The 72089-nt window shown below is 41.8% G+C and overlaps 1 protein-coding gene and 1 long non-coding RNA gene across 2 annotated transcripts; both read right to left on the bottom strand.

Annotated features, from left to right (window-relative positions):
* Positions 1–34906: 34906 nt before the first annotated feature.
* Positions 34907–38515, bottom strand: LOC134288171 (uncharacterized). The gene is made up of 2 exons (XR_009997789.1): positions 37923–38515; positions 34907–36238 (listed from the first exon to the last, which is right to left on the bottom strand). It is a non-coding gene; the product is annotated as an uncharacterized LOC134288171 (long non-coding RNA).
* Positions 38516–39133: 618 nt separating this feature from the next.
* On the bottom strand, positions 39134–47516 carry LOC134288819 (probable cyclin-dependent serine/threonine-protein kinase DDB_G0292550). Its single transcript, XM_062854704.1, has 3 exons — positions 46278–47516; positions 43797–44063; positions 39134–42950 (listed from the first exon to the last, which is right to left on the bottom strand). The coding sequence occupies exons 1-3, from the start codon at positions 47514–47516 to the stop codon at positions 42207–42209; spliced, it is 2250 nt and encodes a 749-aa protein (XP_062710688.1). The 3' UTR covers positions 39134–42206.
* Positions 47517–72089: the final 24573 nt, after the last annotated feature.

Below are 72089 nucleotides of genomic sequence, written 5' to 3'. Positions count from 1 at the left end.
CAGATTCTAGGAAGCCAATACAATTTTTGGTATGCTGCCACCTACCATTTTTTGTATTTGCAAGGCCCTAATACAATATTTGTATACTAGCTGACCCGATGTGGCTAGCCACGTTAGCTAAAAAAAAATGTTTTTAAAATTGCAGTTACACTTCTTCAATGAAACTGTTTTCGAGAACATTTCAGAATCTCTCTCCAGAATGCTTCTCTCTTGAACGTTTAGTATTCTCCAGAAAGTTCTCAAAATTTAATGAATTCTGATTTTCCAGAAATTTTCAGAAGATCCATTTGACATTTTTTTCTTGAACGTTGACAAAATCCCCAAACTGTTAGATTAGATTAGATTAGATTAGAACGTTTACAAACTCCCCGAACATAATCGGCATTAAAAAAAATGTTCCAGAAAATTCCAGAAGGTTAGTTTTTTTATTCTTTCCGAAACATTCAGTAACTTTTGGAAAGTACCTGGAAAGTTTAATGTTCCAGAATATTCTAGAGATTTTTTTCTGTTTTCATTTAGAATGCTCAGTAGCTTCCAGAAATTTCTCAAACATTTAATGAACAACCGTTCTAGAACTTTCTTAAAGGGTATTTTTCATTCTTTCTGGAACGTTCACAAACTCTCAGACACTTTTCGTAATTTTAACCCTTATGTGGCCGGCAGGGTACCCGGGTACCCAGCACCCATTTAAAATACACGGTGTAGAAAAAAGCAAAAAGTTTGCCGGCCACATAACGGTTAAAAAAGTTTGCAGAAGGTCTTTGTCTTGTTTTTATCCAGTAACTTCTCAAAAGTTCTAAGAATTCTAATTATCTAGAACATTTTCGTAGATTATTATTCTTCTTTCTGAAACATTAAGTAATCTCTAGAAAGGTCTCGAAATTTAATGAATTTTGGTGTTCCAGAACATTTTAGAAGGCCCTTTACTTCTTTCTTGGACTTTCATTTACTTCCAGAAAGATCTTTAAATAAAGAATGAAAAGTGTACAGAACATTCCAGATAGTTCTTCTCCTTTCTCTGATTGAAACGTTCAGTAACGCACAGAAAGTTTTCGATATTTGAGGAAGTGTGATATCCAGAATATCTCAGATGATTGTTTTACTTTTGTAACGTTCAGTATCTTCCAGGAGGTTTCTGGAAATTTTATGGATTTTTTATGTTCCAGAACATTCTAGAAGGTTCTTTTTGGTTCCTTGCTCGTTCCCTAACGTCCATAACCTTTTCTCAATATAATAAAGTTTCATGCTCTGGAACATTCTAGAAGGTTCTTTTCTAAAACGTTTAACAACTTAGAAGTGGTTATTAGAAGCCGAAGTTCTCAGTTAATAACTGAGCTCATAGACTCTAAGCTGAGAAGCAGGGTTTGTCCCAGTTGGGACGTTACGCCAAAAAAGGTGTTCCATAATGCTGCAGAAGGTTATTTTTCTTCTTCTTTCTGAAGCGTCCAGAAACTTCAAGGGGATTCTCGAAAATTTAAGAAGTTCCATATTTTAGAGCATTCCAGAACGTTATTTATTTTCTGGAACTTCCAGAAAGTTCTTAGAAGTTTTAGAATATTGATGTTCCAGAACATTCCAGAAGGTTCTTCTTATTATTCCTAAAAGTCAAAAAACATCCAGAATGTTCTCGTAGAAATTTGATACAACTATGGTGAAACATTTCAACGAAACATTTCAAAGCGTTACGGACAGACAGACAGACAACGCTGGGATTTTATATATATGATGTTTCATACCCAATTGTATTAGAATCTGCCAATCTCAGGTTGCGTGTATAACCTGCCGAGCAAAGGAAACAAAAGTTTTACAGTGATATTATTAACTTATTTGAAATTTTGATACTCACCTTCTTACCCAAAGAAACGGGAAGAGCTAAATTTGCTTCTGGTTAGCACTTTACTTTATTGAAAAAAAGATCTGGATCGTGAAAAATATGGAGATCACGATTCCGGTGGGATGCACAGCATCAACTTTTTATTTTTCACTTTGACAGTTGACCGATGTGGCTGCTGGCAGACGAGATTGCTGAAAGCTCAGTATTCCCGGCCAGTTTGCTGATTCTCAGCTAATAAATCCAAACTGCTGATTTTTTCAGTAAAATGTATGTTTGCTGATAATTGTTCAGTAAACCATTTTGCTGAAATCCCAAACCGATTTTTGGTGTGTAGACTAATTCAGCTTAACAGACTAAAGTTGCTTAAAAAGATATAGTCTGTATTTTAATTTTATTTATTTGTCGTCAATCATGAGTAGACCAGTTTGTTACAATGAATGTTACATAATTTGTCTTAAATTCAGAAATACATAATATACATCATAGAGTATTCACTTGAATCAACTATTTAGAGCTACTTTTGCGTTTCGTGTTTATCGGATAGCATTGAAATATTTTCTTAATTTATTTTTTGTTAATGTAAAGTCAATAGCCTCAGAACTAGGGGCAGGACAGCTTCGATAAAAATTAGTAGTATTAGCGGTATTAGGAAATACTAATCCTGAAATATACCGCCTCGGAAAGAATTTTCAACAAGCAAGCCATGATAAAAAAAACTCATGTGTTGACATGTACTGTACAACGCGTACTATAAACCTCGACTGCAACAGAAAACTGGCGAGTTGCAAACTGATGCCATAAATTTTAACAATTTGATACCGATAATTGTAAATTTAAAGCAAACTAGTACGAGGATGACTGGATTGAACTGGGCATTTCTAGATCACCGCGTCAGGGTATCCCTCAAGGGATCGCTCGACCGGTGCGGCGGTTGCGGACTTCGGTTTCTTTCGTTCCTCCTGGGCGTGTTGTAAGAACAAGTTTTCGTGTGTGCATGGGAGTGCGCCTGGGAGAGACGGCAGGATCTGAGATTTGCAGTGTTTGCTCCGCAATTTTCCCATGTAACACCCTGGTAAGGCGCCCACTGTAGTGCACTTCTCCTAGCCCGTATTGATCGGTTTCTTTGATAGAAATGCTAAGCAGCAAAAAAAACCTAATTTAAATGAAGAGCAACTGGTACTGGTTTCGCTGGTGCCTTAAGTGCTAACATTCGTTACTGTCAATTGGGTTTTGTATTTGGAAAAAGTCATGACATACTACAAAAATTTCGATCCAATTTTGGTTGAAGATTAGGTATCTAATATTTATTAGCGAGTATTAGCAGAGGTATTAGGAGCTGTCCCGCCCCTAGCCTCAGAATGTTTATTGAAAGAAACCATCATTCGATTTAAAGGACCAAATTTGGCATAGTTTGTGGGATGATTGTTGGCAATGAAAATATTTCGGTTTCGCAATGGTCGAGATGGAATGTAAAAATTGAGTTTGGATAACAGTTCAGCTGAATCTATTCGATGAGAAACTAAATCACTAATGAACGAAATCATCGCAAATTCACGGCGCTCTTTCAATGTTTGTATGTTGATTAACATACAACGGGCTTTGTATGAAGGAAGAGGAAATCTTATCCAGCCTAATTTACGGAGTGCAAACAATAAGAATTGATTTTGTACAGATTGTATTCGTTCCTCATGTGTGATGGAATATGGTGACCAAGCTATGCTACAATATTCCAGTATTGATCTCACATATGCAATGTATAAAGTTTTTATCGTATATGGATCATGAAAATTGTTGCTGAAACGCTTGATAAATCCAAGCATGTTATTTGCTCTGCCAATGATTGTGTTATAATGGTCGATAAATGATAGCTTGGTATCTAATAGAACTCCTAAATCTCTTATGATTTCACAGTTTTCTACTTCTTCATTGTCTAGAGATATTATTATGTCTGGTGTGTTTCGTTTTCTAGTAAAGGCAATCGATTTGCATTTTTGTACGTTTAGTTTTTGTAGACACTTTTGACATCAAATGTAGAAAATGTTAATTTCTTCTTGGAACATCTGAACATCTTCGTTTCGTATTTCTAAATACAACTTCATGTCATCCGCATAAATAAGAAATTTCACATTTTTTAGTATTAAAGAAATGTCATAGCATAGCATAGCATAGCATAGCATGAATACTTGCACAAATCTTGGATGGAGTTGCAAAGCTGAATATATCCACTGACATTGCTGATGTCGCAACTATTTACAATGTCATAGACCCACTCAGCTTCACACACCTGGCCAAGTCCTTGCAAGCATTTATATTTCCAATCATCAACTAAGAAAGAGCCCAGAACTGAAGCAGCTTCCAATAGATGATCGGATATTGAAAATAGCGAATTTTCAATTGATATGTATTTGATATATATAGAGTGGTATAAAGAGTATAATCAGAAAGATCATATATGTATGACCATTTAACATTATAATGTACAAAAAATAAATCAGAAGGATCTCACCAAGTTCCATTTCTTTGGACGATCGTATTCACGCCTCTATTTTTTCATGATGCGTTCTTCCGGTATGCAATCTTCACAGTCTTGACGCGCACACCAATGTCACCGCAAAGTTTTGTTCAAATTCGCAAAACGTCACCTAGAGCTTCTGTACAGCATACCCACTTTATCTTATTTCAATTTTTATTTTATTCACCAATTTCAATCGTTTCGCCTTCTGGAGAAGTTTCATCGCAACTACACGCCGGTCAAACTGTCTCAAACAGTTTTTCAGGAAAATTCCTCGGCGATTAACCCTTCACGGCACAAATCAGACCCACACTTTCTTCGTTCCGCCTTGAAAGGTGCAGGCCGCATTAAATTCACCGAGATGAGACGACGAGAAAAAACGCGACAGAAGGTCATCGCTAGACCACGAATCATGCTCACATTATGTAAAACTTCCCGACTAGTTTTTTGACGCGAAGCTACTGCACCGTGCACTGCCCTATCTGGGTGGCGAAGTGCCGGGAGCCACGCCACCACCAGAATCGCGAAAAACAAAACAATTTTACAATTTTCTTTTCAGTGGATCACATTCATGCTTTAGTAGCGCACTTTTTTATTTTCCCTATGTAAATAAATCTTCTTCAATATTCACTTTTCACTATAAGAGTCACAATTTTCAAAACCTAGCATGCCTAATTAGCAGACATGTTCCAAAAGTCCATACCGCCTTGGAAAGTGCATGCCCGTCATTCGTCAATATGCAGGCCGCATTAAATTCACCGAGAAAAGATGACGAGAAAAAACGCGACAGGAGGTTATCACCAGACCACGAATCATGCTCACAATATGTGAAAATTCCCTACTAGTTTCTGGGGTGAAGCTACTGCACCGTGCACTGCACTATTTGGGTGGCGTAGTGCCGGGAGCCACGCTACTACCGGAATCGCGAAAAAAACTAAACAATTTAACAATTCTCTTTTCAGTGGACATTTATGCTTTAGTAGCGCACATTTTTATTTTCACTATAACAATCTTCTTCAATATTCACTTTTCACTATAAGAATCATAATTTTCAAACGATACGAAAAGAAAAGCGACGGAAGCAAATTTTTGACGTCCGCCCGCGAGCATGACTTGCTACGATCGAAATGATCATTTTTTAGTATTAAAGAAATGTCATTAACAAATAATATCAAAAGAAGTGGGCCTAGGTGAGAGCCTTGAGGTACTCTTGATGTTACATTAATTGGTTTAGATTTTTTTCCTTTAAATCTGACTATTTGTTGCCGGTTAGTTAAATAAGATTTGATCCAGTTGAGGAGGCTTAATTCGATTCCCTATTTGTGTAATTTAAAAAGCAGCATAAGTATATCCACTTGATCAAAAGCTTTACTGAAATCGGTATAGAAAGCTTCAACATGGTTTCCGTTGTCCATAGCCGTCAATGAGTAGTTAACGAATTCAATTAAATTAGTATTGGTTGAGCGTCCTTTGAAAAATCCGTGCTGCATATTCGTTATTCTGTTTTTGGTTTGCTCAAATAGTTTCTCATTGATAATTGCTTCAAACAGTTTGGGAATACAAGAGATAATGGCAATCCTTCGATAGTTGCTTACGTCTGATTTTCTGCCGCTTTTAAAAATAGGTACCAAGTACGAAATTTTCCATAGCTTAGGAAAGTTGCCAGACTTTAAGGACATATTGAATAGCCAGAATAGCGGCGCTGTTAATTCAACTGCTAAGTTTTTCAAAAAAAAAAAACAGGTTGAATTCCATCAGGTCCTGGACCTTTGGAAGTGTTCAGTCCGCAACGCTGCGAACTGAAGAAGGAGCACGTATCGTTCACGTGAAGAAAGAGCAAGCAAACCGAGGTAGAAGCACGCAATCTTCGCATGAAGGAAACCCTCCAAAAAGTAGCCAATTGCCACGCTGAGAAGGAGGAAAAAACCATCGTCGTCGTCGTCGACGGCCGTCGAGGACGAGAGCAGAAGAAGCGCTACTTGGTGAGCATCAGTTTCAATACGCATCTCGTAGTGAACAGAAGCAACAGCAGAGAAGTCAAGCCGGCGAGCCAAGCCCGGCAGAAGAAAAGTGTGGGCCGACGATGGCCGAAAGAAAAGTTATGTACATAGTGTAATTAGTAAATTAAAATGAATTAGTACAAAATCAGTGTGTGTGTGTCGTTTGTCTCTGAGCCGGAAATTCCCTTGGTCCGCCAGTCGCCTGCGTGTCCGGTTGAGTCCTTTTCAGGGCTAGAGTTATTTGGAGATAGTTTTCCCACCCTATGGAGTTCACCGCTGGTCCGTCGGTCGCTGCATGGCAGTTTCCATACACCGAATCCACTTGGGGAATCGGTGAGACCGGCGGGCGCGCTGCAATCAAGGCAGCCTGAAAAAAAGCAGTTTTACAGTCCACTGCAACACGCCGCAACATGTTTTGGTCCGATCGAACCGGATGGTTTGGTTCATCATTGCTGCTGGCTGGAACACATCGCGACTGGGCGTGATTGAGTGGAGTGGCTGGCTTGGAGACAAAAACACACAACACAAGAAAAGTTGGAAAAAGTGAAGCAAAGCGAAGACTGGACAATCGAACAAGAGTGAAGTGATTAACTGCTAATGAACATTGGACAAAAGTGCTAGTGCAAGTGATTAATTAAGAATCATGCCGCCGAAGCGTACACCTGTGAAGAATATGGAAGGTGGTGGTAGCAATTCCGCCGCCGCCAGCAACGACGACGCAGTGGAAGAGTTCGACGCACTGGTGCACATGCGTGGTTCAGCAAAGGCGAAGCTGACACGCGTCAAGCACATGATGGATCAAATCGTAGAGGAGGAGATCACGCTGCCGCAGGTCAAGGTGCACCAGAAGAAAGTGGAAGCTGCCTACAAGGAGTTTTCGGACTACCATGAACGCATCATGGCGGTCTGCCCACCGAGTAAGAGACAGGATCAAGACTGTAAGTACGTTGAATTTGAAACATTGTACGACGACATTTCCCTCGCTCTCGAAACATGGATCGAGATGCTGAGTCAAACGAATCGTAATCAACAACCGATTGTGGTTCAACCGTCGCTTCCTTGTGCCATTCCGCATTTCGATGGCAAATACGAGCAGTGGGAAAAATTTAAGGTCATGTTTAGGGACGTGGTCGATAGATCGAATGATCCGCCACGAATTAAGCTCTACCATTTGGAAAAGGCTCTAATTGGGGACGCAGCTGGCATAATTGATGCAAAAACCATCGCTGATGGCAATTATGACCATGCATGGGAAAATTTAGCAGAAAGGTTTGAAGACAAGCGACGAATGGTTGATCATCACATCTCTGGGCTACTCAATATGAGGAAAATGTCGCAAGAAAGCCACTCTGAGTTGAGAGAGTTGGTCGATTCATGTGTTGGTCATGTCGAAAATTTGAAACATTTGGGTCTAGATTTTACTGGGGTATCAGATACAATCGTAACGCACATCCTATCCAATGCGTTGGACGATGAGACAAAGAAGTTGTGGGAATCCTCGGTCGCCCATGGGGAGTTGCCTGAATATGAGGACACTGTCAAATTTCTGAAAGGTCGCATTTCCGTACTTGAACGTTGTCAAAAGTCCACTAGTGATAGTAAGGTCAAACAATCCGCGCGTGGTGCAGTCAAAGGACTCGTGTCCGGCAAGCAGTCGTCGAACGTGAAGGTGAACGTGGTGTCATCAAGCAGCTGTGAGTTCTGTGCAGGAGACCATCTGGCGTTCAAGTGCTCTACGTTCAACGGATTGTCGGCGGAGGATCGCTTGAAGATGGTGCGTGATAAACAGGTGTGCTTCAATTGCTTGCGACGTGGTCACCGAAGTGGAGAATGCAAATCGAGCAAGACGTGTTCGAAGTGTAAGCGGAAGCATCATACGCTGCTCCATACAGAAGGTGGTTCAGTGCAAAATTCAAGTTCCAGCAATTCCAGTGTGACAGATCAGCAGCAGGTTCCAAAGCAAGCGGCGCAGCCAGACAACGCAAATGTTCCGGGTAGCAGTACACCTAACACCGTGGCTTCGAATGTGGTCGAGAAGCCAATTTCACAAGTGCTGTTGCTGACTGCAATGGTCAACATTTTGGACAAACATGGAAAACCGCAATCATGTCGCGCTCTTTTGGACAGTGGTTCGCAGGTCAACTTCATCTCGGAGGCGATGTTGGAAAAGCTGCAAGTGGATCGAGAAGAAATCGACATTCCAATCACCGGAATCAACAGCGTCAGATCCAGCGTTCGACAACGGGCGAGGGTGGAGGTTCGTTCGAAGCAGAATGGTTTCAAGATGGAGTTGGATTGCTTGGTCTCGCCGAAGGTAACAGGAAACCTGCCGACCTTTGAGGTTGACGCTGCTACATGGAACATTCCCGCTGGAATCCAGTTGGCAGACCCTACGTTCTTCCGTTCAGGACAAGTGGATTTGCTGATTGGAATGGAATGGTACGACGATATACTCAAGGCCGGTCGTCTGAAGCTATCAGAAGATCTGCCTACGCTCCGAGATTCGCAATTTGGCTGGTTGGTTGGTGGAAGATATGGTAGTGCTTTTTGTGGAACAATTGTGAACTCTAATGTGGCAACACCATCAAGTGACTCTTTAAACGAACTGATGCAAAAGTTTTGGGAAGTGGAAAGTGTTTCCAGTGAGAAGTGCGTGAAGACTGAAGCTGAACAGTGTGAGCAGCATTTCCAGTCTACGGTTCGTCGAAATGAAGATGGTCGATACGTAGTACAGTTTCCACTTCGGGAATCAATCAGCCAGCTTGGAGATTCGAGACCAATGGCGCTGAGGAGATTCTACGCACTGGAGGCAAAATTGCAGAAGAACCCGGACATTAAGAAGCAGTACGACGAATTCGTGAATGAATACGAGCAGCTTGGACATTGCAAGGAAGTGCATGAAGCGGAAGATCCTGTTGGTTTGCAGAGATGGTATCTACCGCACCACGCGGTACTCAAGCCGTCAAATACGACTACCAAGTGTCGCGTCGTGTTTGACGCATCGGCAAAGGTTGGTGGAATGGCATTGAATGACGTGATGATGGTTGGCCATACAATTCAACCTGATTTGCTGACGATCATTTTGAAGTTTCGCATGTATCGGTATGTGCTAAGCGCTGACATCGCTAAGATGTATCGGCAAGTGTTGAAGGACAAGTGTCATACTCCGGTACAACGCATTTTCTACAGGAAGAAGCCCAACGAGCCACTGCGAGTCTTGGAGCTTCAAACTGTGACGTACGGTACAGCTGCAGCACCATTTCTGGCCATTCGTGCGCTGTATCAACTGGCATTCGACGAGGAAGCAGAATATCCTTTGGCAGCGGAGCTGGTGAAGAAGATGTTCTACGTGGACAACGTATTTTTTGGTGGAAACAATTTGGTAGAAGTGAGAGACCTCCAACGAGAGTTGATTTCGCTACTGCAACGCGGAGGTTTTCATCTACACAAGTGGGCTGCAAACGATGAACGACTCCTGGACTCTATTCCTGAGGAGGATCGAGATAAACTGGTGAAGATTGAAGAATCTAGTGCCAATGAGGTAATTAAGACCCGTGGGCTTATGTGGGATCCGGTCGGAGATGATTTTCTGTTCCGGGCACAATCTGACTGCAACAATCCAGCACCGACAAAACGGCAAGTTCTGTCAGTTATAGCAAGGCTTTTCGATCCCCTCGGCCTGTTGTCATCAGTAATCGTTCTCGCAAAGGTTTTGATGCAGAAGCTGTGGAAGAACAAGATGGATTGGGACGATCGACTGGATGAAGAACTACTCGACGACTGGAGATATTTTTTGAACGCGCTGCCACTTGCAGAGGACTTCCGAGTACCTCGGCGGGTAATTTCGGAGGAAGCGGCAAGGATTGAAATCCATGGATTTGCAGACGCGTCAAATACAGCCTACGGAGCATGCGTGTACCTTCGGTCAGTGCATTCCGATGGTACTGCGAGTTCGAGCTTAGTTACAAGCAAGTCAAAAGTCTGTTCCATAAAGCCTATGTCCATCCCGCGCAAGGAGCTGATGGCAGCTCTACTCCTGCATCGATTGGTTAAGAAAGTGGTTGACGCAATGGAATTGGAACACGTTCCGGTTACTCTCTGGTCCGACAGCCAGGTGGTCATTGCGTGGCTAAACAAGCCGTTGGACTGCCTGCAAGTATTCGTGAGGAATCGTGTAGCCGAGATTGCAAGCGAAAGTGACCATGTTTGGAAGTACGTTCGCTCTGCAGACAACCCAGCAGATATTCTATCGCGAGGCATGCCAGCGAAAGCGCTCGCGACGAGCAACCTATGGTGGAATGGACCGTTTTTCCTGTGCAGCGCAGCATATGACGAAGTGGTTCCTGCAGCTCTGGAAGATGGAGAGATTCCTGAACTGAAGCCGGCAGTATCTGTCAACGTGGCAACTGTATACGAGGAGCTTCCGATATTGACAAAGTTTGAGTCATTTCGGAAGACACAAAGGATCATCGCCTACGTTTTAAGGTTCATCAAAAACTGCCGTAAGATTGGTGAACGAAGCACTGCAACGACGCCCACGATTTCTGAACTGAAGGAGGCAAACAAGCGGATCATCCAAGCGATCCAGAGGAGCGAACTTCAGGATGAAATCGATCGCCTGCAAGCGGGGGAGCCATGCAAGAGAATCGGCAATCTGAATCCTTTCTTGGACGACGGATTACTACGAGTTGGAGGTAGAATTCGTCACAGCAAACTAGCATACGAGGTAAAGCATCAATGGATCGTTCCGGACAAGCACCCCGTAACGAGAAGACTCATTGCAGCGGTACATAGAGAAAACCTGCATGCTGGTCCGAGTAGCGTGATCACAGCCCTAAGAGAGCGCTACTGGATACTGAACGCCAGATCGACGGTACGAAAGGTGACGAGAAGTTGCATCACTTGCTTCAAATCAAGCCCGAAGCTTGCTGAGCAGTTCATGGGAGACTTGCCGTCATATCGCATCATCGCTGCACCTACGTTTTTGAAAGTTGGAGTAGACTTCGCTGGACCTATCTACATAAAGCAAACCGCCAGGAAAGCAGCTCCAGTGAAAGGCTACATATGCGTATTTGTCTGTATGGGTTCGAAGGCAATGCACTTGGAAGTGGTGGAGAACCTATCCACTGAAGCGTTTTTGGCAGCACTACAAAGATTCGTATCCAGAAGAGGAGTACCCGAGGAAGTGTATAGCGACAACGGAACGAATTTCATCGGCGCGCGATCAGAGCTTCGTGAGTTGTACGAGCTCTTCAAGTCCGACCTAACCAACGGTAAGCTATCACAGTTCTGTCAAGTCAAGGAGATTAAGTGGACCACGATTCCCCCAAATGCACCTCACTTTGGAGGGCTATGGGAGGCGGGCGTTAAAAGCGTGAAGTCTGTTCTGAAGAAAGTCTATCATTCCGCCTCTCTGACAATAATGGAATTTGCGACCTTGCTGTGTCAAATCGAGGCTATTCTAAACTCTAGACCTCTTTTTGCACATTCCTCTGACCCCAATGACCCAACCGTTTTAACCCCTGGCCATTTAATGATCAATAGACCTTTAACTGCTATCCCTGAGCCTAGTCTTGATGACATCCCCATCAACCGCCTGTCAAAATGGCAGCACATTCAGCTTCTTCGACAGCATTTTTGGCAACGCTGGTCGAAAGAATATTTGGTAGAGCTTCAATGTCGTTCAAAGTGGACGAAGAAGCACCTCAATGTAGTCCCTAACATGATCGTCCTGATGAAGGAAGACAACGTGCCACCTCAACAGTGGAAAATGGGTAGAATCGTCAAAACCTATCCAGGTCCCGATGATCTCACTCGTGTCGTCGACGTTCGTGTGGGCAACAGCGTTTTCAAGCGGCCAATCCACAAGTTGGCACCCTTGCCCATCCTCGAAGAAGAACCAGTCCGTTCCACACATCAGGACGAAGATTCCAAGGAGCCACCAGTGTCACTCTTTTCCCGGGTGGCAGCATGTTCAGTCCGCAACGCTGCGAACTGAAGAAGGAGCACGTATCGTTCACGTGAAGAAAGAGCAAGCAAACCGAGGTAGAAGCACGCAATCTTCGCATGAAGGAAACCCTCCAAAAAGTAGCCAATCGCCACGCTGAGAAGGAGGAAAAAACCATCGTCGTCGTCGTCGACGGCCGTCGAGGACGAGAGCAGAAGAAGCGCTACTTGGTGAGCATCAGTTTCAATACGCATCTCGTAGTGAACAGAAGCAACAGCAGAGAAGTCAAGCCGGCGAGCCAAGCCCGGCAGAAGAAAAGTGTGGGCCGACGATGGCCGAAAGAAAAGTTATGTACATAGTGTAATTAGTAAATTAAAATGAATTAGTACAAAATCAGTGTGTGTGTCGTTTGTCTCTGAGCCGGAAATTCCCTTGGTCCGCCAGTCGCCTGCGTGTCCGGTTGAGTCCTTTTCAGGGCTAGAGTTATTTGGAGATAGTTTTCCCACCCTATGGAGTTCACCGCTGGTCCGTCGGTCGCTGCATGGCAGTTTCCATACACCGAATCCACTTGGGGAATCGGTGAGACCGGCGGGCGCGCTGCAATCAAGGCAGCCTGGAAAAAAGCAGTTTTACAGTCCACTGCAACACGCCGCAACAGGAAGCATCCAAAATTTTTAAACCTTCTATGATTTCGTGTACTTTTATATGATTAACTCCAACGTTTCTCTCGAGTTCTGTGAGGAAGTCAAAATAATTTCGATCTCGATCTTCTTCAGAAAAAGTCGTATAATTCTGTTGAAAAAAATTAGAAAGCAAATTGTATATCTCGTCTGAGTTATTGCCAACATTTTCATGAAGATGCATTTTTGATGGATAGTTGTCTGTTTTAAGTTTGGATTTTACCACAGAGAACAGACATCCAGGCTAGAACAAATTTCATTCGGGAAGTTGCGTAAGGATTTGAATCTTTACTTGAGTAAGGTTACAAACCAATACACGATGACAACACTAACGCCACCAAACACCATATTCCCACAGTCAGTGGTGAATTGAAACATTTCAAGTATGGGAAATTAACCGATTGCAGCGCCACGCTATTGCCACTTGTGTTTCCGATTTCAAATGGCCGTTAAATTCCTTACACAATTTCGGAACTGGACTTCTGTTCTCTGTGATTTTACGTAGTTGAAAAAGTTTTTCGGATTGGATTTTATGCCAAGCTCAGTTTTTGAATTGTACTCCTCAAAAGCAAAATTAATAGCCAGATTTAATTCATCGCAAATTTGTAAATAGTTTGTCAAATTTTCATTATTACTATTTTTCCTGTACATTTTGTGTGCTTTTTGCTTACGATTTTTTAAGTTTTTTATTTGCGCGTTGAACCAGACAGGTGTTTTTGTGTTATCAAACCGCCTTATTTTTTTTCAATGGCACTTCCTCTGATACAATTCGGAACAGTAATTTATAAAAAACATCCACAGAGTTCTCTACATTCTCTTCATTCTTAAGAATAGATTGCCAATCTATAGCGTTAATTTTATGCTTTATGGTATTGTAATTCGCTGAATGATATTGAAATTCCTCTTCATACTCATATTCATCAGGCCTATTATTTCCTGTTAAAACAAAGAATATTCAATTGCTGGTGATATGCCTCATTTTTCCACAATGGACATAAAGATTCAGTCACACAGAAGTCTTCTTGAATGTTCGTAAATAGCAAATCTAAATAACAGTTTTGTTTATTTTTAACACCATTAATTTGATTGAGGCCTAAACTTGCAATTTTATCGAACATATATTGTAGTGTTTCATTTTCACCGATTACTGGAAGTAAGATGGCTGAACGGGCTCGTTTAGAAGTTAATCATCAATGTTAACTTCTTTTCCCGATCAGTCTAGATAGCTGCGTAGTGTCGGTATCGGTTGTCTCAATTGGCTAAGAATAACACTACGGACCACCTGTTCCGGGGGTAAAAACCCACTAAACAGGGAACCCCAATCCAAGGTGTCAGGCGACCAGTGCTGATGGATGAATGGTTGAGGGGGTTTAAAATATGCTCGATCTTTAACGGAGCCCGTAACGTAGGTAGATCGCCTTTATGTGTTGCGTTACGGTTCAAGATCTACCAAACCGAACCCAAGTGACACCCGGTTTGTCAAGTTGGGGTAATGTGTTTTGGTAATAAGGATTCATGGTATAAAGCCCTTGTTACTGGTGAGGTGACAGTTTCTAAAATTGCATTTATTCTGCCTTACTGATAGCTAAAGGATCGGACTTTGCCCACCCTAGACTACACTTAACGTTAGGAAAACAAACATGCTTTACGTATCTAACTGCGTACTAAACTAACCTATCAAGGACTGTTAAGTTATGGTAATTCAAGGACTCACGTGCGTTCTTATTGTAGAACACATTCTCTAATTTGTCAGAGTTTTGCAACTAGCCTAAAGTCCCGGGTTTTTTTTGTTGTCCTGGGACTAAACTAGAAGCAAGACATGGATGGGGCAAGAGTTCCGATGCATGGATAAATATCAGTACCACCGTTTTGTTTTTCTCAGAATTCAAATAGATTTTGTTTAATTAGGGACGCTCTTTCACTGGGATTTAATTCTCTATGATAACGGTACCTTTTCATCGTAATCGCTTTATTGCACTTCTGGGATAACAAAACAGGAACTGTACAGAAATCGATGCTTCATTGCCTCTCAATGGCAATGGAGTAGTACGACATAAACTAAATACTAAAGATACGGGTGATGCCACAAAAGATCTAAATACTGGTCGCAGTGGCTCACCCGAACAGAAAAAAAGGCTTCATTTTCATCATCGGGAATAAAGTCAACATCACGCTGGTTAAAGTCGCCATATATGTGAAATTTATATTCTGGTGGGAATTTAGACATAATGTCATCAGCAATTTGTAAAAACTTATCATATGACTCTTTACGAGCATTGTTTGGTGCAAAATATACAGAAGAGAATACATGAGTTTCTCATCCTATAAGAACTTTGGCCCACACATGTTCAAATTCTTTATGTTTCTTTGTTCTAATTCTTTATGTTTCTTTACGCCCACCAAGTATTATTCGATTTTGTTGAGAGAGTGCTGCCAGCCTCTAGTCGAGTTGGCGCGAAATCCGTCTAAAGAAATGGTAACCAGCAAGCACGAAAGACCATCACCTTGCCGTAACCCTCTGCGAGATTCGAAGGGACTCGAGAGTGTCCCTGATACTCGAACTACGCACATCACTCGATCCATCGTCGCCTTGATCAATCGTATCAGTTTATCCGGAAATCCGTATTCATGCATAATCTGCCATAGCTGTTCTTGATCGATTGTATCACACGCCGATTTGAAATAGATGAACAAGTGATGTGTGGGCACGTTGTATTCGCGGCATTTCTGCAACACCTGGTGGGTGGCGAACATCTGGACTTCCTCCTCCCAAATCTTGGTAATGACCCAGTGAATCTTGCAGTGAATTTTAAATCTTGTTATTGTTGTGTTATAGTTCATCACATATTTGTATATTTTCAATAGTAGAATAATAACAAAACTTGGTCCACAACAAATTATGTTACTGAAATGTTATTTAGTGGACGAATTTCAATAATTTGATCATTATATAAAAAGATTGCAGAGCAAAACATGTTATAAGAAAGTAATACTTTGATAAGTCAATAATAAATTATGATATAAAAACAGGCTTTGTGATTCTATTGTTATGAATAAGATATTCTCCTCTGCTCGGGAAGGATGGTATAGGAGCAAGATGGGACCGAAAAAGAAATGGCTTCCTAACTGCATCGGATAATAGTCCAAACCTGGGATACTGAACAGCTATCATAGAAGAGGAAGAAAGGAACCATACACACCCAATCTACAAAAAAGGTGACAAGTTGTAGTGAGAGAACTTTTAAGAGATCACTATTCTGAATGCCGGCTACAAAGTGTTATCCCAAATCATCTTCCGTCGTCTTTATTCTAAAGTAAATGAGTTTGAGGGAAGTTTTCAAGCTGGCTTTGTCGACGGTCGCTCGACAACGGACCCGTTCTTCATCGTGCGGCAAATTCTCCAAAAATGCTACGAATACTAGGTTCCAACGCACCACCTGTTCGTTTACTGCAAGATGGCGTAAGAGCTATGAAAAATCATGTACGTGAACAGCCGTTGCCGATGCATCGAGAAACTCACTAGACTATCTGGAACTTGCGTCTATTATGAAGCTGTGTAGATCGTGAGAATCGAAGCTGTTCCACGAAAATTCGTCGGGTGTTCTTTGAGGAACCTACCACGACAAGACCGTTATAATTTATCACCTTATGAGCATCGGCACGGTAAATGCTGGCTATACCTGCTGGGTATATATGTTGCTCAATTCTGTTGGTATTGAGATCAATAGCCTCTGCTCAATTCACGAAACCCAGTTATTGTGTGTGCTTTGGACATGGACATTATAGCAAGAACAATAAACAAACCATATAAACGAACGAATTTATTTTGCTAACTAAACTTCGTAAAAAACGGTATTAGAATGCACCAACAAACGGAAAGCAAATAAAATGATCAAGTTTCCAAACGACCTTGAAGCAAACATCCCATATGTTAACTCCGGCACCAACTCAACCAAAGTGCAAGTTCAATTTCAAGTTCAACCAAGTTATAAACATGGATTATGTCGCGTCGCAAAACAACTTACACCGCCACCAGGATGGCGCTCCTTAGCAGGTACATTTAGCAGTTAGTTTAGTAGTATTTATCCGCGATTTCCTACACTACGCTGCAGTCTTAATTTCAACGACGAAGCGCGCGCGTAGTGTGTGGATAATGAACCTGCTCTCGCCGAAGCTTTCCTACCAAGTGGACAGATGTTGAATGGTATGGTATGACATGTGCGCAAAATTGTCTGGTAGGTAGTTTCCAGCAAGCAAATGAGCTAGTGAGATGTGAAAATTAGATGCAATGAGTGCTATTTAGCGAAATAGTTTCTTGACAACTTGTAGCGGGACGTTTGCGACCGTTTCGCGCATAAGTGCCTTAAGTTGGGTGTAAACTGTAGGTATAGGAAACAAGACAGTTATTCAAAGAACTGCTGTTGTATTGCACATGCCAGTTGTAAGTGCATTTACATTCCTGGAGAAATTTATTAGGTCTTGCATTTTTTTAACTGCCTAAATGATAAAGCAATCTTCATTCTTCGTCACTTTGGCCTCACGTCCAATAAAATCTTCTTATTAGCTTAGTATCTGTGAGCACTTCCACAGTTATCAACTGAAAGCTTAATCTGTCAATGATTATTTAGCTTTTGTGTATCATGTGGTAGGCTCAAAGATGCTCTGTGCCTAAGGAAGTCAAGAAAAATGTTCGTTGCGAAAAGATTCTGGATCGACTGGGTTTCGAAACCGAGCTCTTCAGTATAAACTTGTCTCACGCGCTTACCGCTTTGACGGGCTATGCTCAGATAATGTTGCACTTTTACAAGCTTAAATAAAAATGATGCAAAACAATTGGAAGTTTGTGATTTTGGCTGGGGGTGTGAAGACTGAAGGTACAAAGCTCTTGAGAATTGAACAAAATGTTACTTATTTCAGCTAAACGCACTACCGTGTCTGATTTGGATGAATCAAAATAAAATTCAATGGATTTGAGATACTTCAAATTTGTTATGAAGTTGGAGGAATATGTGTTAACAATACAATTATTGAAATCACAGTGACAAAGCACATCCATGCACATTCAATTTTACATCATAAATAATCACATTATCATCTGCTTGGACTACTCAATCGAGTAAATCGCACAGCAGGATCTTCGACGATCAGAAAAAAGTATCGAGATGACAATCTGCTCACATTAGTGCTCCACATGCCTGACGCAAGGTGCGTTACACAAGTCCCGTGTGAAAGGAAACCCCGAGCAAGACGAGGCGTTGACACACAAAAAGCATATCTCACCCGGGTGCAGAGCCTCCCGAGGAATCATTTGCATTTGAAATCAACAAATTTATTCAAATCTCCCTATGTATTCAGAACAGCAGCACCACAGAAGAGAGCCCAAGGGTTGGCTTCCGAATGGCTACAGGTGCGCCTCTGTTCTGCCTCTTATCTCGGCTAAAGTATCTTGCGTGGCAGAAGAAAAGAATCCTCATCAACGGGCATGCAGGTAGGCAGGGCCCGTCCAAAGTGCTGGTTGGTGGCCGGAGGATCAGCCAGGTTCTGTGTGTGTACGTTTCTTTTTGGGCAACATGTGTAGCAATTTCCATTTTTCTCAATGAGCTGAGAAAGGTGCACTCGTCGTCGTCGTCGTCGTCTCTTCTCGGAACACCCGAAGAATCAGGTATAGTTCCAGTCAGTCTACCTCGGACAGGTTATTGTCGATCAATCCAACGACGTACGAGTTCTCTTTTTTCTTCTGTTGTTCAATTTGATGTTTGCGTAAGATTTTTTTTCTCCCTGCTGCACCCTCGCCTACACTGACTGACTGGAACGGCTACAAATGAGATGAAGTAATATTTGGAAGGAAGGCAAAGAAACGAACGAGAGAAAAAAATCAATCCCTGTGAATTATAAAAACAAACATCTTCTGTGTTATTTATTGTTAAACTCGAGTGTCAGAAGCAATAACGGCAGTCAGCACCTGAGAGTCTGCTGAGGTGAGGTTTGTTGAACAAAAGAAGCCCTCAACCAAAGCTGTTGCTTTGCGATGTAGGCGAGCTATAATGAAAAACGATGCAAGAGAACTTTAAACTTTGGAAACATTCAGGTTCAACGATGGACGTAGTTAAGTTTTCTCATTTGCTTATATATGATTATATAACTCATTTAAGTAGCTAAATATTATAGCCTTTATCCTTTCTTAATACATTTTGGCTGACGTAAAAAAATCATATCCTAGTTTCAATTGTTCTCCCTCACCAACAGTTTCAACAGCAAATAAATCGCTCCCGCTCTACATACATTTGTACATATGAGATAGATAAATCACTTGTCTAGTGTATAAGAGTAGTGAGTTCGAAATCCACCCTCCCCTCTCGTACAGTTTCGTCCATACAAACATTTTAAAATTTGTTTGGAGCGTACACTTTGGCCAGACCTCCTCCCTCCAAAAAGTCTACGTGGCTAAATTTCTTCAGGGATTCCTTCAGATATTCTTTCAGGAATTCCCACAAGGAGTTTCTGCACTTGTTTAGGAGCTTCTCAAGAAATTTCTCAAACAAATTATTATTGTTGTCTTTTCATTATGGGGGAATTCTGCACGAGGCTGATTCATCCCCGCCCCCAGAGTTGCACAATATCAGTCTTGTCAGGTGACTACTGATATTGCATCATCGTCATTATCACTCCAGGCCATTCAATATCAAAACGAATGACAGGCAACGACCGGACCTGATATTGACCCGCACTCTAGATCACAATCATTGCAACTGATGTGATATTTTAGTGGTTTTTACCAAAACTCAAACTTTTTTTGTGACCAACACGTAAAACTTCTTATTTTGTACCACATATTGAAATAGCCTCTTGGTAAATCTTCAATTGGATTTTTAATCGATTTTTAAAGATGCCCTATCAGTGATATCCACACACCATCACAGTCAGTCCAGTTCTGATGGAACAAGGAAATTTAAGGTGACTCAATAGAGCGCACGCTGACTTGGATCGGCCTATCAAAATCAGCGATTTCCTTACCATTGACAGTGACATAGTGCAACTCTGCCCAAAAGAATAATCTTGAAACTAATCCACGAGTTTCCTCAAAAATTTTCCCAAAATTCTTCCTGAGCATCGTTCAGGGATTCTACCGGAAATTCATTCAATGATTGCTGCCTAAGTATTGTATCACAAACGATCAGAAAATTGGTCGCAGTGATAAGTTACCCTACAGGAAAAAAAAATGTATTCTCTCATGTGTTTCTTCATACATTTCTGAAGAAATTCCTCCCGAAACATTGTCAAGTTTTTTCACAAAAATGCGGAGATTCGTTCAGAAATTCCTCTGAGGTTTTTCTTCAGGAATTCAGAATCTAATTCCAGAAATGTTTTTAGGAGATATTGCGTCAATTGCATCCCCGATTGCTCCATATATTGCAGAATTTTTAGGTATTGATTTGGAAATTTCTCCAGCAAATTCTCAAGAAATTCTTTGGAAGTTCCTACAAGGTTTTATCCAACAGTTCCGTCGGGTATTCCTCCAGGCATTGCTTTGGATTGATTCAGACCTTTCTTTAGGAATTCCCAGTAATTTTTATTCCAAAGATTTCCTCAATAATTCCTACAGAAATTAGTCCAAAATCTCTTCCTTAGCATGTTTCATTTTTTTAAGAAATTTTAATACTAATATTTGTAGTGGGTTCTTCAGTTCTTCCAGGTATTATTTCATACATTTATTGTTTCTGCAGGATTTCCTTCTGTATTTTCTCTAGGAAGAAGTATAGGAATTTTTCAGAAATAGTATAAGAAATTCCTTCAGATATATATCCAGGGATTCCTTCAAAGATTCCATCCAGAAATCCTCCAGGGATAACTCAGAAATTTACTAGAGGGTTTCATTAAACATTTTACTAGTACCATGTCTGCGATTTGAAGATCCCCTCAGAATTTCCTCTACTGATTTTTCCAGGAATATCTCCAGAGGTTTCTCATGCCCTTGAAAGTACGAATTATCTGCTGCGCCATTAGTTTTCAAACTACGACTCAACTTGGATGTATATGATCTTATTTATTGTTCATTGCTATTTACGAATCACTGGTGTCAAATAAAACATGGATAATTGATCGTTGAAAACCCAGCTCCCAGAGTAAATTTCTGGCTACGCCACTGTCCGATGGGAGAGCATTTCTCAGTCGTTGCATGCCAGTACAGACGCTATTTGAGCCAGATTTCCTTGGAGAGCAGGTGCTCGAGACGTGCCTCCTGAAGCTAGTAGGAAAACAGTGCCCAGGATGCATTACTAGCTAGGCACACAACTTTTAGCTGGCGATCTTTGTCATAGATGGAAGCACGATGTAGGAACTTGTGAGGAACACAGCTATGATGGATGCTCCTTATCGACTTACCATACCTTACTTTACCGATCAGGCTAAGGCCGGGGTGGCCTTTGCTGTACATTGTAGCCGTCTCCATTCCACTCGGTACATGGCTGTTTGTCTCCAGTTGCGCACTCTGCGTAGGGTCGACCCACCTAGCTCGCTGCGCACCATGTCCTCTTGTAACGGCGTATGCCTCTCGAGAACCATTTTAGTTAGACATCCTGATGACGTGACCCGTCCACCGTAGCCTCCCGATTTTCGTGGTGTCAACGATGGTTGGTTCTCTCAGCAGCTGATGCAGCTCGTGATTCATTCGCCTTCCCCAAGTCCCGTCTTCTATCTGCACTCCGCCGTAGACAGCACGCAACTCCTTCCGTTCGAAAACTCAACGGGCGTTCTGCGGAGTCCAAAGTAAGCACGATTTCCTGCCACAATGCGCCTCTGAATTTCTCTGCTGGTGTCGTTGTCGGCGGTCACCAGTTAGCCCAAGTACACGAATTCTTCTACCGCCTCGATTTCATCACCGTCGAATCGGCGTCGATATAAATTCGGGGTGGCGGGCGCGCTGATTCCTCCCTGGAGCCCTTTGCCATAATGTACTTTGTCTTTGACACATTAATGACTAATCCGATTCGTCTGGCTTCACTCTTTAGTCGGATGTACGTTTCCGCCATCGTCTCAAATTTACGAGCAATAATATCAATATCATCAGCGAAACCAAGCAGCTGAACGGACTTCGTGAAAATCGTTCCACTCGTGTTTATCCCCGCTCTGCAGCTCTCCCTCTAAAGCAATGTTGAACAGCAAGCACGGAAGACCATCACCTTGCCGTAACCCTCTGCGAGATTTGAAGGGACACGGGAGCGTCCCTGATACTCGAACTACGCACATCACTCGATCCATCGTCGCCTTGATTAATCGTATCAGTTTATCCGGGAATCCGTATTCGTGCATAATCTGCCATAGCTGTTCTGGATCGATTGTATCATACGCCGATTTGAAATCGATGAACAAGTGATGTATTCGCGGCATTCCTACAACACCTGGCGGATGGCGAACATCTGGTCCGTTGTAGCGCGTTCACCCATGAGTCCAGCCTGATATTGCCCCTCGAACTCTCTTGCAATCGGTTATAGTCGGCGGCATAAAATTTGAGAGAGTATCTTGTAGGCAGCGCTCAATAGTGCGATCGCATGATAGTTCCCGCAATCCAACTTGTCGCCCTATTTTGTAGATGGGACATAGGATACCTTCCATCCACTCCTCCGGTAATACTTCCTCCTCCCAAATCTTGGTAGCGACCCAGTGTAGTGCTCTCACCAGTGCTTCTCTGTCGTATTTTAGAAGCTCGCTTGGTAGTTGATTTGCCCCAGAGGCTTTGTTGTTTTTCAACCGGCCAACCTCCTACTCAATCTCTTGGAGGTCAGGGGTCGGAAGTCTTTCGTCCTGTGCACATACTCCTAGATCTGTTACCACACCACCTTCGGTACTTTCGGTGCTTGCAACGTCGCCATTGAGGTGCTCATAGTAATGCTGCCGCGTGCCGCCACCTCGCGACCACCTCACGCTCGCTCGTGAGAATATCCCCGTGATTATCTCGCCACATGTCGGCTTATGGCACAAAGCCTCTGCGTGAGCGGTTCAGCTTCCCGTAGAATTTTCTTGTGTCCTTGGCGCGATACAGCTCTTCCATCGCTTCGTGATCTCGTTCTTCCTGCAGGCGCTGCTTTATCCGGAAGACTGAGTTCTGCCTGTTCCGCGCCTGTCTAAAATGTGCCTCATTCGCTCTCGTACGGTGTTGCAGCATTCTCGCCCATGCTGCATTCTTCTCGTTTTTCAACTGTTCACATTCGCCGTCGTACCAGTCGTTTCTGTGATTCGGAATCGCGAAGCCTAATGCTGTAGCCGAGGTACTACCTATGTCCTTCCAGCCATCTTCAAGTGTAGCTGCGCCAAGTTGCTCCTCCGTTGGTGTGGCCACTTTTAACTGCTGCGCGTAGTCTTGAGCCACTTCTACGTTACGCAGCTGCTCGATGTTGAGCCGCGGCTTTCGACTTCGACGCGCGGTGATAACTGTCGAAAGTTTTGAGCGCATGCATACAGCGACTAAGTAGTGATCCGAATCTTTATTCGCACTGCGGTATGTGCGGACATTGGTTATATTCGAGAAGAATTTACCGTCGATTAGAACGTGGTCGATTTGATTTTCTGTTAGTTGGTCGGGTGATCTCCAGGTAACTTTGTGAATATCTTTGCGAGGCTGCAAAGTTTACGCATCGTTGGCCGTTATCATTCGATACGGCGTGCAGGCTGTTTCGCCCGATAAACCGGTTTGAACATTTCCTCCCTTCCTACTTGCGCGTTCATGTCGCCGACAACGATTTTCACGTCACGCGGCGAGCAACCATCGTATGTTTGCTCTAACTGCGCGTAGAACGCTTCTTTCTCGTCATCAGATCTCCCTTCGTGTGCGCAGTGGACGTTGATGATGCTGTAGTTGAAGAAACGGCCCTTAACTCTCAACATGCTCATCCTTGCGTATATCGGCTGCCACCCGATCACACGTTGTCTCATCTTGCCTAACACTATAAATCCTGTTCCCAGTTCATTGGTGGTGCCACTGCTTCGGTAGAAGCTTGCCGCTCGATGCCCGCTTTTCCACACTTTCTGTCCAGTCCAACAAAGTTTCTGCATCTCTCACATCCTGTGAAACCAAGTGACTTACAATTCCATGTTCCAAGTTTCCAATCGTAGTGTTTATTTCACCGCGTGGGTCACTGCCGATTGTATCGAGTCGTATTTTCTCCTAGGTTATTCGCAATGGGATTTTTACGGGTGGCTTATTTGGCCTACGCCAACACTCCTGTCTCGCCGGAGGACCGTCATGCCAGTTCTGTTTAACGTCCCAATCAACACTGGAACGACCACGCTGATGGGACTACCACCTTGGACCTAGCTGGACGTGATGTAGCATTTCTTACTCAGCCGCTGGGTGCCAGAATAGACGCTGTTTGGGTTGCACCTCCTTGGTGAACAAACGCTCGGGTCGTATCTCCTCGATCTAGCTGAAGTCAGATGGACGAAACAGTGCCCAGGCTGCACTACCAGCTAAGCACACAACTCTTAGCTGGCGGTCTTTGTCATCGCTTGACCTGTGGAAGCATGAGGTAGGAACTTGTGAGGATCAGAGCTAAGTTGAACGCTCTCCTTATCGACTCACCGTTTTGCAGCCTAATTCTCGAGATACAGATGTTTAGAATTTCTAAAACTTATTAGCGCGCATAATGGCCTTGAACCTAGAATCAAATCATGCAATCAACTACATGAACTGATGTACCGATCAGCTTTTTCTCTATGTTCGGGACATAACCACTGCGACCAATATTTTGATCTATTGTGGTATACCCCGTGTCCTTTGTATAGTGCATGTCGTATTACTTTATCACCATTGAGAAGTTATAAAGTATTCGGTTTTGTTACAGTAGTCATTTTCAACATAATCGCAAGGAAGGATTCTGATTTATAGGTTCCGCTTTTAACACGCTCCTTTTTCAGTCAAAATCGGATCCCTAAACGAGAACGTCAAGAAATGATACCGATATTGACCATGCATCGGAACCCTAGTCCTTTCTGTTTCAAACCAGTGTACACCAAATAAAAGATTAGGAATACTAACCCATGTTTCCTTGTTTCAATATCCATCTTGGCTACACCTAAAACCGAGACCTATCTCTTTCAACAAGGTGTAAAATGTAATAAGGACCAAAGTGTTTTCCTTTGATTACTCAAATGTGCTGCTCCACTAGCTGGATGCAGTTAGGACTAGGGTTCGGTTTGGTAGATCTTTTGCCACAACGCAACCCAAAAAGGTGATCTACCCACGTTACGGGCTCCGTTAAAGAACGAGCATATTTTAAACCCTCTCAACCATTCATCCCTCAGCACGAGTCGCCTGACACCTTGGATTGGGGTTACCTGTTTGGTGGACTTTTACCCCCGGAACAGGTGGTCCGTAGTGCTATTCTAAGCCGGCAACTACACGGGCATACCGATCAGCTTTGCAACCGCACTTATTTCAAGAATGATATCAACTTATACCTGGTACCTGGTACTACGCATTGCCAAATCACGCTTGATGTTCACAACACAAGCGCGACGGTACTGGCAATCGGTGTAGAGACGCAACATCTACCAAAAGATCATGTTTCATGGACACTAGCGTCGCCTACTAGAGCCAATATGAAGTAAATAACATACGCGGAGAGTCCCTAACATCCTCGACGAGTTTGCTGAAGACACCAGTCTTCCAACATACCTCTTTTCTTCGCGATGATCGATGAAATTGCTGATCAATAAATAGATCACTGGGCGTAAATGGGTTTGAATCCCACTTGTGATCCGTGAGAAAATTCATCAACCTTTCAGCCACCATAAAACGCCAGAAACTTTAATCGTCTCATTTGTTCAAACAGTTATATAGTGACACCAACTTCCCAAAACATAAATCTTCCTTTCCTTCAAATCTGTACCACTCTTCCGACTGACTTGCCAAATTCACACCACAGTCAAATAAGGCACTCACTGTTTTGTCATCGCAATAAAACACGAATATGTAAATTAATAATAAAACTGACACGATTTGTCGCTTCCTCCGTGAAGCTAACACCACACACTGACTGCACTGACCATCAGAGGAAATCTTGGGGGTTTGGATCAGCTGATATGATGACTAAGCAGATCGCGGTTTTCGGAGGGATTTTTTATCTGTGGTGGTTGTAGAAATTGGTAAGTGGGAAGCTATGTTCCATTAAAGAGGCTGAAAATATGCAAAATCTTTTGTTGCAGAACTTATTTCGAGAGAGATTTTCTCCCAATCGATATGATGCATTGAAAAAAAAACTCATTTAGTCCAGTTGATTGATATAAGCCCATATAACGGAGATTCCCTGCGACGTGATGGTTCCAAAGGTAAATCTAGATATGATTTTTTGAAATGTTTTTTTTTTGCTACCCTCAAGGTGTTACAACTGTAACGAGATTGATGAACCAATTAATATCCCACTGCTTTTTGTTTGAGAACTAGAAAATTAAAACCAACAACTGTTTTTCGGTCACGGTCCGCAGCTTTCCAAAGCGAGTTCTAATGCCCCAAGGGAGTGGAAACAAATAACGCCACTCTGTGGGTTCACGCAAAGCCGCTTTCACAGTAGTGAAAGCATGGTCGGAACGGATGATGGAATCGATATACCTAGGTTGGGAGGTGGCTGCAGCGCATCGTCGTTTGGTCGTGGTGGTGTTGGTGGTGGCCACAGAAAGTAACAACGAACCCAACAGCGAACCGTAACGAGGCCACATGCAATGGCAATAACACGTTAGGCTGTGTCCTGTCACAATAAATAATCTCGTTACGCCAGACCGTGTGGTGCGGTAGAGCATCGCCAGTCGACAGGTGCTTTCGCCGTGAAGGCGAGTTTCTACGGGCAGTCGCTACGAAGGGCGGGATCCCGAGTAGAAAGTAATCGGTCAAGGGTGCTATTGTGGGGGATAGATTGTTTATTAAACTTACCAATAATACTGCGCAACGGTTTTGGTGGCATAAAAAGTAGACATAAATTATACTTCAACTCCTAAAAAAAAACTATAAAAACTTCTAGAGTTTGTTGAAACTTTGTTATATATGTTCACTGAGATTCATTTTTACATAATCGGCTATATTATTTAAAGGATTCTTTTAAATATTTTTGTCTGCTTATTTATGATATTGTATAACCTATCAAACACTAAATGTTTCCTTCATTCAAAAGGTCGTCAATAGAACTGTTTTCTGAATACCAATCGAAAACAATCGTTTACTCGGGCACCTGGTATCCTTAAGGCTTCAAAGTCGATGGCACGCATTGCATTTGCTCCCCGAGAGAAGAAGCATGTGCACGAGTTGCCAAGGACCAATAAACGAGTCTTTCAAACGAAGAAGGGGGTAAACCGGTATCGAAGGCACGCGGCACCGAAGACGACGACGACGTCGATCAGCTGGTAAATATTGTTGAAAGGATCCATCAACGTGCGTTTCTCGTGGAAGCACATCGATAAGATGACAACACGTCGCATGAGATTATCTCCTGCGGAAAAAGGATACCAGATGAAAATCATAAAAGTAGATCCTTCCGAACGAAAAATTGGAACCGCGCCGCAAGGTGGATCAAACGCGTTCACAAAAACCTGAAAGTCCACCCTTCCTTCGCAGCTTGCATTGCAGTAGAGAGGATGTGAAAGGGTCGGTCGCCGCAGCATGGCTCATTTAGTCGCAATTCAATTCGGTCAGCGAAGAAAACGATTCCCCTGGCCTTTTTCTAATTGTGTGTGTCCCCTTCTGGCTGTGCAACGTGCATAGATCGGAATCACCTTTTCTCCGAGGCAGGCACTCAACTCCTTCCCTTACCCCGGACGATTGTCAACCCGCCACACAGCAGACGTTCGGCCAATAAAATATTATAAGCAATAAATTGCGTTAAATACTGAAAAGTTAGAAAGACCCAGACGGAAGAAAATGTTAAGCGCACCATTGCACACCTTGTGCACATTTCTGCCGGTTTTTTTTTCGTTTCTTGGGTGACACCTTGAAGATATGCGCGCGTTCTCTTGGAGATCACCCCGATGTTGGACTCGTTGCACCACCAAAGTCAGGCATTCGAAACTGCGGCAAGGAAGTAGCAGTTTAATGACAAAAAAAGCGATGGACTGTCGGACGGAGAGCAGAGGAAATGAAACGTAAAAAAGCCATATCCTTGCCGGTGAAAATGACGACGTTCGACCGATAACGAAGGTACTTTACAAAATGTCATTAAATTAAACGGTGCTGTGGTGGACGCAACCATGGCAAGCGGAAAACACATGTCGTCGCGCGGAACGAATTGTGATGTTTTTGTTTTTGAGGGGATAAAGTGGTTCTTGGCGGCTCATTTTTCATATTTTGTAATAAAGAGGATTGCTTTTCAAAAGAAATATTCTTCATTTTTGAAAATTCTTATAAAACTATTAAAAATTCTCACATTTGGATTAATTTTTACGCAAGTTTGAAAACTGATAAAGCCTCCCTCGATCAAGGATCAAAACACAGAACTTTCCATGAAATTTCTTTTAAAATAATATCATTAACTAGTCCCGGTAGTTAGTTAGAAAACTTTACAATTCTTCAATAATAATGTATGAACTATATGAAACCATAATTCAATCAATACAGGAAACTTGCAGATTTCTAAAAAAATATATGTAAATACAACGGTTACCCGATTTCATGATCTTTCTGACCCTATTTTCAGCCTTTCATAGTAATTAATAATTCAGTTTTTGGTTCGCCTAAAGGCATCATATATAACTTAGGTAACGAATAAATTTCGCGTAACATTCGCGTACGGCACGGTAAAGGCTGGGTATGCTGCGCAATTCAGATCCCATTGTGATCAACTAGCCTCTGCCCAGCAACTCCTATCCTTACCTCCACGCGGTACCGGCCGGAAACTATGAGCAACCTTAGGGAAGATCGGGTAACCAACCCCGGTGGAAACTTTGGTCGTAGGCTGACAGGGAAGGGGGGTTTGCTTCGGTAAACCTAAGCGTCTGTTCTCCAGGAGGAGCGGCTCACAACAGCGTCTGATCCCCATATTAGGGGCGGCTGATCTACGTCCGAGTGCCAGGGAAGGACTCTAAGCTCAACTGTGCACTATGGTCCTCCGGAAAGTAGGGGGTTGGTGTCAGGCCCTACGAGCCAGCCGTAAAAACCCATTGTAACGGAAAATCAGCAACAGAATAATACGAACCGAGATCAACGGCAACGACCCCAGCGAACAAAAAGGATTTGCGATTGGAAACTCGGTACGTGGAACTGCCGATCTCACAACTTCATTGGGAGCACCCGCATACTCGCCGATCTACTGAAGGACCGCGGGTTCGGCATCGTAGCGCTGCAGGAGGTGTGTTGGACAGGATCCATGGTGCGAACGTTTAGAGGTAATCATACTATCTACCAGAGCTGCGGCAACACACGCGAGCTGGGAACAGCTTTCATCGTGATGGGTGATATGCAGAGGCGCGTGATCGATTGGTGGCCGATCGACGAAAGAATGTGCAGGTTGAGGATCAAAGGCCGATTCTTCAACTTCAGCATAATAAACGTGCACACACTCCGGAAGTACTGATGATGACAAGGACGCATTTTACGCGCAGCTCGAACGCGAGTACGATCGCTGCCCAAGCCACGACGTCAAGATCATCATAGGTGATTTGAACGCTCAGGTAGGCCAGGAGGAGGAATTCAGACCGACGATTGGTAAGTTCAGCGCCCACCAGCAGACGAACGAAAACGGCCTACGACTCATTGATTTCGCCGCCTCCAAAAATATGGCCATACGTAGCACCTTTTTCCAACACAGCCTCCCTTATCGTTACACCTGGAGATCACCACAGCAGACGGAATCTCAAATCGACCACGTTCTGATTGACGGACGGCACTTCTCCGACATTATCGACGTCAGGACCCATCGTGGCGCCAACATCGACTCCGACCACTATCTGGTGATGGTCAAACTGCACCCAAAACTCTCCGTCATCAACAATGTACGATACCGGCGACCGCCACGGCACAATCTAGAGCGACTGAAGCAACCGGATGTCGCCTCAGCATACGCGCAGAATCTCGAGGCCGCGTGACCAGACGAGGGCGAGCTCGATGAGGCCCCTCTAGAGGACTGCTGGAGTACAGTGAAAGCAGCCATCAACGACGCAGCCGAGAGCACCATCGGGTACGTGGAACGGAATCGACGGAACGAATGGTTCGACGAAGAGTGCAGAGCGGTTTTGGAGGAGAAGAATGCAGCGAGGGCGGTAATGCTGCAGCAAGGGACTCGTCAGAACGTGGAACGTTATAGACAGAAGCGGAAACGGCAGACCCGCCTCTTTCGGGAGAAAAAGCGCCGCCTGGAAGAAGCGGAGTGTGAAGAAATGGAACTGCTGTGCCGTTCCCAAGAAACACGGAAGTTCTATCAGAAGCTCAACGCATCCCGCAACGGCTTCGTGCCGCGAACCGAAATATGCAGGGATAAAGACGGAGGCCTCTTGACGGACGGACGTGAAGTGATCGAAAGGTGGAAGCAGCACTTCGATCAGCACCTGAACGGCGTGGAGAACGTAGGCACGGGAGCCCACGACAACGGAAGAAACGACGACGCCAGTGCAGCGGAGGACGGAAATGAACCAACTCCCACGCTGAGGGAAGTTAAGGATGCCATTCACCAGCTCAAAACCAACAAAGCAGCTGGTAAGGATGGCATCGCAGCTGAACTCATCAAGATGGGCCCAGAAAAGTTGGCCACCTGTTTGCATCGGCTGATAGTCAGGATCTGGGAAACCGAACAGCTACCGGAGGAGTGGAAGGAAGGAGTAATCTGCCCCATTCACAAGAAAGGCGACCATTTGGAATGTGAGAACTTCAGGGCGATCACTATCTTGAATGCTGCCTACAAAGTGCTATCCCAGATCATCTTCCGTCGTCTGTCACCTAAAACTAATGAGTTCGTGGGAAGTTATCAAGCCGGCTTCATCGACGGCCGGTCGACAACGGACCATATCTTTACCGTACGGCAAATCCTCCAGAAATGCCGTGAATACAAGGTCCCAACGCATCACCTGTTCATCGACTTCAAAGCGGCATACGACAGTATCGACCGCGCAGAGCTATGGAGAATCATGGACGAAAACGGCTTTCCTGGGAAGCTGACTAGACTGATTAAAGCAACGATGGACGGTGTGCAAAACTGCGTAAGGGTTTCGGGAGAACTATCCAGTTCATTCGAATCTCGCCGGGGACTGCGACAAGGTGATGGACTCTCATGCCTACTCTTCAACATCGCTCTGGAAGGTGTGATGCGACGAGCCGGGCTCAACAGCCGGGGAACGATTTTCACAAAATCCGGTAAATTTGTATGCTTTGCGGACGACATGGACATTATTGCCAGAACATTTGGAACGGTGGCAGAGCTGTACACCCGCCTGAAACGCGAAGCAGCAAAGGTCGGACTGGTGGTGAATGCCTCAAAAACAAAGTACATGCTGGTAGGCGGAACCGAAAACGACCGGATCCGTCTGGGTAGTAATGTTACGATAGACGGGGATACTTTCGAGGTGGTGGAGGAATTCGTCTACCTCGGATCCTTACTGACGGCTGACAACAACGTGAGCCGTGAAATTCGAAGGCGCATCATCAGCGGAAGTCGGGCCTACTACGGGCTCCAGAAGAAACTGCGGTCGAAAAAGATTCACCCGCGCACCAAATGCACCATGTACAAAACGCTAATAAGACCGGTAATCCTCTACGGGCACGAGACATGGACCATGCTCGAGGAGGACCTGCAAGCACTCGGAGTTTTCGAGCGACGCGTGCTAAGGACGATCTTCGGCGGTGTGCAGGAGAACGGTGTGTGGCGGAGAAGAATGAACCACGAGCTCGCTGCACTTTACGGCGAACCCAGCATCCAGAAGGTGGCCAAAGCCGGAAGGATACGGTGGGCAGGGCATGTTGCAAGAATGCCGGACAACAACCCTGCAAAGCTGGTGTTTGCAACTGATCCGGTTGGCACAAGAAGGCGTGGAGCACAGAGAGCACGATGGGCGGACCAGGTGGAGCGTGACTTGGCGAGCATCGGACGCGACCGAGGATGGAGAGCGGCAGCCACGAACCGTGTATTATGGAGAAATATTGTTGATTCAGTTTTATCTTGAATTTGATGTAATACTAAATAAATGAATAAAATGAACATTCGCGTACAGTGACCCCACAATTTATGAATCGGCAAAAATGACCACAGTTTATGGATCACTCCATTTGATCAACATGGTGATTCATAAATAGTGTACAAAAATTAAGGTGATTCATTGGTGTGGTGTGTGTACTTTTTCAAACTAACGCATATCTGCTCCTCTTTTTCGTTTATCGTTTCAAATTGCTGTAATTTGTGGGCGGTCCCTGGTGCGACCCCCTCCTTCAATTGCCTCGACTATTGTGGCCAAGGAAACTTAACACTTCACGTTAAACACAAACCCACTCCATTATAACTTTCACACTACAGGTACCTTTCCACTTCTTATTTCCTATATCCTACCTTACTATCTCTTCTTCTTCACTTTTGACGGGCCCCCTTTCTTCTTGCTCCGCTGCTTCACCTTCTCTCCCGTTTCTCCTTCTGTGCCCTCTGCTTCTCGCCTTGCGTTAAGTTAGGCGGCCGTTCGGTGCAGTCCGAGTCGCGACGGTTGTTTGGGTGCGTGAACTCCAGACACTTTCAAAATGGCCGCACCTCTTCAGGGCTTCTAATTGGCCTATGGCGGTCTATCAGGTCGACAGAGAGGCGCTTTTGGGCCAGACTCCGGACCACGATTGGTTCTCACAGGGTTAACGCGTACTTCCGGCATTCCTCCGGGTAAACTAGGAGGAATACGCGGGTAAGTAAGTTCAGCGCTATTCACAGGTAAGCACTGGCTTTTAAACTTTAGCACAGAGGTCCTGTAGGGGGGATTTTGGCGGGTAATGATGGGTTTGGTCGTAATTTGCTATTTTGCTATCGCTTCTTCCACTGCACGATTTATAACAAAGTCACTTTCTAAATCTCCGCTTAAGAACGATTTCACTTTTTTAATTTAGCTTCGCTAATTCACGTCTTGACTATTCGAGATTATCTTATTATCTTATAATTGCTGGTTAAGCGATGGCGGATCATGCTCCAAGCCTTCGACCGTGCTGTAATCCGCCCATCATATTTCGCCCCATCATGGCCCCTTTTACGCCACCCACAATGGCCGCCCAACATATCCTTCTGAGACGCCTGGTGGTGAGTAGCGGAACTAACTTTTGCGTTACCCCACAGTGGTTGTTGGGTAGTGTACATTAGGGCAGTTCAGACTTTAAACATGTCAAAAATTCAAAGCTCCCATATGTTCAATACAATCATTGGTGCAAAACTAGAGCCCTGTCAAATTTTCAGCCATTTCGGTGGTTATTTAATGGTGGCCCAAAAGCAAAATAGGTTTATATGGGAATCACTATGGAGAATTTTAGAAAAAGGTTCTCCCCGCTGTGGAGCATTACCACATGAATGAAGTCATAGGGTAATCGCCGAATTAAATTCTTCAAATCTCAATAATGAATGTTGTCGAAGACCGGAACTTATTTCGACAATCTGGTAAAAAGTTATTAAGCAAATTCTCACTCGCATACGCATCTTAATACACGATGTCCTGCAAGGTGTGCAAGAAGGTAACACGCATACTGTGATTGCGTGTCCAGAGTGTCGATCGAACTGCGGTCTACTGTTCAAGTATGCATGGCCCAGTCAACCAGTCATCGTATAAGATGTTGCATAAGATGTGGCGATATGTGTACATTTTACATGCACCTAAGACCATCCCCACCAGTGCGAAGTACCACATCTCCCCACCAGTGGTTGGTAGTAGTACTTCATGCCTTTAACAAAATACATGTATTTCTGCAGAGAAGCAATAAATGACAAGGGAACGTCCATAAATTGCGTCACGCTTTGAGGGGGGAGGGGGTTCAGCAAAGTGTGACGACCCATACAAAAAGTGTGACATGGGGAGAGGGGGGTTGGAAATGGTCAATTTTTGCGTGACGTAATTTGTGGACGCTCCCCAACATCATATTTTTTTTCTCATATTACAGCGGCCGTTCGCTCGTTGCAACCTGAGGGATGCGAATAGAATCAAAACGGTTGTCAAAATAACTCCATGCACTGCTGTCAAAATATCTCCGTTGAACTGTCACAGCTCCAACCGCTACTGTTCTTATGCGATTCCACCCGTCAGGAAAAGTATTTTGTTATTCTGTTCTGTTATTCTGTTATAATCAACGCACCCCCTGGCCGTGGCCAATCTGCGTTGTTTCACTGGGCGATACGTCTACCAGTAGACTTGTATCTGCCCTATGCTAAACCGATTAGCATATCAAGTCCTTTCCACTGATGAGTAGGCTCGAATGTCCCGCCCCTCCCTATAACCCATAGGGGGAAATAAGGAGTTTCCAGTTTCAAGTATTGTATTGATTATGACACCAACTCTTTCTATTCCTTGGGAAAAAAATCACTAGACTTGGATTATCAGACTACTATTAATAATGAACATAATTAAGATACAAGTTTACATAAACAATTATAAAAGCAGTGTTAGATACTTTAAAGTGAATTGAAAAATGTGAATAAGATAAATTGTAAACTATTTTGCGGCGACACGAATGCTTCAATAGTGTCATAAATATAGGCGCAAACAAACAAATAACTGATATTGAAGTATGCATATTGCATTATCTATTAGCAAAGTAGTAGAAAGAGTTGGGTGCCTGATTATAAAATTGTTGTACTTATCTTGTGTGTTTCGGACCAGTCCCGTTTGTGTTGGCCATTAGGACACTTCTTGCTTCAAAACGGTCGTTTCTGGAATGGAAAGAGAATAATTGGCCGCACAACGCCGCAAATGGGCGGCCCGCACATATTAGTATAATGTTGCAATGATTGAAAATAATAGAGTAGGGTGCGGGCACCGGTTTTGGCCAATCTAAGGGAAATCATTTTTATAAAAATAACCAATAATCCAATGAAAACTATCAATGTGTTAAATGAAAGGTTTCGATCTATACTTTATTAGAAAAATGCAGAAATCAAGCTAATACTTGATTTATGTATTAAAAGTGGCACTGGCCAAAATAGAAGCCTTGCCGCAGTTATGGCCATATTCTCAGCTTTGGTTTCTATTTTGGCCAATCACGTGTATTTCTTATGGGAGTGGCCAAATTAGAAGCACCCTGGCCAAAATAGATGTATGGGAGCTGATTTTTTAAGGACAATTATTTTTTTCTTCAAGTTTTTAATCTAAATGTATGGTTTTAACAGCTGCAATCATATTATTATATTAGAATCTACTAGTAAAAAATAAATTTATGCCAATTTAGATCGTTACAGGCTGAATACCGCACTATGGCCAAAACTCCGGGCTGGCCAAAACTGAAGCTTCTACCCTATAATTGTTAATATATATGAATAGTGCTACTAGTTCAGGTTACTCACCCTCCACGATTCTCTAGATACTGTTATAGCGTGTTTGTTGTAAATTTGTTAATAAGTGAAGCCTCCAGTAATTCAAAATTTAATGTAGCGAAGATCTTGAGTGGATAGCATTCATTGATAATGATAGTGATTATTTTAATATGGCTTAACAAAAATCACTATTCAAATAGTTTAAATCGGATTCGTCAATAAAATTATTGTTCATAAAATAATTAATCATGCGAATAATAACATGATAAAAGAGCTCTCGTGTTTCAATCAATGCTGTCATACTATCTACCAAATCTTACAAAGAGGATCGAAGAAGTTATATAGATATTGGTTATATGAAATACTACTAATTACTATACATCTTCAAATGGATAGTGTAACTACAGAAAACTACAGAAGAGTTAGCGGTATTTGTATTATTGAAGTGATATACCCAATGGGTGCCCCAGAAATAAAAATCCATTAATTTGATTCAACTAGGAGTTCGTTCATAAATCACATATACTTCATGAGGAGAGGCAAAGTTGTAACTTCATGCAATTTTGGTTTTGCATGGACAAAATTTTATGAGGGATCGGTCTATATGTTTACGAACGGACTCTAATATATGGATTTGCAGCATAGCTGAGCCTTTCCGTCATAAGACTGCCGAAAACCAATAGTTTGTAATGAAATTGTCCGCGTGGATTTGTAGTACTGAATCAATTGCTCGACATGACCCTATGTCTCACATACGATTATGCTAATGACTCATTAAAAGATTAAAATCTGATACTCATCTCATGTTTGTCTTCAAAACCTTGTCATATTTAGAAAATGGATTCGGCGTAGTTTCAACGGAGCAAATTGTAGCCCACTAAGAATCCATGTATGGATTTCTGAACTGATAAATCTATTGCTAAACAAAAGTACGCGTGGACGTTTTTTGATTTTCCTGTCACGGTTTTTTTTTCTACATCCGTAAAATTTCGATTCGGAAATAAGTTTCGCGTTCGGATTGTTTGTAATTAATTAGTGTTAAATTTATTTATATTGAAACTTAGTGAGTTCCATGCAGATTCTCGGCCGGCGCGAGTGCGTTAGTTTCCTCCTGGTAGACTGTATCCCCGGTAGTGCCGAAATCGTTCGAGCTAGTTTCGTGAAAACTCTCGGACAGCGCGAGTGTGTTACTTCCCGACAGATTGCATCCCCGGTGGTACCAAAATTGCTCGCACTTCTATACGTCAAGCTAGTTGCATGAAGATTCTCGGTCGGCGCGAGTGTAGTAATTGCCTTACGGCAGATTGCATCCCCGGTGGTGCCGAAATCGTTCGCGCTTTTCTACCTGGAGCTAGTTTTGTGAAAGCTCTTGGTCGGCGCGAGCGTTTTAATTTCCTCCCAGCAGATTGCAATCTCGCTGATGCCGAAATCCATTGTTTCGTGGTATTTGTCGATTAACTTCAGTTCATGTAGGAAAAGAAATCTTGTGTGCTTTGGACGATGATGTGCAACCAGATAATTGGTGAGTTCGTTCCGATGTGGAACAGATTTTTAGTACCATTAGTACCATAAGTTGTAGAGTATGATTGCCATAAGTAATGTCACACTTTCAAATCCATCATTTTGGAAACCAAGCGATATACGGCACCGATTGATTCCGCTCCTTTTGTTTTCATGCGTGCTCACTTCTAACAAAAAATACAAAAATAGGAGACGAAACAACCAGTGTTTTTAGTGGGATGAGATTGGCAGCCACATAAGGGAACCAATGCCCTATATAATTTCAAAGTAACCCTGTCGCATAACTTAACCATAATGAATTACAGCATATTCCCGTACCAAAATCCCATCTCCTATCTATTTACGAGGGCGTCGGTGAGTCGCTGGCATCTCGATAAATAGGTATCTTCCATTCCCTATCCCTTCCCATCCACAACACGTATTTCTTATCGTTTCAGAGAGCGAGGAATGGCGCTTAAGCCTAGGCTTGTTAGCCAGGACACATGGTCCAAATGCCTGTGCCCCATCCCGGAAGCAAAAAGGCCTATGGAGTGACAAATTTCTTAGCTATGTCTCTCCCAACGTTGCTGTTAAAAAAAATCACTTACACTCACATCAATACATCTACATGATCAATTCAAATACACTTACACGATCTGAATCTTGCCGCATCACTGGCTTATAGTGAATCCCTAATCAACCCATTCCAAATATCCAACTCCTTGACACCTATGGGGGCACCGGTGAGTCGCTGGCCTTTCATAAAGTAGGTGTCATATCATCACATCCTTTCCTTTCCTCGTAACGGAGAAGATGGGCGTGGCCGGCAATGGAAGTTTTCATGTCTTATTTACTTCAACCTCTGATTGGATAGCTGTTCCTTCCCAAATAGCATTCCATAAGCAATTGGAATAGGAGTATTAAAGTTTTAACATGACAACTTTCAGTATGCAATCTACGAATTACTCCGTTACCACGCAACGCAACGCAACGCAACGCAAAACCTTGTCATATTTAGAAAATGTATGCTTTTAAGGCTTAGCTCTTAAGCTATCTTAATAATTTTACTATTTACTGACTAGATAGCCAAAGTTAGAATTCACAGAGAATGAGATTATTTATAGTACTTCAGCACCATAGGAGATCACTCACACTGCGTTTTCATAGAACGGCATTTTGTTCTACTAATAACAAACAGATGCTACTGATCTCCCTTAGCATAGATCCGCAGCCTAATGCACGCGCCCTGTCGGATTTCATAAGCCTCGGAGATTATTACCACCTTCAATGGTATTCCCATATACTATCCCACATTATTGTCCCATCAAGGGTCTGACTGGGCTCATAACCCCCCTCAGTGGTAATATTCTCACCAGCTTGGAATTATATTTTCCCGGTACATAAGTGATTTCGACAACATACCGTTACACTATGCCGTAGTATAATTGGAATCACTATATCAGAGGATTGAATTATCTGATTTTAAAATTTACCATTGAATCTACATTCAGTTCAACCAATCAACACTGCAAAGCACAATGGTCATATGACGAAAATCAATGCTTCCTGGAAGATATAAACCAAGCCCAGGGGATTCCACCCGTCAGAAAAAGTATTGCAACAATATTTTTTTCTGAACAAGTCAGACACGACATGACAAAGTGCTCTGGGTCACGTGGAAAGTAAGGCAAATAATAAAAACTGTTATTAGTGCATTGTAGTTTATTTTGAAACGACGAAACATTAAAATGTCCACTGCAAATTAGAAATGGATAAACTTAGAACAAGAGAAACATTTTGGAGTCATGGGGAGATTAATAATTTTTATTTATTTTATTTATTTATTTATTTCATTTCGTCAACCGACGTAGACTAGTACATTATACATATACATATTATTTCTTATTTCTTAGTAATATAATTACGAAATACATTGAAAAATATATTTAAAATAAAAAAAAAATAAATTTAGTAGTGTTTTGTTTTTTAAGTGTTCCTATTTCTAATGGTACGAAAATATGTTTTCAAATTTTGCCTAGACATGGTAAAGTCAATCGTTTCGCAATGTTTATTATAAGCAACCATCATGCGATTTATAGGCCCAAATTTGGCGTAGTTTGTTCGGTGGTGGTTACTTGTGAAAATATTTCGACTTCTTAATTGCCGAGTAGGTATATAAAAATTTAGTTTTGATAAGATTTCAGGCGAGTCTATACGATGCGAAACGATATCGTTTACGAATGAAATCATTGCGATTTCACGCCGCTCTTGCAGAGTTTGTATGTCAATAAGCATGCAGCGTGCTTTGTAAGACGGAAGTGGAAATGATGTCCAGCCTAATTTACGAAGAGCAAACAGTAGAAATTGTTTTTGCACTGATTCTAATCTTTCTTCGTGCGTGGTTGAAAAAGGAGACCATACAGTGCTGCAGTATTCTAAAATAGATCTAACATAGGCAATATAAAGTGTTTTAATTGTATATGGGTCATGAAAGTTATAGCAGAAGCGCTTAATGAACCCTAGCATATTATTAGCCCTGTGAATGATTGTGTTGTAGTGGTCAACGAATGTAAGTTTAGAATCTAAGATTACTCCTAAATCCCTAACCCTTTCACATTTTTCCACATTCTTATTTCCTAATGCAATTGAGACATTCGGTGTTGTTCTTTTTCTGCTAAATGATATTAAATTGCATTTTTTAACATTCAGTTCTAATAGGCTTTTGTTGCACCATGTGTAGAATATTTCTATTTCATTGCGGAATACATTGATGTCTTCATCATTTCTTATTTCCAAAAAGAGCTTCATGTCGTCGGCATAAATTAACACTTTTAATTTCTTGAGAATGAAGGAAATGTCGTTTACATAAATGATAAAAAGAAGAGGTCCCAAATGAGAACCTTGTGGTACACCGGAAGTGACTTGAATTGGTTTTGATTTGTATCCTTCAAATTTAATTATTTGTTGGCGGTCAGTTAGATATGATTCAAGCCATTTCAGGTGACCTGGTTCAATTCCAATTTTGTGCAATTTGAAAAGCAGCATTGATATGTCGATGCGATCAAATGCCTTACTAAAGTCCGTATAAAGAGCTTCCACGTGGTTTCCATTATCCATTGCATTCAATATATAGTCAACAAATTGAAGCAAGTTTGTTGAAGTTGACCGGCCTTTAAAAAAGCCGTGCTGCATGTTAGTTATTCTGTTTTTGATTTGTAGAAATAACTTTTTGTTGACAATTGCCTCAAATAGTTTTGGAATGCAAGAGATAATGGCTATTCCGCGATAATTACGTACGTCTGATTTACGACCAGATTTAAAAATAGGCACTAAAAAAGAGCTTTTCCATATTTTTGGGAAGTTTGCACTGTCGAGTGATATTTTAAAAAGCCAAAATAAAGGAACAGTGAGCTCCTTAGCTAAAGTTTTCAGAAATATTGGAGGAATTTTGTCAGGACCATGTCCCTTAGAGGCGTCCAAGTTCAAAAGTGCTTCACAAATTTCATTTGGTTGAATTTGATTTACACCAACATTCCTAATAAATTCAGGGTAGAAAGCAAAATAATCGCGGTCACGATCTTCTTCCGAAAAAGTTGTATAGATTTCCTGGAAAAAATCAGCAAATAGATTACAATTTTTTTCCGGGGTGTCCCCAACTTTTTCGTCAAGATGCATTACGGATGGAAAATTGTCAGATTTTAATTTGGTTTTTACGTAATTAAAGAAGTTCTTTGGGCAGGACTTTATTTCGAGTTCAGTTTTCGTATTATATTCTTCAAATGCATTATTAATTTCAAAATTTAATTGGTCGCATAGGTTCAAATATTTAGCTAAATTTTCATCAGTTTTATATTTTTTGTAAATTTTATGTGCTTTTTGTTTGCGATTTTTCAGATTTTTGATTTGTTGATTATACCAGATTGGATATTTTGAATTTATATGACGACGTTTCGTTTTTATTGGAGTTTCTTGCCCAATAATTTCATTTAAAATTTTGTAGAACTCTTCTACGGCAGATTCGACATTTCCTTCATTCCTAAGAATAGCTTGCCAATCTACACTACTTAATTTACATTTAATGTTTTCGTACTTCGCAAATTTGTATTCAAACACTTCCTCATATTCGCAGTCGTTGGGGATTTTGTGCTCATGTATGAACAAAGAATATTCGATTGCTGTGTGGAAAGCTTCATTTTTCCATAACGGAGACAATGATTCGCTAACACAGAAGTCGTCAAAGATATTCGTTAATAAAAAGTCAAGGTAGCAATTTTGGCGGTTTTTTATGTGATTAATTTGGTTTAGACCTAAATTTGCTGTTTTGTCAAAAATAAATTGCAAGGTTTCATTCTCCCCAACGACTGGGAGTAAAATACTTTCATTTTCAGAGTCCAGAATGAAATCAGCATTACGTTGATTAAAGTCCCCATATATGTGGACCTTAACTTCGGGAGGAAGTTGAGACATGATTTGTTCAGCACATTGAAAGAACTTTTCATATGTATTTTTATTCGCATGATCTGGTGGAAAATACACTGAGGCGAAAATATGTGTTTCACCTGCTATGTGAGATTTCACCCAGACATGCTCGAATTCTTTAAATTTAGATGTGTTAATGATTTCTGAGTTAAAATTGGCCGAAATAGCTACAAGAACTCCTCCTCCTGATTTCCTCTGGGACTCATGAAAATTTCGGTCGTTTCGGAATACATTGAAATCACTTCCAAAAATTTCTTCGCTTCGAACACTTTCATCCCAGCTTGTCTCAGTTGCCAAAACTACCGAGAAGGATGTGCTTAATAAATTTTTATAGATTTCTTTTATTTTGGCTGGACTTTTCATTCGATTGAAATTCTGACAATAAATCAAAATTTCGGTCGAATTGTTTTCAGTCGAAGAAATAGTTGGAAGTGTGTCGGTTTTTGAAATATTTAAATTACAGTCAGATTGAAGATTACCGGTTAAAGAAATATTAATAGTTACCGGCTCCACTTCTATTTCTTCCAAGGAAGAAGGCGTCCTTACTTCATAAAATTTCGTTCCGGAAGGGGCGAGTAGAATTTATTCGAACTTTCCCGCAGTTGTTGCAGTCGGTTCGTGCGTTCGCTTTTGAGATATTGGCGGTAAGAAGATAAGTCCGACGCAGCTTCAGCAGGGCTTACTCCATACTCCTGATGAACGGCGTTAAAAATTCGTAGAAGATGTGCAGGATCGGTAGGCAGGCCTTCAGACGCAAGAAGAACTCGTATGCTGGTGATTGTCATCCCATCAATACAAACGGTTTCGGGTTAATCCTTCATGTAAGCGAGGAATAACCGAACAACCCTCATAATGTTAGGATCGCGGAGTCTCGCTTTCAGAAATCGACCGTCACCCTCGGCGGATTGCTGTGTGAGACGTACGATGGGTGGATGCATTGGGTCGAGTTGAATGTCGTGATGTGGTTGATTTTGTTGTTGTTGCTGTAGTTGATATTGCTGACTGTTCATCGTGGTTGTTTGACTGTCCATCGCTTGTTGTTGTTCTTGCTGGTTAGTTGGTGTAGGTCCTTGTTTTTCTGTCCGATATGGGTTGATGGTTTCACCCCTTTTAAAGGTGATGGGTTTTGGAACCGAGAGACCGGAAATAGGATGGTCGGTGGTAGAGGGTGGTCCGGAAAATTTAGTTTTGGCAATAGCCAACAGCTGCTTGTCTGTTTTTTTGTTGTTGGTTGTGGTGTTGTTGTTGTTGTTGTTGTTGTTGTTGTTGTTGTTGTTGTTGTTGTTGTTGTTGTTGTTGTTGTTGTTGTTGTTGTTGTTGTTGTTGTTGTTGTTGTTGTTGTTGTTGTTGTTGTTGTTGTTGTTGTTGTTGTTGTTGTTGTTGTTGTTGTTGTTGTTGTTGTTGTTGTTGTTGTTGTTGTTGTTGTTGTTGTTGTTGTTGTTGTTGTTGTTGTTGTTGTTGTTGTTGTTGTTGTTGTTGTTGTTGTTGTTGTTGTTGTTGTTGTTGTTGTTGTTGTTGTTGTTGTTGTTGTTGTTGTTGTTGTTGTTGTTGTTGTTGTTGTTGTTGTTGTTGTTGTTGTTGTTGTTGTTGTTGTTGTTGTTGTTGTTGTTGTTGTTGTTGTTGTTGTTGTTGTTGTTGTTGTTGTTGTTGTTGTTGTTGTTGTTGTTGTTGTTGTTGTTGTTGTTGTTGTTGTTGTTGTTGTTGTTGTTGTTGTTGTTGTTGTTGTTGTTGTTGTTGTTGTTGTTGTTGTTGTTGTTGTTGTTGTTGTTGTTGTTGTTGTTGTTGTTGTTGTTGTTGTTGTTGTTGTTGTTGTTGTTGTTGTTGTTGTTGTTGTTGTTGTTGTTGTTGTTGTTGTTGTTGTTGTTGTTGTTGTTGTTGTTGTTGTTGTTGTTGTTGTTGTTGTTGTTGTTGTTGTTGTTGTTGTTGTTGTTGTTGTTGTTGTTGTTGTTGTTGTTGTTGTTGTTGTTGTTGTTGTTGTTGTTGTTGTTGTTGTTGTTGTTGTTGTTGTTGTTGTTGTTGTTGTTGTTGTTGTTGTTGTTGTTGTTGTTGTTGTTGTTGTTGTTGTTGTTGTTGTTGTTGTTGTTGTTGTTGTTGTTGTTGTTGTTGTTGTTGTTGTTGTTGTTGTTGTTGTTGTTGTTGTTGTTGTTGTTGTTGTTGTTGTTGTTGTTGTTGTTGTTGTTGTTGTTGTTGTTGTTGTTGTTGTTGTTGTTGTTGTTGTTGTTGTTGTTGTTGTTGTTGTTGTTGTTGTTGTTGTTGTTGTTGTTGTTGTTGTTGTTGTTGTTGTTGTTGTTGTTGTTGTTGTTGTTGTTGTTGTTGTTGTTGTTGTTGTTGTTGTTGTTGTTGTTGTTGTTGTTGTTGTTGTTGTTGTTGTTGTTGTTGTTGTTGTTGTTGTTGTTGTTGTTGTTGTTGTTGTTGTTGTTGTTGTTGTTGTTGTTGTTGTTGTTGTTGTTGTTGTTGTTGTTGTTGTTGTTGTTGTTGTTGTTGTTGTTGTTGTTGTTGTTGTTGTTGTTGTTGTTGTTGTTGTTGTTGTTGTTGTTGTTGTTGTTGTTGTTGTTGTTGTTGTTGTTGTTGTTGTTGTTGTTGTTGTTGTTGTTGTTGTTGTTGTTGTTGTTGTTGTTGTTGTTGTTGTTGTTGTTGTTGTTGTTGTTGTTGTTGTTGTTGTTGTTGTTGTTGTTGTTGTTGTTGTTGTTGTTGTTGTTGTTGTTGTTGTTGTTGTTGTTGTTGTTGTTGTTGTTGTTGTTGTTGTTGTTGTTGTTGTTGTTGTTGTTGTTGTTGTTGTTGTTGTTGTTGTTGTTGTTGTTGTTGTTGTTGTTGTTGTTGTTGTTGTTGTTGTTGTTGTTGTTGTTGTTGTTGTTGTTGTTGTTGTTGTTGTTGTTGTTGTTGTTGTTGTTGTTGTTGTTGTTGTTGTTGTTGTTGTTGTTGTTGTTGTTGTTGTTGTTGTTGTTGTTGTTGTTGTTGTTGTTGTTGTTGTTGTTGTTGTTGTTGTTGTTGTTGTTGTTGTTGTTGTTGTTGTTGTTGTTGTTGTTGTTGTTGTTGTTGTTGTTGTTGTTGTTGTTGTTGTTGTTGTTGTTGTTGTTGTTGTTGTTGTTGTTGTTGTTGTTGTTGTTGTTGTTGTTGTTGTTGTTGTTGTTGTTGTTGTTGTTGTTGTTGTTGTTGTTGTTGTTGTTGTTGTTGTTGTTGTTGTTGTTGTTGTTGTTGTTGTTGTTGTTGTTGTTGTTGTTGTTGTTGTTGTTGTTGTTGTTGTTGTTGTTGTTGTTGTTGTTGTTGTTGTTGTTGTTGTTGTTGTTGTTGTTGTTGTTGTTGTTGTTGTTGTTGTTGTTGTTGTTGTTGTTGTTGTTGTTGTTGTTGTTGTTGTTGTTGTTGTTGTTGTTGTTGTTGTTGTTGTTGTTGTTGTTGTTGTTGTTGTTGTTGTTGTTGTTGTTGTTGTTGTTGTTGTTGTTGTTGTTGTTGTTGTTGTTGTTGTTGTTGTTGTTGTTGTTGTTGTTGTTGTTGTTGTTGTTGTTGTTGTTGTTGTTGTTGTTGTTGTTGTTGTTGTTGTTGTTGTTGTTGTTGTTGTTGTTGTTGTTGTTGTTGTTGTTGTTGTTGTTGTTGTTGTTGTTGTTGTTGTTGTTGTTGTTGTTGTTGTTGTTGTTGTTGTTGTTGTTGTTGTTGTTGTTGTTGTTGTTGTTGTTGTTGTTGTTGTTGTTGTTGTTGTTGTTGTTGTTGTTGTTGTTGTTGTTGTTGTTGTTGTTGTTGTTGTTGTTGTTGTTGTTGTTGTTGTTGTTGTTGTTGTTGTTGTTGTTGTTGTTGTTGTTGTTGTTGTTGTTGTTGTTGTTGTTGTTGTTGTTGTTGTTGTTGTTGTTGTTGTTGTTGTTGTTGTTGTTGTTGTTGTTGTTGTTGTTGTTGTTGTTGTTGTTGTTGTTGTTGTTGTTGTTGTTGTTGTTGTTGTTGTTGTTGTTGTTGTTGTTGTTGTTGTTGTTGTTGTTGTTGTTGTTGTTGTTGTTGTTGTTGTTGTTGTTGTTGTTGTTGTTGTTGTTGTTGTTGTTGTTGTTGTTGTTGTTGTTGTTGTTGTTGTTGTTGTTGTTGTTGTTGTTGTTGTTGTTGTTGTTGTTGTTGTTGTTGTTGTTGTTGTTGTTGTTGTTGTTGTTGTTGTTGTTGTTGTTGTTGTTGTTGTTGTTGTTGTTGTTGTTGTTGTTGTTGTTGTTGTTGTTGTTGTTGTTGTTGTTGTTGTTGTTGTTGTTGTTGTTGTTGTTGTTGTTGTTGTTGTTGTTGTTGTTGTTGTTGTTGTTGTTGTTGTTGTTGTTGTTGTTGTTGTTGTTGTTGTTGTTGTTGTTGTTGTTGTTGTTGTTGTTGTTGTTGTTGTTGTTGTTGTTGTTGTTGTTGTTGTTGTTGTTGTTGTTGTTGTTGTTGTTGTTGTTGTTGTTGTTGTTGTTGTTGTTGTTGTTGTTGTTGTTGTTGTTGTTGTTGTTGTTGTTGTTGTTGTTGTTGTTGTTGTTGTTGTTGTTGTTGTTGTTGTTGTTGTTGTTGTTGTTGTTGTTGTTGTTGTTGTTGTTGTTGTTGTTGTTGTTGTTGTTGTTGTTGTTGTTGTTGTTGTTGTTGTTGTTGTTGTTGTTGTTGTTGTTGTTGTTGTTGTTGTTGTTGTTGTTGTTGTTGTTGTTGTTGTTGTTGTTGTTGTTGTTGTTGTTGTTGTTGTTGTTGTTGTTGTTGTTGTTGTTGTTGTTGTTGTTGTTGTTGTTGTTGTTGTTGTTGTTGTTGTTGTTGTTGTTGTTGTTGTTGTTGTTGTTGTTGTTGTTGTTGTTGTTGTTGTTGTTGTTGTTGTTGTTGTTGTTGTTGTTGTTGTTGTTGTTGTTGTTGTTGTTGTTGTTGTTGTTGTTGTTGTTGTTGTTGTTGTTGTTGTTGTTGTTGTTGTTGTTGTTGTTGTTGTTGTTGTTGTTGTTGTTGTTGTTGTTGTTGTTGTTGTTGTTGTTGTTGTTGTTGTTGTTGTTGTTGTTGTTGTTGTTGTTGTTGTTGTTGTTGTTGTTGTTGTTGTTGTTGTTGTTGTTGTTGTTGTTGTTGTTGTTGTTGTTGTTGTTGTTGTTGTTGTTGTTGTTGTTGTTGTTGTTGTTGTTGTTGTTGTTGTTGTTGTTGTTGTTGTTGTTGTTGTTGTTGTTGTTGTTGTTGTTGTTGTTGTTGTTGTTGTTGTTGTTGTTGTTGTTGTTGTTGTTGTTGTTGTTGTTGTTGTTGTTGTTGTTGTTGTTGTTGTTGTTGTTGTTGTTGTTGTTGTTGTTGTTGTTGTTGTTGTTGTTGTTGTTGTTGTTGTTGTTGTTGTTGTTGTTGTTGTTGTTGTTGTTGTTGTTGTTGTTGTTGTTGTTGTTGTTGTTGTTGTTGTTGTTGTTGTTGTTGTTGTTGTTGTTGTTGTTGTTGTTGTTGTTGTTGTTGTTGTTGTTGTTGTTGTTGTTGTTGTTGTTGTTGTTGTTGTTGTTGTTGTTGTTGTTGTTGTTGTTGTTGTTGTTGTTGTTGTTGTTGTTGTTGTTGTTGTTGTTGTTGTTGTTGTTGTTGTTGTTGTTGTTGTTGTTGTTGTTGTTGTTGTTGTTGTTGTTGTTGTTGTTGTTGTTGTTGTTGTTGTTGTTGTTGTTGTTGTTGTTGTTGTTGTTGTTGTTGTTGTTGTTGTTGTTGTTGTTGTTGTTGTTGTTGTTGTTGTTGTTGTTGTTGTTGTTGTTGTTGTTGTTGTTGTTGTTGTTGTTGTTGTTGTTGTTGTTGTTGTTGTTGTTGTTGTTGTTGTTGTTGTTGTTGTTGTTGTTGTTGTTGTTGTTGTTGTTGTTGTTGTTGTTGTTGTTGTTGTTGTTGTTGTTGTTGTTGTTGTTGTTGTTGTTGTTGTTGTTGTTGTTGTTGTTGTTGTTGTTGTTGTTGTTGTTGTTGTTGTTGTTGTTGTTGTTGTTGTTGTTGTTGTTGTTGTTGTTGTTGTTGTTGTTGTTGTTGTTGTTGTTGTTGTTGTTGTTGTTGTTGTTGCTTGAATGTGGATGCTGCTTACGACGTCTCTTATTGTGAGGCACCTTTTCAGCACTTTTAGCATCAAGCTTGGGCCAGTGTCTGCGCCAAAGCAGTTTTCGGCCGCTGTCTACAAACCGCCAACCGCTGTCTGGTGGTTGTGAAATACGCATTTTTTTGCATGTTTACCTTTTTCAAACAGCGTCGCGACGGCGTGTTTGACAATTGCGCCGACGGTGGCGGTGGCATGAAAATTGAACACTGGTGCGTGTTTTTAAACCGAGCGTCAAAAGTGTGTTGGTGTGCGTTAGTTAGCTTGAAAAATAAAACCGTTCCTATTCGCAGTCCCCAGGTTGCAACGCTTTTTAGTTGCAAGTACGCTAATTGCAAAATTTGAGAAGTTTTTGTAATTAAAAAGCAGTCAAGTGCCAAATTCTTGCTGTCAGTTATGTTGTCAGTGCATTTCGATGCATTTTAGTGTCAGAGTGACGTTGCATTTAACGAATGGCATTCGCTCGATATTGGTAGAATGGAAGGCTGAGCATCCTCCGTGCTGCCTGTCTGAGAGTTAGACAACGTGTTCATATAGCTAGATCAGAGTCACTTAGGGAGGAACGTAATAGTTATTTATGTAACGAGTCGCAAAAAGTTGATTTTTTCAGCATGAGGATAAATACGAAGAGGGCTGAAAAAATCGAGTTTTGCAACGAGTTCCATACAAAATTTTATGCAATGATTTTTTTCATTATACAACTCATTCGAGTTGCATAATGTTCATAATGCAACTCAAATGAGTTGCATAATGTTCATAATGCAACTCAAATGAGTTGCATTATGATCATAATGCAACTATTTTTCAATATGCAACTCATTTCAGTTGCATAATGAAGCAGTTCGGAAAAATTGGTCATTATGATACCAAAATGAGTTGTATAAAATAGAAATTATGATACTGAATTGCATAAAGAGATTTTTCGTGCGGCCAGCAGTGGTGGAAATTGATCGCGAACGTGTGCTTACGCGCTACAAAAAATGCCATCACATCACAAACCATTATTGCGGTGCGATGATGTGAATGTCCAGTTCACATGGTTACATGATATCTGTCAGTTAATGGTTGCTCAAGAAGCTACTTGCATCGACTTGGACATGCAGAATCCCCGCTTTGTCCAACCTGCCCGGTAAGTTGGCCCACACTTATATGAAAAACAAAAATTTCGAAAAATGCCAAGTCTTGCCTCCTAAATCAGTTGTTTTGGACTCCCAGAAATTACGTTAAAAATTTGAGCAAAATCAATTAAGCCTAAGGGGGCGCTCGAAGCGCTTGAAGTTTGTATGGGAAAACTTGGCCAAATGTATGCAGAAATTTTAAGTTTTCGAATTTTTCCGCTAGGTGGCGCTGTAAGCGTTCAATACATGAACCCTTTTGTAGTATTGTAGGTGACTATATGCCAAAAAACTTTGTCGAAGACCGCAAAGTGATCCAACGTCCAATTTCTTAACGAAGTCAGGTTTTACGCTCCCATCAGACAACTTCGTGAACGTCGTCAACTGCTCGCAGTTAGGCCGTCTACAACGACGTATGGTGGAAAGTGTCCTTTGTCCAGTTGTATCCCTGCATTCAACAATAGTGGCAGTCATTTTGATTTTAATGTGTTAAGAGTATTTTCAAACATAGAATTACGTATTTCAGGTAACAGACTGTGGGATGGATTCATTCATCCAAGACAAAGAAGAATGATTAAATAAATAAAATAAAGATCATGTCGTCGGAGCAGCGGAAATGATGTGATGACCGGAGAACCAGGGAGTAGGCCTGATACATCGTCGGAGACTTGATCGAGTGGACAATGTGCGGAGTTGCGAGGAGAGCGACAGCGAACTATGAGGCTGTTGATTTGTAGCCAAACAGAGCCAACCCTAAAGTAGTCGCACCCTGTGGTGGGAGGAGGTGGAAAAAGTATAAAAGGGAGCTAAGGAGGCTAATTTGGTGAAATTTGCTTGTTTGCTTGCTTGTATAGCTGGTTCAGTGAGTTTGGCAGGAGTTCATCGCCGCAATTTGTCGAGCTGAGTTGATTGGTATATGTGATTCGAGCCTCCGGGTCTTCTATAAAAAATAGTTTTGGAATGAGCTCCAGTATACTTTAGTGTACGAGAATGACATATAAATATTGACCAGCATGTTTTAATTCGGTACGGCATTCATTTAGGAAAACAACAACAACATCAAGATGCGGAAAACCTTGCCAAAAATCAACCAGCTATTGATATCACTAGGTCACATGGAGGTTGGTAGATTGCTCGGATACAGACGCACCTCTGCGGAATGGTGTTCTTCAATATTCACCTCAAGTCCAAAAACGGAGCGCCGCGCCACAGCTCAGCGGACCGTGTCGTTGACATTTTTGTTTTCGCTTTACCGCATCGCAAAACCCGCGGGATGCTACCAACCAACTTCTGTTATAACCTACCACCCAGCCCAGACCAGACCAGTAGTGTAGATACCTGTATAATGCCACCCAACCGCGATCGTCGTCATCATCGTCGCGGCGTAGCCACCACTCACTAGCCAGGCATTCTTTCAATTCGGCTTTATTTATTTTCCAGCTCGTTGGCAGGTGTCAGCAAAAATTGCATCCGCAACGGGGTCATAAAAATAGATGACATATTAAGCGGACGCGGGTTTCTTTGTGACTTTTGCGCATCGTCATATCATTTTTTTTTCTTCTTTCGTTTTTTTTTCTTGAAGGGTCCCATCGAGCAGACGAGTTGATTCAAGGTCACTTGTGGAGTAGCTGCACGGTTGATGCCCTGCAGTGACCTAGATATTTGCCCTCTTGTCGCCGCCGCCAGTGGGAGGCTCTTTGTTCCATCAGAACGTCCGGACAATGACGGCGGCTTTTTAATTGTTCGACTGACAGTTGAACCAAGCGGGAAGATTGTGTTGATTAAAACTTTAGTTTCATGAATGTTGAAATAATGTTATTTTGTGAAGTGTACTAGCTGCAATCAGTTATTCATCAACAAATAGAATATTTAAGTATTTTATACGATTTTACAGCTAAAAGTATTTGGTTGGTGTAGGGAGAGCTCCATTAAGGTTCTTAAACTTTTACCCTGCTACTCCTATTACTACATCCGCGTAGAATCGGTTGGGCTACGGGCAACCTTAGGGAAAAGTGGGTTAGCTGCTGATCAAGGGTTGTGTTGCTCCAAGCCAGGTTGGAAGCCCAGTCTTCAATCCGCAGTGTCGGCAACACACTCGTGGCAATACGAACTTTCAGAAATAATCATACCAGCTACCAGAACTGCTACAATAGACGCGAGCTGGCAAACGCCTTCATCGTTATGGGAGAGACTTGAAGAGGCTTGTTCAGTTGGTGACAAATCAGCAAAAGAATGTCAAGTTTTGGACTCAAGAAGGACATGGTCTTCATTTCTGACATAATAAACGTTCACAACCCACGAAACATCGATTTCACTGCATCCAAGAGCATGTAGTGGCCATTTGTAGCATCTTTTTCCAGAACAGGCGGGATTCCAAATCGGTCACGTTCTAATCGACGTTATCCAATCGTGATGCCAACATCGGCCTTGACTAGATTTGCAAAAAGCGTCAAAACACTCCATCATCAATAACACAATGCAACATTTTTTTGTCTCAAGAGCAAACATATCGACACCAACATTTCAAAAGGGCGTAACTGCTTTTGGAATCATCACCTTCTTTTAAAGCTGTGGATCATGTGTTATGACTTGTGCCTTGTTTATCCGGAATTCGGTATTTATGTTTTGTCATGTCTTCTTGGTCTATGGTGCCCTGGGTTTTTTTGGTCTAGGCGCGAGGTACAATGATCAACTTTTGTGTGGGGTACCCTACAGATGCTTCGACTTTTCAGCCGCCGGGATTCTTGTGATCCCTGGAATTTATGGTGGGCGTGGGAAGGAGATCGGGTTCTGGGAGGGGGATGTTGGCGGTGGTTTGAGTGTAAGGGAGGCAGTACGACCTACAGCTTTGAAAGAAGGTATTACTTCCAAATGCAGTTACGCCCTTTTGCAATGTTGGTGCCGATATGTGTCTCTGACAGATTTTGGGCCGCTGAATCCGAATCCTGGCTCAGATTTTCTCCAGCACGTCACAATTTTGAGCTATACCTTAATTTATAGGGCAAAATATGCGATTTTGGGCTTTTTTGACTGCAAGCCATTAAGCATGGAAATATTTTTTTCCAACCAATCAAAGCATAAATTGGTCAATTAACATCTAAATTAACGACTCATGCAAAATATGTTGTTTTACCGAATCGAATTTGATAGATTTAAGCGATATATGTTAGGGGCTGTCCATAAACCACGTGGTCATTTTTTGGGACTTTGCCCTGAAAAGGGCACTGTAATAACGCATAAAGCGAAAGAGAGCCTATGGCTCTTTACCAGCGAAGGTAGTACCAGTGATACGTTTTTAAGCCAAAGAAAATGCATAAACAGCAGGTCTGTTTGAATGTGACTCTTAAAATATGGAATAAATATTAACAACAAATGCATTCTTTCCCAGCAAAACGCAGTCCTCTTAAACACATCCCGACCTGCAGCATATATCACGGACCTCAACTTCATCAATTCAAGCCAGCTAATGGACCATCGCGTTGCGTCAGGTCTCGGTCTCACCTTCCCAGAACTAACTGCCGTCATTCATTCCGAGGAGGAACGCCTTCTGAAGTGGAGGATGGTGATTAATTTACGAAAGGCATTAACACCTTCCGGAATGAGTTTGACATTTTTGTCCCACCATCATCCCGGCCAGACTGTATGGTTTGTTGCACCTCTCAACCGTTTCCTTACTGGATGATAAATCAAGCATCTCAACATGAAAAGCAAACATCTTCTTACACGTGTTTCCCCGAGTTGATCAGTTCGTGGTTTAACTGATCGCTTCTTTGGTTGATTTAATTCGAAACACCACCATCACGAAATCAATTTCGTTCCTCTGGTCTGATTGACTGATTCCCGCCTTGCTGACTGCCTTGATGACTGGTTCTCTTCGGATCATTACTCACCTTGTCTGATGGTTGGCTGGCTGGGGTATTACTTTTCGCACGTACCGGCTAAATTTATTATCAAAGCAACAAATTTAAACATTTACTCGAGAAATTATACCATTCAGTGGTGCATTCTTCGGGATCGGACACACGAACGACCGAGTCGGCCAGCCACCGCCACCGATTTCAGTGGTTCTCGTTCTGTTGTTGGAAATTGTTGAAGATTTTCACGCTCATTCTTGATGACGAGTGCCGACTGCCAGTGCGCGCACGCTCAATGAACTCAATTATCCCTTTTCAAATTCTTCTTCTCGTTCGTGCGGCTGCTACCTGCTGCTACCTATACTTGAGGTATCAACCTCAATCAACCGACCGAGCTTTGACCAAATGTTGAGTTTGTTCTCTCTCCAATCCTCAAGTCATCCCGTAATTATATGGTTTTGATGGTCCACTTAGCACTTGAATGAGTCGTGTGGGTATAATTTTGAAATGGATTCCGTCATTTGATCAAGGATTAGCTGATATCTGTTTATAAAAGTTCTGAAAAAATTTACCTAAAACAGCTATGCAGTAAGCAGATTATTAAAGTAGTGATTATGTACGAGGAAATATCTTCGAAGGATGCATCACTTATAAATGACAGTTCGATTTTTCTCGAATGGACAAATGGGTTAACACTTATTTTCAGAAGTAAATTTCTCTGGAACGAATTATTTTCAATCTTTTTTCTTTTTTCAACTTTTGTCCTTCGATCTTTCTCCCCAAACCATACCACACAAACCTTACCACACAAACCTTTTTACATTAACTTTGTTTATTTTGATTAATTTTTCAAGTTTTTTCCTTCTAACTATATGGGGAAAATTTGCTGTACCGACACCCGAACAGGAAAGTCCGGGTAGTGTGGGGTTAAGACCGTCTTCTACAACAAAAGTAAAAGCCAGAACTGCTCTCTTTTTTTGAAGTTACCCTTAATCGATCATAAATTTGTGCAAGTTTATTACACTTAAGTGGTCATGTAATATCCGGAACCATTCTGGAGATATTCCGGATTGTACTGGGGTCAGGGGGTTAGGGAGGTGTCTCTTTTGTCAAATAGCTAAAAGTGACTATTTCGTGTGTTATTGTGTTTGAGAGGCCTCCGCGGATCCTGTTTCAGGTGTTCCGGAGCGACCACATCAGTTGCTACATACTACTTACAGTCATATTTTTCTGCCCCAATCTCTTGAAATCATGAAGTTTCATACGTCGCACGACATGTTTTGGTTGCAAACCAGAAATGTCCCCGATGTCAGCCCCGTGGAACCTATGCTAGCTTTTCTGGGGTGGCCATATTAGTTGATACAGACTTCAGGGTATCGTTTCTCACTTAGTCATTAAAAAGCATGAAGTTTGATATGTCGCACGACATGTTCAGGATGAAAATCAGAAGTGTCCCCAATGAGGCCCCCGCGGAACCTGTCACGGTGATCCGAATGGGTCAGCTTGTTCAAATCTGATTATCGCAGTTGTGTTTTCACGTTCGCAATGAAAATTCAGCTGACAATCGATGGTTGAAACACAATAACACACGAAATAATCATTTTTAGCCATTTCGGCACCCTACATGACCCCAGTTCAATCCGGAATATCTCCGAAATGGTTCCGGATATTGCATGGCCACTTGGGTGTAATAAACTGGCACCAATTTATGATCGATTGAGAGCGACTTCAAAAAAATTGGATTTAAATTGACGAAATGCAAACTTTTTGAAAATGAGATGTTGGGGGTCGGGTACGTGAAGGTTAACTGTGTATCCGGCAGTAACGAACATCTATGACTCGCTTTGAAGAGTCTATCACTATAACATGCTGGTTCTCAGCCAGTTTCCCCAATGGCCCTCACCATTCCCTTTGTCCTCGGAAGGCGGATAGGGCCAAACCCACGCCCGCACCTACCTGTTTTGCAGACATCAAGAATTGATGCCTACGTGCAACAAAATCTGACCTGCTGAAGGCAGGTATCACTACCCTTCAGGCCCTATCAGCTGCACCAGAAAGTTGCTGATAGCTAACAGTAGGGTTTTCACTTGCTCCGGCCCTTACTAGGGACCCCTTTCCAACCGCGGGCTCGGATCCAACCCAGCAGACCGACGCCACGATAGCAACGCCCAACAGGATTTCTTCTCCGCGGCCATCGGCAAGCATGCGGTCACGCATTGTACGAAAACGCGGGCACACGCACAAAACGTGTTCCGCCGTTTCCTCTAAACCAGCACAAATAGGGCATTCGAGAGAACCCGTATGCCCGAGACGGCGTAGAAACTGTCGGAAGCAACCATGGCCTGAAAGGACATGTGTCAGGTGGAATGTTACTTCCCATGACGCCTATTAATCCAACTATCTACCCTCAAAATCAACCTATGGGTCCACCTTCCTTTGGTGGAACTATCCTACGCGAGCTGCCATTTGACCATGGAGGCTATCCTGGCAGTCCTGCGTTTGCCTTGTTACCGTTGCGATGATCTGCGTTTGTTTATTTGTATTTTTTAGAATATTGTTAGAATTGATGTTATTAATTGTTAGTTAAAATTAATTAGTTCTTCATGTTAATTGTTAGTAAAATTATTATTTGACTGTTAATTATTGTTAAAACTTGTTAATATTGTAAAACACTCCGAGAAAGCTAGGGACAAAATTTGTTAACACACGAATACACATTGATATAGAGTTGCCATATGTATAAGCCACGTAAAAGAAAGAGAAATATAATATTCCAATGAGGGAAAAGGAAGGATAAGGGGGAGCAGGCTACTGGGTCGAATAGCGCTAAGGCTTAAACCTATTCTAATCTCGAGCTCATAGCGAATGGACAAGAAAAACCTATCCACCTAATTAAAGTGACCGTTGGAAGTTTGTAGTTGGTGCTACTAAAAGTTATAGTTTTACCAGAATATTAAGCAGAAGGTTGCCGTTTTAAGTATTTCCCACGAAACTCAGTAGCTCCCCCAATGCAAAATATAATCCAAACCCCTATTAGGACCCATTACCTAACCTGCTAAAGGTCTACCACGAGCCGCCAAATGCCGTGGTGAACACCTGGAAGCAGCCTAGAAGGTTTGCTTTAGGGCCTTCGTTCAAAAAGTGCCCAGTACGACGACCCGTTTGAGAGTCCATAGCGTCCTCTGACCCCTTGGTGCAACCCTGGAAGACCCCAGTGCTCTGCAGCATCCGCCTCGACGGTCAAGTCGCACCCCGGTCGACCTTTTTGTTTTCCCCGAAGACTTCAAAGAACTGCGAGGACGTCCTGGGCCCATGGACAGTCCAAAGCCCCGTCAGAGCGTCCAGAACCCCAGTTTCATCGGCCGGCCGCATCGAGTACAGGCCACACCTCCCACACTCACACACCTCGTAAGTTTAAATAAATCGTTGAAGACCGAAAAGTGCGTTTTCTTGAACCCTTGACGAGCTCACGCCGACCCTAAGAGTCTCTCGTGCTAGGGCAGGTCCATCCGACCCGCCGGGTAACAGCCTCTAGCGCATTTCGAAGCACTCTATGGCCTCCTTAATAAGAATGCCAATAGGCACCATGCCAGTGATGACGCAGAGAGCGTCGTGTGACACGGTACGGTACGCGCTCGCAACCCTCAGCCACATCAGCCTGTAAGTACTTTCCAACTTACCAAGATAGCTTTCGGTACTTAGCGCAGTGCCCACGCCGGGCCGCCATACCTTAGTATGCACGTAGCGACACTGTAGTGTCCAGTCTGGCGTACGCCGCATAGCTATTGGACATCATTCGGGACAGTGTCACAACAGCTGTGGAGGCTCTTTTACAGGCGTAATCAAAGTGGCTACCAAAGGTAAGCTTATCATCGACTATCACGCCCAAGTGTTTGACGGAGCGCTTCGATGTGATAGTGCAATCGCCTACACCGATCACCACTTGCTGCTCCGACTTCCGGTTGTTCACAACCTTCACCTTAATTTTGTGGTGAGCCAACTCCAGTTTCCTGGACATCATTCATGTCTCCACAACCTTGATAGAGTGGGTAGCAGTCAACTCCACTTCTTCGATCGACTCACCGTAGACTTCCAGCGTAATGTCGTCAGCAAAGTCGACAATCTCCACTCCTTACAATCCAACCTCAACACTTCGACGTACATGACATTCCATAACATCGGACCCAGGATGGAACCTTGCGAGATTCCTGAGGTTATGTGAAAGCACTTCCGATCCACCTCTGTGTCGTAGACAAGTACTCGATTCTGGAAGTAACTTTCGAGAATCTCGTACAGGTACCTGGGTATCCCATGACACAGGAGCGCATCGCAATAGCTGGCCAACTGACGCTATTGAATGCATTACTGACATTCAGAGTCACTACTGAACAGTAGCGATTCCCCTTTCTCTTACGCTCGAGTGCTTTCCCGGCGTTTTATGTAACCGACAGGATAACGTCTACGGTCTATTTCCCCTTCCGGAAGCCGTACTGGCTACTCGAGAGGCTATTTACACCCTCCGAGTGCCTGAATACTCTATTGAGGATGATCTTTTCGAGCACCTTCCCCACCGTGTCGATCAAGTACATTGCCGACGGGTTTCCGGGTGGTTTGCCGGCATTTGGCAATAGAGCCAGGCTGTGCTCCTTCCATACTTCTGAGAAAATTCCCTCATCCATGTATTTCTGCATAGCAGACCTGACCAGGTTCACCTACGCTAAAGGACTTTGCTATCCCCGCAAGTTTCAAATCGGTGACCCCTCATTGCCAGTCCCAGTCCCTGGCTGTCAAAGGAGGCCAAGGACTAGGATCATGACGTGGAAAAAGCCCCTCGATGATCCTCTCCAACATCCCTGGAGATTGCTCTGTAGAAACCATTACATCTCTCGTCTTGGCCATCACGATCCTGTAGTCATTTGGAGCCATCCGCGACCCAATTGCCGTTGCTGGATGGTATTCGGCATGGGTCCGCTATGATGGTTATATCCGTCCCCCCTTCCTTAGAAACCACCTGACAAAGCAGTTGCTGAGCTGCGTCACAGTGGTTCAGGTTCAGCTGTGTTACCTGCACTGTGATTTGTTCACTGCGGCTTTCTTGAAGGCTTGGCACCTTGGACCACCCATTGGATGCCTGTTGTTCACGGATTACCCAGTACAAATCAGACAATGTTTACTCTAGTGTTTACTATAGTATATAAGTTACGAGCAACCCGTTTCCACTGACCACAATTAAACCGTTACCACCGATCATGCCGATATTCGTCAATAAGCCACTTTCGCTATCCAAGCCTGAGACGCAATCATCATGAGTCAACATAAACATCCATTCGCCGGAGCACCATTGCAGCCGAATCGCACCAAACATAAACATCCACCCGCACGCACATCATACGACGTAGAATCATCGTCATAGCTGTGGCGCAACATATTTTTCAAGTTCAAGTTCAGTTAGGTTAGATCAGGAATAATCATGATCGATCGGGAAGTGTTAGTTTATAAAAACTGATTCGCACAATACAGAAAGGGAGTCTTCAGCTGAAACTGAAGTGGCGCAGTCGTAGTTTTTAAAAACGCCGAAACCCCCTCGGGTATCATAATTTATATACTTTTTGTCATAGAGTATCTTTGTGCCTTCCACAAGGTTTACTCATGTAAAATGGCCAGGCGCGTAATTTCTGGCGACGTATCCAATTTCGAACGTAATTTCGCTCTGTTGCATCGTTTTCCAACTATTATCACACTCACCATGTACACCCTGGTTGGCACCGGAAATTGTGAACAAACCCATTCCAGCAGATACTTAGTAGCAGTATCATATTTATCATCTGCTTTCTAACTCGGTGAAATAGCCGAGAGGTAAGGGATATCCTCACAATCAACGGATCCGTGTACGAATCCATGTCAATATTTTACTTATATATGATTCATCCATCGTTCCGGTTCTAGCGATTGCTTTACCCACTTTCAAGCTACGGCGACTAATTTGCTGCGTGGGAAGGATGTAACTTGTACAACACTTTCAAGACGCGACTGATGTGCAGCGAAAATGATGCGATATCACAAGAATTTTTTTGCTGTGCAGAGGAAGCTCTATGTTAATAACTGTGGAAGTACTCAAGGAACACTTATCTTAAAACAAGCTTCGTGCCCGTGCACTATGGGGCGGCTCCATACAAACAGGTGGCCAAAAATATTTTCACATCAATTTCATAATGTCTTGCTCTTATTCGTCGGGTTTATGCCTGAAAAATATGAAAAACTTGTTGAACAGGTTGTTTCAACACGACAGTTTCAAACAGCATGAAATTATAAGGGCATTGCATACTTTTAGGCGTTTAAGGATTTCTGTTTCTATTTACAAAATGGATTCCAATTCGTAGAAACACGCTTCGCTAAGGGATCCAAGACCAGTATTAGACTACACTATGATGGATCTACCGATAAAAGTGGCCATGACGACCAAATGTTCACTCAGAAGTATTTAATGGCCAATAGAGTGATTTTATATAGCAATATCTCAATCATCACCGACAACATGATTGGAATTGAAGAATAGCAGCTAGTAGCAGCTAAATTTGATTCCAATGCCTCCCAGGGATCCTAAACAAAGACATAGAAGTATGTAGTCCCGAAGCGAAACTCAGTGAAACTTTTTTTGTAAGAAACGGCTTCTATGGGGAAAATTTGTGTTTTTTAAAGTGGCAGCATTAAATAGTTTTATAATCAACATTCCAACGTCTGACACGTTATTCGAAAGGTTGATAAGCAAGCTTTTAGAAACTATTTTAAAAGTTTAACATTTTTCATTTAAGCCGAAGATATGCCAAGTTGAACATTTCATCAATTTTACCAAAAATTGGCAATGGTTCCATTCTGCTGCCAATATCTCGATAAGTATAAGGATTTGCAAACTAATATTCTAGGGTTTATTGGTCCAAGTGATCTACTTCCAACTACCGAACCTGAATCTCAAATTAAATAAAGTCAATTTTTTATTTTTGGCCACCTGAATCCCCTTAGTGCCGTGGGGACGTTACTCCAACAAAAAAGAATAAGAACTAGCTTCCAAACGGGACAACAATTGTTGATACTTGAGAATAATAAAGATTGGTGTTTATCTCGATATGTTATCCTAGTTGGGATACCTTTGTTGTTAGCTTCATTGAGCGATGTAATCGCATTGCCGCGTTACGTAAGCGATCGATCACACGTCATGACTAGAAATAAAGCCATTGCAAATATTTCCCCACTTACGTAATCGACTCGATCAATAAATATCGTCAATTGAACTAGTTCTACCATTGCGCGCGCACGACGAATGGTTAAACCTGCAGCCCACGTAGGCCTTCCTTCACTTCATGATCGAATAGACTTCAGAGAGAACGGCTCACGTGGAGAAGCTTCGATCAACAGCACTAATGTCGCCGCAACAGCAATTATGAATTCCTCGTCCATATCGCATACACGGTCGGGACAGAACCACGTCGAGGACATGTCAACCAGGCCGTCCACCAGCCGAGGACAAATTCATCTCCACTCTCCTGTCAACTTCGGCTCCAGCAATGTGTCATCGCCGCGACGACGACGACGATGTCCGTCTGAAGCGAAAAACAACAAATCACACCACTTGACGACCCGAGGCAATCATAATGCAGAAAAATATTTCATATGGGTAAGAAAAACTACAAACCTCGAGCATCAAAAACCCGGGGGGACAATCGATTGATGGACGCCGGAATCAGCACCGATTCAGAAATGTCCGATGCATTTCTTCAGTGATGCTAGAGTTTTTCTTCGCGAATCTGCCACAGTTTGAACAAATCGTATTGTTTTAACATTCAATGCTTGTGTTGCATTCTAATGTTGTACAAAAGCAATTGTTTTATTGTTTTTCGTAATCTGTAATTGGTGCAAACACCTGGTAAAAGATCTATACGGCAAAAGAAAAAAAATCTGGCATCCGTGCCCTGCACGCACCGCACACGTAAAGTACGATCAGACTCACTTTTTTGCGCACATTGTGTGTAGTTAGTGCAGCTCAAAGTTTGATTGATTGATTGCTGTCATTATGAAAATGTTTGAAATGAAAATTGTCCGACTTGGCTCAACTAAGCTGAGCTGAGTCATCTGACCAGCTTCGACTGCGCCGAGGATGGCTTTATGGCTACGGCAGTTACCAGCATGCTACTTTAATGCGACAATGGCTAAATCGGGTGATAATCGATCGATTAGGTGCAGGTGGTCAACTTGCTTTGACTAGCGTCGAACACTGTGGTGAGTCTCTAAACCCTTAAGATGAAGAGTAATTAACTTGGTATTTCGAAGGACCATTTTGCTCACTTGACGTTTACGTGGAAATTAAGAAAATATGTTGTGAATACGGGTGATTGACAAAAATTTGAACCATGATACACCGTGAAGCATTTTTATCAGTTTCCTCACTTTTACGGCGAGAGTCTTTCTTATGCAAGTATTCAATAAAAAGCGGTGGGCGTACCGAAGCTTTCACAAATATACTTTGAGAATATGGTTCCTATCTTGATATTTTATGTGCCACAAAGTAATCTTATTACAGTGCCAAACGTAGAGTCTTCGTTAGTCTTGGGTGATGTTCCTCTAGTGTCCTTGAACGTGTATCGTTCCCAGGTCTTCCTCAACCGCGTGCAGCTAGCGCGTTAGCGGCCATCTACGAAGTCGCCAAACGCTACCTGTTTTCTTGCTGAATATTGATTTTGCTATTATTACTTTTCACATTCAACCAGCCCACTAAAGTATGCCGTATTTTACAATCCGTAAAAAGCCTTATTCACAGTTGCAATACTCCTTTTTACTTCACGGGAAATGTCATTGTCACATGTCATAACGTAATATTTATGATAAACAAATACTCCAATAGCTTGAATCACATTTCCGGAAATCACTACCTCACCACTAGGCTTGTCTACATCTCTATCCGCAATTAATTATGTACTTCACCTTGGTAGAGGTAGAGGAGCATAAGCTTCCTTCACTATCCTACGACCAATGCCGATGAGATCAATATCGTTCACAAAGCCATTAAACAATTTTTCGAAGTGCTCCTTCCACCTAGCTTCCATCATGGTTTTGTCTTTCAGCCAGGACTACTCTCTCTCTCGACCCACAACAACATTCCTATGGTAGGCAAACCTTTCGTCTCTCCGGAACCACCAAGAAGGCATTGCTTCAGAGAGTGGCTAGTGCACATCGCACCCTCAAGGCTAGCTACGTAGCCTGCAGCAAAGAACATCTATGACTCGCTTTGGAGATTCCATCACGGTAGCATGCTGGCGCTTAGCCAGTTTCCCTAGGACCACTTCATTTGTCCTCGCAAGGCGGGCAAGGTCAACCCCACGCCCGCGCCCATCTGTTTTGCAGGCATCAAGAAGTGATGCCTACGTGCAACAAGATCTTACCTGCTGAAAGCAAGGGTATCACTATCCTTCAAGCTAGAGGTGGGCAAAACGGCTCACTTCAGTGATCGGATCCGAACTGGATCCATCAAATTAGTGAACCGGATCTTTTGAGCAGATCAGCGGTTCAGATATGGAATGATTCTTCCTTGATCCGTTATACCTAACATACTCGCATTATCTCTCTCCCAGCGCCAGCACCAGTGCACTGCGGAAGAACCGAACGAAAGAAATGATAATGTGTGAGTTCGTGTCGTTAAGATCAGCTCTGCACCCTTAAACGAAAGTACACAGCGAATGAGTAACTTGCGAAAAGACAAAGGATTTTTCACTCATATTTGCGTACGACCGAATCAGCACAAAAAAAGTGCTGATCCGGTGTTACACAAATTTGCGTAAAATTTCACACAAGTTTGCATGAAATCTTTTGTCTTTTCGATCGCTGCGTAAAAGTTACTCCTTGCTCTGTGTACATCGATCTTTCCATGTATCGGTTCTTTTAGGCTCTTTCTCACAGAAGCATGTACACTAGTGACCCGGCTCCGTCTGTAAAAGATCCACGGCTCACTCACTCACTTTATTGATACGAATCTTTTGAACGGGTCCCGATCTGATTGCCCCTCTCTACTTCAGGCCCTATCAGCTGCATCAGAAGGTTGCTGACAGTAGGGTCTCTACCTGCCGCGGCCCTCACCGGGGACCCCATTCCAACCGCGGGATCGGATCCAACCAGTAGACCGGAGCCACGACAGCAACGCTACCAGGACTTCCTCTCCACGGCCACTGGATCGCTAAAAGTGTCAATTTCGACCGCAGGGCACCGGTATGACCTTAGAAGCCGACTCCGAACCCCTGAACGCACCACCTCCTCTGTAGCTCCAAGACGATGTGGATGCTAGCCGTTGAAACGGCCTGACAGCCAAACTCATCCCTACACAACCTGTGGACGAGATTGTCCAGAGTTGTGGCCTCTTCTATTGGGGAAATTAAGCCACTGCGTCCAATAAGCTGAACTTTTGTTCCATTCCTTCATGATGATTACCCTATGTTCAGTTCTGCTTATGAGCACCGTGATGGGTGCACACCAATGCTGCTGAACACTGATGAAACATGCGAAGGGCGATGAATATTGCTTCGCCATGTACATGTGAACTGCGAGTGAACAGGTTTGCCAATGCTTGAGCTTTGTTCGTCATCAACAAAGCGTCGTCGTCGCTCGTTACGACTGGAAAAAAAAACTTCATCGCCCGAAGACATGATTGCTTCGATGCATCATGCGTGCTCTTCGCGAAGATCAGAAAACCATTCGCACGAGCAGCTTCGTGAACGGCACCCGCTGCACGGCATTCTAGCTAACATGGTAGCCTGGTACCTGCTAAATAAAAATGGTCATATTTTTGCCATTTATCGCCAATTCTAGCAATCTTGGGCTAATTCGATTCAAAAAAACACCTTCTACTGAGTGGGGGAGCCGGAGCGGTCACCGAGGATTGCGGAAAATCCGGATTTCGGCGTAGAATTTTAATGCCTGATGCCAGGTCTTTCCCAACCAGATTAGCCGCAACGCAACTGTCAAAATGCACTCGCAACGAAGAGGACGATTTAAGGAGTGAGCACCATGAACGAATGGAAGTCGCATGTGGTCTGCACAAATGATCAACTTACTTCCTCGTTCACTGCTCCCATTGACTTGCTAGAGTGTTCTTCGCGAAGCATAAATGAAAAAACGAATGCTTGTGAATAATGGATCGCGAAGATGCAAAAATGAATGCTCACGAGGAAGATCCAACGCAACATTGGGTGCACCTTGTTTTGGTGGAACTGTCTCACGCGCGCTGTCATTTGACCATTGAAGCCATCCTGGCAGTCCTGCGTATGCCTTTTATGCCACGTATTTCGAAGTACTCCATGTTCTCCGATGCCGATCGGCACCAAAACAGCGATGACGCAGAGCACGTCGTGTGACACGGTATGGTACGCGCTCGCAACCCTCAGGCACATAAGCCTGTAAGTACTTTCCAGCTTACCACGGTAGCTTTCGGTACTTAGACCAAGCCCACTCATGGGCTCAATCAAGCGTTTTAACGTTAAGTAGAGCCCCGAACAAAGAAGCGAACCGCACCGGTCGCTGCTAAGTAGGGCTCGAAAGCGAAAAGTTTACGTACGGTTCGTAGCAGGGCTTAGAATATAGAGACACGCAAAGTACGGTCTCTATCTGTAGGCTCGTGCGCTCTCTCGCGTTTAACTCTCTGGGTAGCGTAAAGAGGAGACGAAAGAACATGAGTATGGATTTTGTTGCCAGGTATATAGTTTATAGAAAATGATTTTCTTGTTTTGTATAGGTAGGAATTTATTTTAGTTTGTATCAAATATTTAAAAAATTTTATTTTTACTTGCTTTGAAATTTTCAACCAAACAATATCATAGATCGTTACACGAATAACACAGCAAATTGTCTGACATACAATTGTGATAGAGTGACAATAGAAACGCAGAAAAATAATAGGTTTAAATTGACAAGCTTTGCTTAAGTATGTTATGAATAAAGTTTTCCCTTCTTCGCCAATTTTAGGATCTTGCATAACGAAAATGTATTGATTTTCTTATAAAAATAGTTACGATTGTTCATAATCACATCTTTAGTTTTTGATTCTGCCGATCGTTTCGAAACTAATATTTGAAGAAATGTATAGTGATTCAGTGAGTTTTGCTATTTTAACACGTACATGTTTGAGCCGGGGTTGCTACGCAGCAAGTAAAGTTTGGTTTCGCACATTTAGAAAAATGTACAAATAAATAACTCGCGAAGTTCGTTCCGACAAGTTCCAAAATTATCGTCATCCGTCGCAGATTCCGGTGAGAAGATGTGCGTATTTTCTAACCCGGAAAGATACCATTTGACGGTAATATGTGACCACAAGGTTTTCTTTCTTCACTTTCCGGGCTGAGATCCCCCGCTTTGAAAGAGCTGTGCCTCGCCTTTCGTTTTGTCGTGAATATTTCGAAAAAGGCAAAGGAGTTTTGGTTTGATTGCTGTTTTTGAAAATGGTGGTCGTCAGTGGGTGGTTTATCAAATATAAATTTAAAAATATAAATTAAATAAACGAGACGTTAGGAAGAAAGTGTGCGAAATGGGTAACTTCACCCTTGTAGAAACAATAAGGCAAAGCAGAAAAAAAAATCTGCGAAGACCCCATGCGAATAACACCAATCATACAGAATAGGAGGTTCGACATTAGATCTAATCTATCTAGATCTAATCTATCTAATCTAATCTAGATCTATAAAAACAACCCAACAATTGGGGAGACCTTTCCAATATTACACATTTATTCACAGCTCTTTTATCCACATTTTCATATGTTTAAAACATATTCATCAACATGTTATCTGGCTTCCTTCCCTGTAAATTCGAGAAGTACCTTGCCGAAAGAAAATATTCTGTACTCCAAGTATTTCGAAGAATCATCTTTGCGCGTAAATACAACGCAGTAGACCTGGCCGCTTTGATGCACGTGTCATATCTATGATATGCTGCAAGCATCAATATTGACAAGAAAAGAAACACGATTGCTTTCCAGGGTGATTCCGTACTGGCTGGGTATGTATAAGATTAGATACGAGAAGTTACGATTTTTCAAAGATGCTTTGACTGTACCTTACTCAATTCAGATATCATAGAAACAATTTAGTAATTTTTTTTGTAAAAACAAACTTTAATCATACCGAGAATAATCTAAAAAAATGTAGTCGAGCTGCCAAGTTTCATCAATTAAAATAGGCGGTGTGCAGGATTGCCATATTGTAGGTTCCTCGTTATAGAAAAAGCAAGGTGTTGGATGTTAAATACATCAATTGTTGTATGAAGTGCCAAAAAGGAGAGTGGGCTCATTATGTACTTTGACAAATACGCAGTTTACTTCAAGCGCATAGAATCTGCTTCCAACAAAATATTCATATACCAGCATCCAAAGGATCGCAATATATATTAAGATTTGGATATCGAAAAGATGGATAATATTTTAGATAAAAATACAACCTACAAGTCATACAGTAAGCAACAAACACATAATTAAAAAAAAGATTGCTTGAATTTCGAGATTAAATACAATCATACATTATTGAGAAAACAATATCTTTAAACGCACCAAAACTGGTACAAATCTCCAAGGGAATTATTTATGTTAGTTCAATTTTTACTAACTGTTTTCAGTCTTATCCAAAACCCCTTCTTTTAAAATATGAGCACAGATTATTATACTGAATAAGATTTGCAATAACATCAATACACAAAATATTGCGATGATTTACAGAAGTGCAAAAAACCGATGGTACGGATAGAATAGAGACCACCGGTGCGCAAAGGCGAGCGATCATTATTTTACCCACATGGAAACGAACGACCGGTGCGAAAATGGGTGGATAACGAAATTAAAAATCGTTAACGACGTGCTGTTGCGTGTTTAGTATGAAGCCCACGAGTGGGCTTGGTCTTAGTGCCGTGCTTCAAGCTGGGCCGCCATACCTTAGTATGCACATAGCGACACTAGCCAGCAGCTTGCGCTCACTGGCGTATACCGCAGAGCAATTGGATATCATCCGAGACAGTGCCACTATAGCTGTGGAGGCTCTTTTACAGACGTAATCAACGTGGCTACCGAAGGTGAGCTTATTGTCAATCATCACGCCCAAGTGTTTTACGAAGCGCTTCGACGTGATAGTGCAATCGCCTACACTGATCTTCGCTTGCTGTTCCAATTTCCGGTTGTTCACAACCATTACCTCAGTTTTGTGGTGAGCCAACTCCAGTTTCCTATCCTCATCCACAATCTTGATCGAGTGGATGGTAGTCAACTTCACTTCTTCGATCGACTCACCGTAGATTTCGAGCGTAATGTCGTCAGCAAAGCCGGCAATCTCCACTCCCACCGGGAGCTCTAACCTCCTCGTCGTACATGAAATTCCATAACACCGGACCCAGGATGGAACCTTCCGGGACTCCTGAGGCTATGTCAAAGCACTTCCAACCCATCTCTGTGTCGTAAACTAGGACTAGATTCTGGAAGTAATTTCCGGGATTATTGTACAGCCACTACTGCACGGTAGCGAATCCCCCTTCTCTTACGATCGAGTGCTTTCCAGGCGGTTTTTGTACTACGTTCGATCTCCCTTTCCGGAAGCCGTACTGGCTAGTCAAGAGACCATTAACACCCTCGGTGTTCCTCAACATTCTATTGAAGATGATCTTTTCGAGCACCTTTCTTGCCGTGTGGATCAAGCATATTGGTGCATATGCCGGCGGGTCTCCGGGTGGTTTGCCCGCCTTCGGCAATAGAACCAGACTCTGCCTCTTCCATACTTCTGGGAAAACTCCCTCGTCCTTGCATTTCTGCATAGCAGACCTGATCATCTCGGGAGCCTCTGCAATAGTTACTTTTAAGGCCAAGTTTGAAACTCCATCCGGACCTGGGGCTTTACCTACGCTAAGGGACTTTGCAATCCTCGCCTCATCGCCAGCCCCAGTCCCCGGCTGTCCTACGAAATGACGTCAAGGATCATGACGCGGAAAAGCCCCTCGATGATCCCCTCCAACATATAAGGAGATTGCTCTGTAGGAGCCATTACACCTCTCGTCTTTTCCATCCCGATCTTGTAGGCATCACCGCACGGCTTCGCATTGGCACTCTGACAGAGACCCTCAAAACAGGACTTTGTGCTTGCCCTCATCTCGGTCTTCAGCGCGGCTTTTGCAGCGGCGAACATCACCCGCCGTTCGTTCCGCTCTTCTTCGGATCGTGTTCGCTGCATCCGCTGCCTAGCCCGTAGGCAGGCGCGGTACATGTCCACAATCGCGTCGGTCCACCAGTAAGCCGGTGGCTTTCCATTTCAAGGGTGGACCGCTACCATCTCGTCGCCGTCCAAACCAAGTAGGTTTCGCTCACGGTGGAGCGCCTCCCTAAATACCCCTTCGTCGAAGTATGATGTCTTCCACCTACGAGGGCTTGTTCTTGGCCTAGCCGCCTCTTTCTCTACCCGCTGCCTGTTGTTGTTGTAGTCGATACTGTAGCGAACCGCCAAGTGATCACTGTCTGGAACACCGTTGGGACTTCCTGAAGCCCCATGGACTGCCCCTTAAACCATTTGGAATGCCTTTGAAATCCCCTGAATCCCCCTGAGATCCTCTAGAAGTCTTGAACATCTAGGAATACTCCTGAGACCCCATGGAGCCCCTGAAGCTCCATGGGACGCCCCTAATATCCCCATGAACGTCTCCGAAACTCCCCGCAATCCCGTGGAGCGTTTTCAAAGCCTCCTGAGGCTTCATGAGATCCCCTAGAACACTCAGGAGTCGCTTCTGAGTCAATCTGAAACCCCTGAAGCCCCATGGGACACCCCTGAAACCACATATTTGAAACGATCTTGAAATCCCCTGAAAGCCCCTGAAGCCCCTTGAAAACGCCGGAAACGCTCATAAAACTCCTGTATCACCTTGCATACCCCTTGCAACCCCTGCAACACCCCTGAAACGCACTTGAAACCTCCTGCAACGTCTTAGAAACCCCCTGAAGCTCCCTGGGTTACTCCGGAGCAGAGATGCCAGATATACAGATTTTTCTGTATTATACAGATTTTTAGAGATTGATACAGACAGGATACAGAGTACAGAAAAAATACAGATTTCATGATCTTGATACAGATTTTTCCTTCACATATTATTTTTTCTCAAACATTCATGTAAGATGGAGAATAAAGTAATAAAAATTATTGAGAGTACAAACCCATTGAATTATATATATATTTTTTTACATTTTACCTCAATTTTCAATCATTTTATTACAGGAAATTTTTTCTTTAGAATTGAATTTAATAAAACAAATATTACGAAACATAAAACGCCCTAGATATGTAATAAGCATACGTTTTTTATGTTTTCATCACGTTGAAATCTTAATATTGTAATATAAAACTTTTTAACCTTCGCACAAAATGAAGTTTTTTAGCAAGTTTTTTAAGTGTAGAATTAGCATTTAAGTTAAAATACACGTTAATATAAACAAAAAAAGCAAGTTTTCAAAGATTATGTTAGTATAAGAAAAAATCGAATAAACTGTATCTTTGCTGATTTTTTTATGTGTATTGTTGTTTGCTTGACAATTTGCAAGAGTTGAGAATTTCCAGTGAAATATGATGATGTAAGGAAAATTTAAGCTTCAGTACATGAAAAATGAAATAAAAGTTGGAAACTTTGCTAAGCAAAAGACCTGGTTTTCTTTATGCTTTTCATTCTTATATGTTGAATGGAAATAATGAGAAAACTTACGAATAATGTTTTCGTTGTAAATGGAAAATAATGACAGTTTTTTTTTTAAATAATAATATCGAATCGAACCTGAAAAGAAATAGCCAGTACACACCTTTTCACACAACTATAAAATTGTGTTGAAGATAAACAATCGATAGAGCTTTTGGAAACTACAGAGTACGAATACAACCTGCAAAAATATTATGCATCGAATGTAGCAAAAGGAACACTTCATATGTGATGGAAATTGTTGAACATTCTCAACGTTACGGGGCTGTCCATAAACCACGTGGTCCTGAGGGGGAGGGGGGGGTCCGGCCAATGACCATTTTGTATGGACAAATCAAAAAATTTGTATGGACTAATGACCACGCGGGGGGGGGGGGTTGAAAAGTCCCAAAAAAATGACCACGTGGTTTATGGACAGCCCCTACCTTGCAGATGAAAAGAAAAGAATTGCGAACGCGAATTGAACTCAGGTTCTTTGGGTGTGAATATCACGCCCTAGCAATTTTGCCCATCTTAGCTTGTTGAAGCACAGAGAAGGCGGCATGAGAGGGGTTTTTTTCTAATTTCGGTAAAAGGCGGAGAGGCGTCTAGTGTATGGAACACCGGTAATGGGAAAAGTTTTTTTAAAGAAATTCTTGCAGGGATTCCTTGAGAAATGTTTAGAGGGCATTCTTAAGATATTCCTTGATAAGATTCTCCAGGAATTCCTTTGAATAGATTTCTATGGGTTCCTTCTTATACTCCAGCAAGAAAAACTTTACACACTCTTCTGGGGATTTGTTTAAAAAGTTATCGAAATTTTTTGTCGACGGATAACTCGATTGATATCTCCACGGATTCTTTAAGAAATTCATTCAGGAATATTTCCAAAGAATTTCTACGAAAATTCTTCAAGAAATACCTGAAGAATTTTTTTCTGGGACCTTTGCAAATGTTTTGTAATGCGTTCCACCAAGGATTTCCTGAAATGTTTCTCCGGGTACTTCTTCTATGATGTAAAAAAAGAAATTCAGGTTAAGTACTGTTCCTTTCAATTCCACTAAGAATTTGCATCCCTTGACAGATACATATTTCGACCTCAACTGTAAGGTCGTCTTCAGTGTCTCGCACTTGACTCGACTGGACTTGACTGAAGTCGAGTCAAGTACGAGATACCAGTTACAGTTGAGGTCGAAATACGTATCTGTCAAAGGATGCAAATTCATAGTGGAATTCAAAGGCACAGAACCCGATGTTCTTTTTACTTATCACTAACTTTACTTTATTTAAGAGTTAGATTTATTTAAGAATTTTCTGCTTAGATTTCTTTAGAAATTCGTATGTAAAGATATATCTATCTCCAGAGATTTCATCAAGATTTCAAAATTTAGAAGTTCCTTCATGGAGTATACCTGGAGAAAAAAAAAATCTGAAATTCTTCAAGTAAACTATTCACAAATCCTAGAGGTATTTGTTCGAAAACTCTTCCCAGGGATCTCCAAGATTTTTTGAGAAATTCGTTCAGTGATTCCTGCAGAAACTCCTTCATGCTTTTTGTAGAAAAAATGATAGACTTCTGAACTTTAGAAATAACTCTATCAATGCAAGAATCCTTGAGAAATTTCTGCAGTGATTCCTGGAAAATCCGTGGAGGAATTTCTAAATAAATCTCTTAAAAACAATGCAAAGGTACTTGTGGATTATTTTTAAGAAATCCTTCATTGAGTTTCTAAAGATTCCCTGGAGGATTGTCTGAAGGAATCCTTGGAAGAACTGCTGGAGGTACTTTTGAAGGATTTATCGAAAAAAAAAAACACTCGTGCAGTTTATGAAGAGATTTCTTGGAAGAATATTTTAGAGAACCAATAAAGAAATAAAAAAAGAGATTTTTCAAGGAATCTTTGAGAAACCTATAAGAACTGGAGAACCCTCTACAAATATACTTTGAAACATTTCTAGTAAAAAATCTTTGAATAAAGCTTATTAGTAGTTCCAAAGGATTCTCCCAACAATTGCTGCAGAACTAATTGTTGAGAAAACCTTTTGGAAAAAAAAATGAAAAAAAACCCTTAAGAAAGGTCTAAACAAATCCAAAGCAATGCCTAGAGGAAAACTTCAAGGAGCTATTGGATAATCTCCTGGAGGAAATTTACAGAAAAATCTTTCGTGAATTTCTAGGGGAATTTCCAAAAAAATCCCGAGAAAATTTCTGAAAAAATGGAGTAATCCTTTAGGTAGAAATTCTAGCAAAAATGTCTAGAATGGTTCTTGAAGATTATTTTTTATAATCTCTCTATTTTTGTGTATTTTAACTTATGCTAGTTCTTCATACAAACTGAAAGTTTCTTAATTTCTGTTAGAATCTCTGAATGTTTGTTAAAGAAAAATATTTCCTGGAATTGCATTTTTCAACATACGTGAGAAGAAATTCATGGAGAAACCCATGGAGAAATTCATTGATAAATTTTCGGAGAAATGCTATAGAAAAACTGCCGGAAAAAAATTTGGAGGAGTTTCCCCAAAAATATTTAAAAAAAATATATTAAGAAATACAAGCATAGCTTATGTAGCAATCCCTGAAGAAATTTTCGCTTTAATCCTTTAAAGAATCCCATGAGGATTTTTGAAAAGAAGTTCGCGGAAACCCATGAACCAGTTTCAGGATATTTTTTGAGAAACTCCCAGGAAAGTCCCAGGGAAAATTCTTGAAAGAACCCCTGGAGAAATTTTCACAGAATACCGGCGACGTGAAAGTTCAGAATTATTATTAGCTTTATTTACGAGGCTTTCAGCCCTAGGCTGGTTCGCCTCGGAAACGAGTTCAGAATTATTAAGAATAGACATATTTTTTTTACTATTCAAAACCATAACGTTCTGCTATTTACAACGTTTAGTGAAAACTTACTACACATAGAAAATGTTCGATGTTGTTTACATGTTGAACCCACAGATTTCTAACAGGGTCTGACAGGATTTACGAAAATTTGGTGTTTTGTTGGCTTT

This window comes from Aedes albopictus, chromosome 2 (genome assembly GCF_035046485.1).
Source record: "Aedes albopictus strain Foshan chromosome 2, AalbF5, whole genome shotgun sequence".
In the NCBI taxonomy this organism is placed as follows: domain Eukaryota; kingdom Metazoa; phylum Arthropoda; class Insecta; order Diptera; family Culicidae; genus Aedes; species Aedes albopictus.
This window is presented reverse-complemented; position numbering and strand designations above follow the sequence as displayed.

Excerpts from the sequence above, each read along its gene's own strand:
- LOC134288819 (XM_062854704.1), bottom strand. The coding sequence starts at position 47,516 with ATGCGTATTTCACAACCACCAGACAGCGGTTGGCGGTTTGTAGACAGC. Across the intron at positions 44,064-46,277 it reads ACAACAACAACAACAACAAC|AACAACAACAACAACAACAA; the intron begins AACAACAACAAC and ends AACAACAACAAC. Across the intron at positions 42,951-43,796 it reads ACAACAACAACAACAACAAC|AACAACAACAACAACAACAA; the intron begins AACAACAACAAC and ends AACAACAACAAC.